Raw genomic sequence first — 72,089 nt, forward strand, 5'->3', positions numbered from 1 at the left:
GTCGACTGACCCGGGGTCGGCTGGTCCTTACAGTGAAACCAAGTCGACTGCCAGCCCTGGACTGAGTCGGGAAGGGTCATCGCTGGGAAATTACTCTTGTTCCTCATCTAGATCCCAAGGCCCCCGCACATTTGTATCACATGCGTCCTCTCATCGCTCGGGTTAGCCTTCTTGATCGACTGGGAGCGACATGTGAATATGTGTTTGAAGAGACCCCAGTGCGGTCAACAACCCAAGAAATTTTCGCACATTGACACAAAGGCAGCCAGATAAACTATGGTGTTTGGAGTGAAGTGGTGGAGTTGAGCCCCGAAGAAGTTCAAAAAGCCACGAAAGAAAGGATGGGGAGGCAAAGAAAACCCGCGGTCGATGTGAGTGGCTAGGAGAACGCACTCACCCTCCCGCGGCTGCGGCTCGGTCTCGTTCCCTGGGAGCCGCGCTGATTCGTGGGGGATCAGTCCCCCCTCCACTAGGTCGTCGAGGTCGTCCTGGCTGATCATCGAGCGGATCTAGTCACCCTGGATCCAGCCCGGCAGCAGGCCGGATCTTGACAAGGATCCGCCCCGACTGGTCCTCTTGCCCTTCGCCTTCCCGGTCGCCTTCTTCACGCGCTCCAATGCCACCGTCTTCTCTTTTCCCATGGTGGCGGATCGAGTCCGAGCGTGGTTGCGACGCCGAGAGCGGAAGCGGGCATGGCGGAGAAGTCTGAGGAAGAAGAAAGAGAATGAGGGCGCACTGTTCAAAGGCCCGGTCCGGTGTCTTTTATAAGGTCATTCCTGAGTGACCGACTTGTAGGCCCAGACGATCTAAACAAATCCCGCAACAGTCGCGCACGCGATATGTGGAAAAAAAGGTGGCACGTGGATCAAGGCGGAGGGAGTGAGAGTTAGCAAGCTCAAAGAAGGTCAACAATGGGGGCAAAAACGAGCTCAAGAGATGGGGAACCATTGGGGAAGAAGACCCCCTTAAATAGGTCCCCACGAATCTGCCCATTATGTACAGAATAACATAGGTGCGGTACAACCTCTATGAGCACCGGTACAACCGGTAACAGGCAATAAGCGGTACAACCGCCCCACAACCGCCCAACAACCGCACCACAACAGAGACCAGTCCGGTGGTAGAGCGGTACATGACCGGTACAACCTCCGGACGAATTCTGGAGCGGTACAACCGCTCCAAACACCGGTTGTACCGGTCAAGCAGTACAACCTCTCCATGGGGCGGTACAACCTCTGTGTGTAAAACAGGCAATATCAAAACAGCCATAACTTTCGCATATGAGCTCTGAATTCAATGAAACCAAGTTTGTTGGAAAGCTAACGACAAGGGCTAACACAATCTTGAGAGAAATATCAATAAGAAGCAAATGAGAAAAGGACCATAATAAAATGGTGAGAACCATTCCTCGGAAAAGACCGGTAAAACCTCCAACACCGAAAACATCATAGAAGATGCATGCAAACTCCGTTTTCGATGAACTCAAGCTTGTCATCAAGATGACCATAAGCTCTAAGACTCACAAATGAACCAGCAGCAATGTATTCCGCTTCGGCGGTGGATAAGGATACCGAGTTTTGTTTCTTGGAAGACCAAGACACAAGAGATCTACCAAGGAATTGACAAGTACCCGAAGTGGATTTTCTATCAACCTTGTCTCCAGCATAGTCCGAATCGGAGTAGCCAACAAGATCAAAAGAGGACCTCTTGGGATACTAAATGCCAAAATTGGGTGTATGGATTAGGTATCTCACTATCCTTTTCACAGCCTTAAGATGACACTCTTTAGGAGCAGCTTGATATCGTGCACACATGCACACACTTAGCATAATATCGGGACGAGAGGCACATAGATATAACAATGAACCAATCATAGAGCGATAAACCTTTTGATCAACCGGTTCACCATCTTTGGTCAAATCAAGATGTCCACTAGTAGGCATGGGTGTAGTCATACCTTTGCATTCTTGCATATTGAACTTCTTGAATAAGTCCTTGGTGTACTTCATTTGAGAGACAAAGGTACCTTCCTTAGTTTGCTTGATTTGCAAACCGAGAAAGAATTTGAGTTCACTCATCATAGACATCTCAAACTTATCTGACATTAGCTTTCCAAACTTCTCACTAAAATGAGGGTTAGTTGAACCAAATATGATATCATCAACATAAATTTGGCACACAAATAGTTCTCCATTAACCCTTTTAGTAAAAGGTGTAGAATCAATTTTACCAATTTCAAAGCCTTTTTCAATAAGGAACTTGGTCAAGCATTTATACCATGCTCTAGGAGCTTGTTTAAGACCATAAAGGGCTTTGTGAAGTTTGTAAACATGATTAGGTTTCTTAGGATTGACGAAGCCGGGAGGTTGCTTAACATAAACTTCCTCCTCAATTTTGCCATTTAGAAAAGCACTTTTAATGTCCATTTCGTACAAGGTGATATCATGGTGATTAGCATAAGCAAGTAAGATGCGAATGGACTCAAGTCTAGCAACTTGAGCATATGTCTCACCATAGTCCATACCTTCAACTTGTGTGTAGCCTTGGGCGACGAGACGTGCTTTGTTGCGAACCACTTGTCCATCTTCATCTTGCTTGTTGCAAAACACCCATTTGGTACCAATGATGTTGTGGTTGTTGTCGGGCTTCTCGACCAATGTCCACACTTGATTTATCTCAAAGTTGTGTAGCTCTTCATGCATATCGTTTATCCAGTCTGAATCCTCCAATGCTTCTTCAACCTTCATAAGTTCAATGCTAGAGATGAATGAGTAATGTTCACAAAAGTTAGCTAAACGAGTTTTAGAGCGAGTGATTCTCCCGGTTTGGATATCATTGTAGATTTGCTCGACGGGATGATCTTTGGCAATTCTTGCTCAAACTCGTGAAAGCTTTTGCTTGGGTCGGGGTGGAACATCCTCTTCATCTTGTTCTTCTTCTTGGCCTTCTTCATTGCTGACGTTGTCGTTCTCTTGTCGTGGTGGAGAAGGAGGTTGTTGATGTTCATCTTGGTGCGCTTCCTCGTTTTCTTCATCTTGGCGTGTCCCACTTGTGGATGCTTCTGTATCAACTCTTGGTTCACCTTGTCATGAGGTAGAAGCTTCCACTTGGATGGACGAGGTACTCTCCTTCACTTCTGTTGGACGAATCTTGCCAATGGACAATTCTTGAATTGCTTCCAAAGGGTCTTTGTCTCCTACATCAATTGGCAATTGCTCTACTTGTGAGCCGTTAGATTCATCAAACTTCACATCTACCATCTCTTCAACCTTTCAGGCGAAATTGTTGTAGACACGGTCAGTGTGAGAGTTTGAGCCATAACGAAGTAGGAAATCTTCATGAGATTTAGGAGCAAATTTAGAACGACGATGCTTATCAAGAATGTAGCACTTTGAGCCGAATACTCGAAAGTATCCAACTTGGGGTTTGTTACCAGTGAGGAGCTCGTATGCCGTCTTGCCGAGTAGCTTGTGAAGATACAAGCGATTTGTTGCATGACAAGCTGTCTCAACCGCTTCCGCCCAAAAGTGCTTTGGCGTTTTGTACTCATCAAGCATCGTTCTTGCCATCTCGATAAGAGCCCGGTTCTTCCTTTCAACAACTCCATTTTGTTGAGGTGTGTGCGTAGCCAAGAACTCATGTGAAATCCCTTCTTTGTCAAGAAAGGTGTCCACATTTGCGTTCTTGAACTCCGTTCCGTTGTCGCTCCGAACCTTCTTGATCTTCACGTCAAACTGATTTTGGGCCTTCCTAGCAAAGTTTTTGAAGATATTTTGGACCTGCGATTTTTCATCGAGAAAGAACACCCACATAAATCTTGAAAAATCATCAACTATGACTAGACCAAATGAATTACCACCGAGACTCTTGTAGGCATTTGGACCAAAGAGATCCATGTGAAGTAGCTTGAGTGGTCTTCTTGTGGTCATGATGTTCTTCGCGCGGTGACTTCCTCCAACTTGTTTCCCTGCTTGACAAGCACTACAAAGTCTATCCTTGTCAAATATGACATCTTTTATTCCAAGGATATGATCACCTTTAATAAGCTTATCAAGATTTCGCATACCAACATGACCTAGTCTTCTATGCCACAACCAGCCTTTAGAAGATTTGGTAATTAAGCAAGTTCTAGGTTGAGCCTTTTTAGTGAAATCAACAATGTAAAGATCTCCCGTACGTATACTGGTAAAGACCATTTTATGATTGTCTCTACGAAACACTTGGCAATCTACTTCAGTGAATAAGACATTGAAACCGAAATCCGCAAGTCTAGAAACTGAAACTAAATTGTATCCAAGGGATTCAACGAGCATGACGTTTTGTATGGAACTATCATGTGAGATGACCACCTTACCAAGGCCAACCACCTTAACCTTTGAATTATCACCAAAAGTGACATATTTTCGAGGGCCATCGTTTTCAGCAAGCTCATGGAACATATCTTTATCTCCGGTCATATGGTCAGTACATCCGCTATCAAGGACCCATTCCTTTCCTCCAGCCATGTAGCCGCGAAGATTTGCCATAAGACCAAAATGCCTCATTGCATCATCAAGATCATAGTCACTATCATCATCTTCATCATAGTATCCATGTTCAACATCATCTTGTGATTGATCAATTCCTAGAGAGGGTAATTCATTAGATAAATGATCATCACAATGGTTTGAATTCTAATAGCTTCGGATATGATATCGCTAATGATTCCAACATTTCCTTTAGCACGCATGAGATTGGTAAGCTCAAATAGACAATCACCAAAGCTAGGATCACTAGAGTTCATCTTACTCAAGGCAATAGACTTATGGAGAATTTCGTCTAAATTTTTCAAGGAATAATCTAGAAATTGTTCCTCAAGAAATCTCCATATGGTGTAGGCACACTTGAGAGTAGGCAAACATCTAGTCAAGTTTCTAGGCAAGCCTCTAATGATGAGCTCAACAGTTCTAAGATTGCGAATCATGTCAATATCTTCATCTAGGGTAGGGTGCAAAGGATCAACATGAGGTGCACAAGGGCTAGTAATGTACTTGTTCAAATGATATTCATTGAAAATCTCAAGCATTTCATTTTTCCACTCATGAAAATACTCTCCATCAAGAATAGGCACTCTATGTCTAAGACTCCCCAAAGTAGACACATCCATCTTCCTCCAATGGTGTTTAAACCAAGGCAATGGAGACCAATGCTCTGATACCAATTGAAAGGATCGAGAAGAGGTGTCTAGAGGGGGGTGATTAGACACTAAGTGCCAAAAGTTGCAGTTTTTAATATTCTTAAGTTTAAGTGGAGTTTAAGCACAAGTTTAACAAACACAATACATATCAAGCAAGCATGCAATGAGTATATGAGCAGCGGAAAGTAAAGCATGCAACTTGCAAGAATGTAAAGAGAAGGGTTTGGAGTATTCAAACGCAATTGGAGACACGGATGTTTTTGTCGTGGTTCCGATAGGTGGTGCTATCGTACATCCACGTTGATGGAGACTTCAACCCACGGAGGGTAACGGTTGCGCGAGTCCACGGAGGGCTCCACCCACGAAGGGTCCACGAAGAAGCAACCTTGTCTATTCCATCACGGCCGTCGCCCACGAAGGACTTGCCTCACTAGCGGTAGATCTTCACGAAGTAGGCGATCTCCTTGCCCTTACAAACTCCTTGGTTCAACTCCACAATCTTGTTGGAGGCTCCCAAGTGACACCTAGCCAATCTAGGAGACACCACTCTCCAAGAAGTAACAAATGGTGTGTTGATGATGAACTCCTTGCTCTTGTGCTTCAAATGATAGTCTCCCCAACACTCAACTCTCTCTCACAGGATTTGGATTTGGTGGAAAGAAGATTTGAGTGGAAAGCAACTTGGGGAAGGCTAGAGATCAAGATTCATATGGTTGGAATGGAATATCTTGACCTCAACACAAGTGTAGGTGGTTCTCTCTCAGAAAATGTGTATTGGAAGTGTAGGTATGTTCTGATGGCTCTCTCCACGAATGAAGAGTGGGTGGAGGGGTATATATAGCCTCCACACAAAATCTAACCGTTACACACAATTTGCCAAACTCGGTGGGACCGAATGGTTAAACTCGGTCGGACCGATTCAGCAAACCTAGTGACCGTTAGGATTTTCGGTGGGACTGAGATGCAACTCGGTAGGACCGATATGGTTAGGGTTAGGGCATAACGTAATCTCGGTGTGACCGATTACACAAACTCGGTGGGACCGATTTTGGTAATAAGCTAACCAGACAGTTGGTCAGGCAAACTCGGTGGGACCGATTCGCTCATCTCGGTGAGACCAAAATGTTACAAAAGGGAAACGGAGAGTTTACATTGCAATCTCGGTGGGACCGATCGCTCATCTCGGTAAGACCGAAACGTTACAAAGGGGGACAGAGAGATTACAATCCCATCTCGGTGAGACCGAGATCCCTATCGGTGAAACCGATTTGCTAGGGTTTGAGGCAGTCGCTATGACATTTGAAACTCGGTGGCGCCGGATAGATAGAATCGGTGGGGCCGAGTTTGACTTTTGGTTTAGGTCATATGTGGATGTGGGAAGGTAGTTGAGGGTTTTGGAGCATATCACTAAGCACTTTGAGCAAGCAAGCAATTAAGCAACACCTCATCCCCTCTTGATAGTATTGGCTTTTCCTATAGACTCAATGTGATCTTGGATCACTAAAATAGAAAATGTAGAGTCTTGATCTTGAAGCTTGAGCCAATCCTTTGTCCTTAGCATCTTGAAGGGGTTCCACATCCTCTAGTCAATGCCATTCCATTGTTGAACTTATTTGAAACATACTAGGTAAAAGTGTTAGTCCAACAAGAGATATGTTGACATTAATTACCAAAACCACCCAGGGAGCACTTGTGCTTTCAGACCTATGGGGCCATAGTTATTAGCTAGATGGCTTCTTCTCTCTTTTTGGATCTCAATACAAAGTTCTCCCCCTCTCTTGTGGAGATCTATTCGATGTAATCTTCTTTTGTGGTGTGTTTGTTGAGACCGATGAATTGTGGGTTTATGATCAATTTTATCTATGAACAATATTTGAATCTTCTCTGAATTCTTTTATGTATGATTGGTTATCTTTGCAAGTCTCTTCGAATTATCAGTTTGGTTTGGCCTACTAGATTGATGTTTCTTGCAATGGGAGAAGTGCTTAGCTTTGGGTTCAATCTTGCGGTGTCCTTTCCCAGAGATAGTAGGGGCAGCAAGGCACGTATTGTATTGTTGCCATCGAGGATTACAAGATGGGGTTTATTTCATATTGCATGAGTTTATCCCTCTACATCATGTCATCTTGCTTAAAGCGTTACTCTGTTCTCTTGAACTTAATACTCTAGATGCATGCTGGATAGCGGTCGATGTGTGGAGTAATAGTAGTAGATGCAGGTAGGAGTCAGTCTACTTGTCTGGGACGTGATGCCTATATACATGATCATACCTAGATATTCTCATAACTATGCTCAATTCTGTCAATTGTTCAACGGTAATTTGTTTACCCATCGTGAATACTTATGCTCTTGAGAGAAGCCACTAGTGAAACCTATGGCCCCTGGGTCTATCTTCCATCATATTAATCTTTCAATACTTAGTTATTTCCTTTGCCATTTATTTTACTTTGCATCTTTTATTTCTCTTTATCATAAAAATACCAAAAAAATATTATGTTATCATATCTATCAGATCTCACTCTCGTAAGTGAACGTGTAGGGATTGACAACCCCTTATCGCGTTGGTTGCGAGGATTTATTTGTTTGTGTAGGTGTAAGGGACTCGTGCGTGGCCTCCTACTGGATTGATACCACGACCGAGATTCAATGAACCATTCACATAGGGTGCATGACCATGAAAGGTATCATTCATGTAAATAGAATAACCATTATTCTCTAACTTAAATGAATGACCGTATTGCAATGAACATGATCTAATCATATTCATGCTCAACGTAGACTCCTGATAACATTTATCTAGGTTCAATACTAATCTCGAAGGCAGATGGAGCGTGCGATGGTGATCTCATCAACTTTGGAAACACTTCCAACACACATCGTCACCTCGCCCTTAGCCAGTCTCCGTTTAGTCCGTAGCTTTTGCTTCAATTCACCAATAATAGTAACTGAACCGGTATCCAATACCCAGGTGCTACCAGGAGTACTAGTGAGGTACACATTAATAACATGTATATACTTTGAAGTTGCCAGCCTTCTTATCTACCATGCATTTGGGGTAATTCCACTACCAGTGACCGTTCCCCTTGCAATAGAAGCATTTAGTCTCGGGTTTGGGTTCAACCTTGGGTTCCTTCAATGGAGCGGCAACTGGTTTGCCATCCATGAAGTTTCCCTTCTAGCCCTTGCCCTTCTTGAAACCAGTGGTCTTGTTAAACCATCAACACTTGATGCTCCTTCTTGATTTCTACCTTTTGTGGTCTTAAGCACCGCGAACAGCTCCGGGATCAACTCCATCCCTTTCATGTCATAGTTCATCACGAGGATCTAGTAGCTTAGTGATAGTGGCTAGAGAACTCTATCAATCACTATCTTATCTGGACATTTAACTCCCACTTGAGTTAAGTGATTGTAGTACCCAAACATTCTGAGCACATGCTCACTAGCTGAGCTATTCTCCTCCATCTTGTTGGCAAAAGAACTTGTGAGAGGTCTCACACCTCTCAACACGGGCATGAGCCTGAAATCCCAATTTCAGCTCTTGGAACATCTCATATGTTCTATGGCGTTCAATACGTCATTGGAATCCTGATTCTAAGCCATAAAGTATGGTGAACTAAACTATCAAGTAGTCATCAGGATGTGTCTGTCAGGTGTTCACAACATCCATAGACGACGTTGTAGGGGTTTGCACATCGAGCGGTGCATCAAAGACGTAAGCCTTCTGTGTAGCAGCGAGGACACTCCTCGGACTACGGACCTAGTTCGCATCATTGCATACAATATCTTTCAACTTAATCTTTCTCTAGGAACATATTTAAACAGGGAGCTACAACGTGAGATATTTATCTACAACATATTTGCAAAGACAATTTAGACTATGTTCATGATAATTAAGTTCATCTAATCAAATTATTTAATGAACTCCCACTCAGATAGACATCCCTCTAGTCATCTAAGTGAAACATGATCCGAATTGACTAGGCCGTGTCCAATCATCACGTGAGACGGACTAGTCATCAACGGTGAACATCTCATGTTGATCGTATCTTCTATACGACTCATGTTCGACCTTTCGGTCTTCCGTGTTCCGAGGCCATGTCTGTACATGCTAGGCTCGTCAAGTCAACCTAAGTGTTTCGCATGTGTCCCGAGGCCATGTCTGTACATGCTAGGCTCGTCAACACCCGTTGTATTCGAACGTTATAATCTATCACACCCGATCATCACGTGGTGCTTCGAAACAACGAACCTTCGCAACGGTGCACAGTTAGGGGGAACACTTCTCTTGAAATTTTAGTGAGGGATCATCTTATTTAAGCTACCGTCGTTCTAAGCAAATAAGATGTAAAACATAATAAACATCACATGCAATCAAATAGTGACATGATATGGCCAATATCATTTTGCTCCTTTCGATCTCCATCTTCGGGGCTCCATGATCATCATTGTCACCGGCATGACACCATGATCTCCATCATCATGATCTCCATCATCGTGTCTTCTTGAAGTTGTCTCGTCATCTATTACTTCTACTACTATGGCTAACGCTTTAGCAATAAAGTAAAGTAATTACATGACGTTTATGTTGACACGCAGGTCATAAATAAATTAAGACAACTCCTATGGCTCCTGCCGGTTGTCATACTCATCGACATGCAAGTCATGATTCCTATTACAAGAACATGATCAATCTCATACATCACATATATCATTCATCACATCCTTTTGGCCATATTACATCACAAGGCATATGCTGCAAAAACAAGTTAGACGTCCTCTAATTGTTGTTGCAAGTTTTTACGTGGCTACTATAGGTTTCTAGCAAGAACGTTTCTTACCTACGCCAAAACCACAACGTGATATGTCAATTTCTATTTACCCTTCATAAGGACCCTTTTCATCGAATCCGATCCGACTAAAGTGGGAGAGACAGACACCAGCTAGCCACCTTATGCAACTAGTGCATGTCAGTCGGTGGAACCAGTCTCACGTAAGCGTACGTGTAAGGTCGGTCCGGGCCGCTTCATCCCACGATGCCGCCGAATCAAGATAAGACTAGTAACGGCAAGTAAATTGACAATATCGACGCCCACAACTGCTTTGTGTTCTACTCATGCATAGAAACTATGCATAGACCTAGCTCATGATGCCACTGTTGGGGATCGTAGCAGAAATTTAAAATTTTCTACGCATCACCAAGATCAATCTATGGAGTAATCTAGCAACGAGGGGAAGGAGAGTGCATCTACATACCCTTGTAGATCGCTAAGCGGAAGCGTTCAAGTGAAAGAGGTTGATGGAGCCGTACTCGTCATGATCCAAATCACCGATGATCCTAGCGTCGAATGGACGGCACCTCCGCGTTCAACACACATATGGAACGGAGACATCTCCCATGCCTTGATCCAGCAAGGAGGAAGGAGAGGTTGAGTAAGAGAGTCCAACGGCAGCACGACGGTGTGGTGGTGATGGAGTGGCAGTTCTCCTGCAGGGCTTCGCCAAGCTCACGCGAGGAAGGAGAGGTATTGGAGGGAAGGGGCTGCGCCAGGTTCAAGGGTGTGGCCGCCCTCCCACCCCTCCACTATTTATAGGTGGGGAGAGAGGGGGCCGGCCCCCCTAGATCCCATCTAGGGTTGGGGGCGGCGGCCAAGGGGGGGAGGAGTGCCTCCCAAGTCAAGTGGAGGCCCTCCCCCTTAGGGTTTCCCCTCTCCCATGCGCATGGGCCTTGGGGGGGCTGGTGCCCTTGGCCCATTAAGGTTAGGGCGCCCCCTTACAGCCCATGCTGCTGTATTGGACGTGTTGGAACATTTTCCGGACCTCCGGACCCCTCTAGAATCTCCCAGAACCTTCCGGAAGCTTCCCGGTACAATACCGGAAAAAACCGAACTTTTCCCGGAACCCGAACAACAACTTTCCATATATAAAGCTTTACCTCCGGACCATTCCGGAACTCCTCGTGACGTCCGGGATCTCATCCGAGAATCCAAACAATATTCGGTAATCACATACGAGTCTTCCTAATAACCCTAGCATCATCGAACCTTAAGTGTGTAGACCCTACGGGTTCGGGAACCATGCAGACATGACCGAGACAACTCTCCGGCCAATAACCAACAGCGGGATCTGGATACCATGTTGGCTCCCACATGTTACACAATGATCTCATCGGATGAACCAGGATGTCGAGGATTCAATCAATCCTGTATTCAATTCCCTTTGTCCAGCGGTATTGTACTTGCCCGAGATTCGATCGTCGGTATCCCGATACCTTGTTCAATCTCGTTACCGGCAAGTCTCTTTACTCGTTTCGTAACACATCATCCCGTGATCAACTCCTTGGTCACATTGTGCACATTATGATGATGTCCTACCGAGTGGGCCCAGAGATACCTCTTCGTTACACGGAGTGACAAATCCCAGTCTCGATTCGTGCCAACCCAACAGACACTTTCGGAGATACCTGTAGTGAACCTTTATAGCCACCCAGTTACGTTGTGACATTTGGCACACCCAAAGCACTCCTACGGTATCCGGGAGTTGCACAATCTCATGGTCTAAGGAAATGATACTTGACATTAGAAAAGCTTTAGCATATGAACTACACGATCTTTGTGCTAGGCTTAGGATTGGGTCTTGTCCATCACATCATTCTCCTAATGATGTGATCCCGTTATCAACTACATCCAATGTCCATGGTCAAGAAACCGTAACCATCATTGATCAACGAGCTAGTCAACTAGAGGCTTACTAGGGACATGGTGTTGTTATGTATCCACACATGTATCTGAGTTTCCTATCAATACAATTCTAGCATGGATAATAAACGATTATCATGAACAAGGAAATATAATAATAACCAATTTATTATTGCCTCTAGGGCATATTTCCAACAACCACCACATCAGTAGTAGTATTCCACCATGTAAATAGAGTAGTCCAAGCACTTTTGTGATAGTTAGGCCGATTGTATGCCCTTGTTTGATTGATTGAGTGAAATGTTTGTGTTTGTCTCATGTGCATATGGGTAGTGCTTTCTCATTAGACCTCATTCTATTATAATCTCTCCCCTCTAAACCCATCAGATGCCTCCAAGACGTGACAATGGATTTGCTTTCCACCGGAGCTCACTCAGTTGATCCAGCAGCAGAATGCGTTGATGCAGTTGCTAGTCCAGAATCAGAATCAGGGGAACAACAACAACAACCCACCACCACCACCACCTGTTGATCACTTAACCCGTTTCCTTAGACTAAATCCGCCGGTGTTCTCCAGTAGCACCGATCCTATAGTAGCAGATGATTGGCTCCGCAAGATTGGAAGGGAGTTAACCACTACAGGATGTACTAACGCTGAAAAGGTGCATTTTGCCGCACACCAGTTGGATGGACCAGCAGCATCATGGTGGGAGAATTACACTGTCACCTACCCTATAGCCACAGTGACATGGGACCAATTTCAGCAGGCTTTCCGTACTGCCCATGTTTCGGCAGGAGCTATGGCCATGAAGAAGCGTGAGTTTCGCAACTTGTGCCAAGGAGGACGGACAGTTGGCCAATACATGGATGACTTTAGTAAGTTAGCACGTTATGCCTCGGATGACGTTGCTACGGATGTAGCTAAGCAGGAGAAGTTTCTGGAAGGACTAAATGATGAGTTGAGCATGCAGTTGATGGTAGCAACTTTCAACAACTACCAGGAACTAGTAGATCGTGCTCTTATGATTTAAGGGAAGCAGCAGCAGATTGAGAACCGCAAGAGGAAGTATGGACAAGGGAGGTACAATTCAGGAGCTCAGCAGAAACCACGTTTTACCCCAAAATCGGGAGGACATTTTCAGCATACCCATGGAGGAGGAAATTCGCATAATCATAATGGCCCCAAGAACGGTAATGGGAATGGGGGAAGCAACGGTCAGAACCGTACCAACCTATCAACCCCAGCCAAGAGAGACCTGAGCCAAGTCACTTGTTATAAGTGTCAGAATACCGGACATTATGCCAATGAATGTCCTGAAACCCAGAATGGAAATGGCAATGGAAGCTCTGGGAAGAAGTCGAACCCTTTCAACAGGGGACAGGTGAACCACGTTAATGTGGAGGAGGTTGAAGCCCAGCCAGATGCAGTAATAGGTAAGTTTTTGGTTAAGTCATTTACTGCAATCGTTCTTTTTGATACTGGTGCATCGCATTTATACATATCAAGGGGATTCGTGGATAAGTATAAACTGCCCACCAAGGTTCTTAGAACACCTATGTTAGTAAGCTCACCAGGAGCGGAGTATATGGCCAGTAAAGGATGTTTTCAAGTGCCATTGAGTATAGGTAGGCATGTGTTTCCCTCGGATTTAATCATTTTGGAGTCACAAGGTTTGGATGTAATTCTGGGTATGGATTGGCTATCGATGTATGGAGGAAACATCGATTGCGCCAGTAAGTCGATTTTGCTTACCACCCCAGAAGGAAGAAGGATCAAGTATGTGTCACGGCATGAGCCGAAGAGGACACAAGTAAATTCCCTAACAGGAGTTGTACAGGAGGATGTACCGGTGGTAAAGGATTTTCCGGATGTATTTCCAGAAGAATTGCCCGGCATGCCACCGGATAGAGACATTGAGTTTTTGATTGAGCTTTTGCCAGGCACATGACCAATATCTAAGAGACCGTATAGAATGTCTGCAAAGGATTTGGAGGAGATTAAGAAGCAGATTAAGGAGTTACTGGATAAGGGATATATTCGCCCAAGTTCGTCACCTTGGGGATCACCAGTACTTCTAGTGGAAAAGAAGGATGGATCGTTAAGGATGGTTGTTGATTATCGAGGATTGAATGAAGTGACGATCAAGAATAAGTACCCAATGCCGATGATCAATGATTTGTTTGACCAATTGCAAGGAGCTAAGGTATTTTCCAAGATCGATTTGCGATCAGGATACCACCAGTTGAAGATTCGAGAGCAGGACATACCTAAGACAGCTTTTACCACAAGGTATGGGTTGTATGAGTATACCATTATGTCATTTGATCTGACTAACGCACCTGCTTATTTTATGAACATGATGAACAAAGTGTTTATGGAGTTTTTGGATAAGTTCTTTGTAGTATTCATTGATGATATTCTGGTTTACTCGAAGAATGAAGAAGAACATAAAGAACATTTGCGTTTGGTACTTGGTAAGCTCAGAGAACATCAGTTATACGCCAAATTCAGCAAATGTGAGTTTTGGTTGAAGGAAGTTGGATTCCTCGGACATGTTATATCCGGAGAAGGAATAGTAGTAGATCCCACCAAAGTTGTCACTGTGACAAATTGGGAAGCTCCAACAACAGTTGGAGAGATCCGGAGTTTTCTTGGACTCGCAGGATACTACCGGAGATTCATTGAAAATTTCTCGAAGATTGCAAAACCTATGACGGAGTTGTTGAAGAAGGATACCAAGTTCAATTGGACTGAGGAATGTGAGGCCAGTTTCCAGGAGTTGAAGAAACATTTGGTTACCTCGCCAGTGTTGATTCTGCCAGATCAGCGCAAGGATTATGAGGTGTATTGCGACGCTTCACGTCAAGGACTTGGAGCAATGCTTATGCAGGAGGGAAGAGTTGTTTCATATGCTTCATAATAGCTTAAGCCCCATGAGTTGAATTATGCTACACATGATTTGGAGAGCAGCCGTAGTGCACGCATTGAAGACTTGGAGACATTTTCTCATTGGAAACCATTGTGAGGTGTACACGGATCACAAGAGTTTGAAGTACATCTTCACGCAGAAGGAGTTGAATCTCAGGCAAAGAAGATGGTTGGAGCTCATCAAGGATTATGACATGAGATTGCATTATCACCCCGGAAAGGCTAACATAGTAGCCGATGCGTTGAGCCGCAAGAGCCATGTCAACACACTAATGACCGGAGAGTTGCCAAAGGAGTTAGCCAAGGATCTTCGTGAGCTATGTTTGGAGGTAGTTCCGAGAGGCTATATAGCAGCATTGGGAATTCAGTCTACTCTGATGGATAAGATCAGAGAAGCTCAGAAGACCGACAAGGAGATTGCCTCTATTAAAGAGAAAAATGAGCAAGGGAAAAGCTAAAGGATTTCGTGAGGATGAACACGATACCTTATGGTTTGAGGACCGCGTTTATGTGCCCAATGACCTGGAGATCAGGAAGTTAATTTTGCAAGAGGCCCACGATTCGTCGTACTCGATTCACCCAGGAAATACCAAGATGTATTTGGATTTGAAAGACACTTTTTGGTGGACCGGAATGAAGAAGGATATTGCAGAGTATGTAGTCGTTTGTGATGTATGTCAGAGAGTAAAGGCAGAGCATCAGAAGCCAGCAGGATTGCTACAGCCATTGCCGATACCCGAATGGAAGTGGGATAGGCTAGGCATGGATTTTATCATGGGATTACCCAGGACCCGCTCAGGCTATGACTCGATATGGGTTGTAGTCGATCGCTTGACGAAGGTAGCTCATTTCATCCCAGTAAAGACCACTTACACCAATGCTAAGTTGGCAAAGATATATATGACCAGGATCGTATGTCTGCATGGAGTTCCAAGGAGCATTGTATCAGATAGAGGAACCCAGTTTACCTCAAAGTTCTGGAATCAGTTGCACGAAACTTTGGGTACTAGGCTAGAGTTCAGTATAGCTTTTCATCCGCAGACTGATGGATAGACCGAGAGAGTCAATCAGATTTTGGAGGATATGCTGAGAGCTTGCGCGCTAGATTATGGATCTAGTTGGGATGACAACTTGCCATATGCGGAGTTCTCTTACAACAATAGTTATCAATCCAGTTTGAAGATGGCCCCTCTTGAAGCCTTGTACGGAAGACGGTGCATAACACCATTGTTGTGGGATGAAGTTGGAGACCGCCAGTTGTTTGGACTAGATGTGATTAAGGAGTCTGAACAGAAAGTGAAGTTGATTCGCGATAGGCTCAAGGTAGCCCAGTCCAGGCAGAAGAGCTATGCAGATTCTAAACGCAAGGAGACAGTTTACGAAGTCGGAGACAGAGTTTATCTTCGTGTATCCCTGCTTCGAGGAGTTAAGCGCTTTGGAGTTAAGGGAAAATTAGCACCATGTTTTGTGGGACCATACAAAGTTTTGGAGCGTATGGGAGAAGTTGCTTACAAGTTGGAGTTACCCAAAGGATTGTCAGGAGTTCATGATGTGTTCCACGTTTCCCAGTTGAAGAAGTGCCACGCAGAGATGGCTGATACACCACTAAGAGATACAGTGCCGCTGGAAGCGATTCAGTTGGATAGTGATTTGACCTACGAGGAGAAACCAGTCAAGATTCTCGAATATGCCAGCCAAGTCACCCGCAGCAAGGTTATCAGGTTTTGTAAAGTTCAGTGGAGTCACCACACCAAGGATGAAGCCACCTGGGAGCGAGAGGAAGATCTGCTGAAGGACCACCCTCACCTATTTTCTAGCCAACCCGAATCTCGAGGGCGAGATTCATCTTAAGGGGAGTAGGTTTGTAACATCCCAAATTTTCAATTTGGAATGTTATACATAGATCATCATTGCATATCATATTTTATTTGCATTTTAGCTTGATCCTAGAAATCCTACGCAACTCAAGGACCCATGGAGAGAGTTGGGGATTTCGTTATTTTCATATTTGGGGTATTCTCAAATTTTGAAAATAGGATCATTTGATTTAATTATTTTATCTTCAATAATTCCAATTATAAAAATAAGTGAGAGGGAATAAAATGACTTTCCCAAATTAAAGGAATATTGAGGATAATAAAAAATCAAATAAGATTTTTATTTTGGAGTTTTTCGCTGTTTTATTTGAATTTAGGAAAAATATGTGTTTTTCAAAATTGCATTTAGGCCCCAAATAAATGTTCGCCTTGTCCGGCTTGATTTTAGAAGTCGGGGAAAATTTATTTTGGGATTTTTGGAGTCCGTTTAGTATTTCTTTTATTTGTTTTTCTGTGCGAAAATATTTAAAAAAACGAACGGGCCGAACCCGACCCGGACTCTAGCCCGGCCGGCCTTTATAAGCCGGGGGAGCCCAGCCCCGCCCTAACCCTAGACGCTGCTGCCCCGAGCCGCCGCCGCCGGTCTTCACCAGTTAACCGCCCGGTTTTTTATAAAAACCGTGGTCGTTTTCTTTATTTAGATCGGGTTATTTTTAAGCATGTAGTATAGCCTATTTCTGTTCATTACTCTCTATGTGTTATATTGCCAGCATATTCCATGTGCTGATCCGTTTTTGGGCCGCAACTTTCATGTTGCAGACTTTTCAGACGACGAGTAAGGTGCCTTTAGGTCGTGGTTCTATACTCAGTGATGCCGTTGGAGTTGATGGACTCACTTATCTTCAAAGCCTTTCGCTGTTATCGTTATTAGATGGCCTTGAGCCATATTATTTGTAATAAGTTCTATTTTGAGACACTCGTTGTAACAAGTGTGTGATTGCTACTCTGTTCTAAATCCTTCAAGTACTGTGCGTGTCAGCATTACTGATCCAGGGATGACACTGAAGCACAGAGATCAGACTATTTGAGGTCTGGTTGCTACAACTATGTTCTGAGATTGATGTTGCTATGACTTTGCTATGCTTAATACTTGTCACTAGGGCCTGAGTGCCATGATTTCAGATCTGAACCTATTATGTTTTCATAAATATATGTGAGTTCTTGATCCTATCTTGCAAGTCTATAGTCACCTATTATGTGTTATGATCCGTTAACCCCCAAGTGACAATAATAGGGATATTTACCGGTGATGACTGTAGTTTGAGTTCATGTATTCACTATGTGTTAATGCTTTGGTCCGGTACTCTATTAAAAGGAGGCCTTAATATCCCTTAGTTTCCAATAGGACCCCGCTGCCACGGGAGGTTAGGACAAAAGATGTCATGCAAGTTCTTTTCCATAAGCACGTATGACTATATTCGGAATACATGCCTACATAACATTGATGAACTAGAGCTAGTTCTGTGTCACCCTATGTTATAACTGTTGCATGATTGATCACATCCGACATAATTCTCCATCACCAATCCAATGCCTACGAGCTTTTCATATATTGTTCTTCGCTTATTTACTTTTCCGTTGCTACTGTTACAATCACTATAAAACAAAAATATTACTTTTGCTAGCGTTACCACTACTATCATATTACTTTGATACTAAATACTTTGCTGCAGATATTAAGTTTCCAGGAGTGGTTGAATTGACAACTCAGCTGCTAATACTTGAGAATATTCTTTGGCTCCCCTTGTGTCGAATCAATAAATTTGGGTTGAATACTCTACCCTCAAAAACGGTTGCGATCCCCTATACTTATGGGTTATCACATCTCAAGTCCCATCTTTATCAAAATTTATATTGGAAACGAAGATTAAATAGGACTCACATCAATCACTTTAAGATCTTCATCATTATTTTCATAGAAACTAGAAGAACACATTTTTACAAACCAATCTCGTAGCACGCATCTTAGCGGTTCTTTCTTTGCACTCATCAATGGAAATTCTCATAGCTTTGAGAGACTTATTAATATCATGCTTGGGTGGAATAGATCTAAGTTTCAAAGAATCAACATCAAGGGAAATTCTATCCACATTCCTAGCCAAATCATCAATCTTAAGCAATTTTTCTTCAATCAAAGCATTGAAATTATTTTGCGAACTCATAAATTCTTTAACACTATTCTCAAAATCAGAGGGCATCTTATTAAAATTTCCGTAAGAATTGTTGTAGGAATTACCATCATTATTAGAGGAATTACTAAGAAACGGCCTAGGATTAAAATTACCTCTATATGCGTTATTACCAAAATTGTTCCTACCAACAAAATTCACATCCATAGATTCACAATTATTTTCAATCAAAGTAGAGAAAGTCATATCATTAGGATCAATAGAAGCACTCTTACTAGCAAACAATTTCATAAGCTCATCCATCTTTCCACTCAAAACATTAATCTCTTCGATTGCATGCACTTTTTTATTAGTGGAAGATCTTTCGGTATGCAATTGAGAATAATTAACCATAATATTATCTAGGAGTTTAGTAGATTATCCTAAAGTAATTTCCATAAAAGTACCTCCCGTAGCCGAATCTAAAAGATTTCTAGAAGCAAAATTCAATCTGGCATAAATTTTTTGTGTAATCATCCACAAATTCAAACCATGAGTAGGGGAATTTCGTCTCATCAATTTCATCCTCTCCCAAGATCGTGCAACATATTCATGATCAAGTTGCTTAAGGGAGATGATCTTAGCGAGAGGAAAAAACTTGGAAATAAAAGCATCTTTACACTTATTCCATGAATCAATACTATTTTTAAGCAAAGATGAAAACCAAGTTTTAGCACGATCTCGAAGTGAGAAGGAAAATAGCTTCAATTTAACAATCTCATAATCCACATCTTTTTTATTTTGCATATCACACAAATCAACGAAATTATTTAGATGGGAAGCGGCATCTTCACTAGGAAGGCCAGAAAATTGATCTTTCATAACAAGATTCAGCAAAGCGGCAGTAATTTCACAAGATTCTGCATTAGCAGCGGGAGAAATCGGAGTGCTAATAAAATCATTATTATTGGTGTTGGAAACGTCACGCAATTTGGTATTCTCTTGAGCCATCGTGACAAAGCAAGCAATCCAACACACGAGCACACAAAAAGCAAACGAAGAAGACGAACGGAAGAGGGCGAAGAAAAGGCAAATCTTTTTTGAAAATCATTTTAGAAGTGAGGGAGAGGAAAACGAGAGGCGAATGGCGAATAATGTAATGCAAGAGATGAGAGTTTATGATGGGTACTTGGTATGTCTTGACTTGGCATAGATCTCCCCAGCAACGGCGCCAGAAATTCTTCCTGTTACTTCTTGAGCTTGCGTTGGTTTTTCCCTTGAAGAGGAAAGGGTGATGCAGCAAAGTAGAGATAAGTATTTCCCTCAGTTTTAGAACCAAGGTATCAATCCAGTAGGAGACAACACACAAGTCACCGAATACCTGCACAAACAAACAAACAACTTGCACCCAACGCGATGAAGGGGTTGCCAGTCCCTTCACGGTTACTTGCAAAAGTGAGATCTGATAGAGATAGATAAATGGTAAAGTAAATATTTTTGGTATTTTTAGTTTATAGATCAAAAAGTAAAATATTGCAAAAATAGTAAATCAGAAACTAATATTGTAGATCAGAAACTAATATTGTAGATCGGAAACTTATATGATGGAAAATAGAACTTGTATGATGGAAAATAGACCCGGGGCCCATAGGTTTCACTAGAGGCTTCTCTCATGATAGCAAATAATACGGTGGGTGAACAAATTACTGCCAAGCAATTGATAGAAAAGCGCAAAGTTGTGACGGTATCTAAGGAAATGATCATGAATATAGGCATCACATCCGTGTCAAGTGGACCAAAACGATTCTGCATCAACTACTATTACTCCACACATCGACCGCTATCCAGCATGCATCTAGAGTATTAAGTTCATAAAGAACGAAGTAATGCACTAAGTAAGATGACATGACGTAGAGGAATTAACTCAAGCAATATGATGAAAACCCCATCTTTTTATCCTCGATGGGAACAATACAATACGTGCCTTGCTGCCCCTACTGTCACTGGGAAAGGACACCGCAAGATTGAACTCAAAGCTAAGCACTTCTCCCATTGCAAGAAAAAACAATCTAGTTGGTCAAACCAAACCGATAGTTCGAAGAGAATTACAAAGATATCAAATCATGCATAAAATAATTTAGAGTAGATTCAAATAATATTCATAGATAAGCTGATCATAAATCCACAATTCATCGAATCTCGGCAAACCCACCGCAAAAGAGTATTACATCAGATAGATCTCCAAGAACATCGAGGAGAACATGGTATTGAGAATCAAAGAGAGAGAAGAAGCCATCTAGCTACTAGCTATGGACCCGTAGGTCTAAAATAAACTACTCACGCTTCATCGGAAGGGCAATAGAGTTGATGTAGAAGCCCTCCGTGATCGAATTCCCCTCCGGCAGGACGCCAGAAAAGGCCCCTAGATGGCATCCCACAGACAGAAGGTTGCAGTGGTGGAGAAGTGTTTTCGTGGATTCCTCCAGAGGTTTGAGAATATATGTGAATATATAGGATGAAGAATTAGGCCAGGGGGTGTTGGAGTAGGCCACAAGGCAAGGGGCGTCCCCTTGTGGATTATCAACAAACTCAGTGGCATTGACAGTAGCCACCAACGCCGAAGCCTGCAAAATAGAAACTAGCTGATTCTTCGGTCAACATCCTCACAATTTCGACCCTTTGTTAGGTTTCTTTGCAACCCACGAGTCTCGGGGCTGCTACATATAAGGATGGCTCAAATCTTATTTACAAAACAACCAAAACATTACTTTGTTTACCTCAAAGCCTGTTAGGAGGCCTCCAAAAGCATCTTTCAGTCCGCTGTTAACGGACCAGACGCTTTGCAAAACCGCAGCCATTAGGATGCGGTGTTCGGCGACTACGGAGGAGATTTCCATAGCCTCCTCCATCATGTCCGGCCATTCGGCCACACCCCAACCCCAGTGTTCGGCATGGGCGACGGGCCCCCTGCTCCCGGTGGATGGCGGTTGCGTTGTTTCGAAGGGTCGCTCAGGCTCCAGAACTGCCGTTTGGCATGGCTCGGCTTGCCCGAGCTCCTTCTCCTTATTTTCGATGGCCGAAGCATTAACTTCAGCCATGACAATATCCTCACCCCCCCCTGTGTTCAGCACGGGTGGGGTCCTCTGGGACAGTACCTCCCCGTTCACTCCGATGACCGGGGGAGGCGCAGAATGCGGCGTGCCTCCACTCTCCACCAGGTCGGCCGGCGGAGAAGTGCCCTCCGACACCTGGTCAATGGGGAGGTCGTTGGGCGGGCTGTGGTGCAAAAGAACATATACTTTTAAGTATTGGTTTAGTGAAACTGATGCTTGGAAAGTCTTCGGACTCTTACCTTTCGACGTGGGGCTTGATTCTGGAAACCCGCTTCGGGACTTTCTTCGAAGCTGCGGACTCCTTATCGGAGTCCGAGCTGTCGTCAAGTATGATGAGCTTTCCCCTCCCCCTCCTCTTCAGAGCTGGGGAAGGGTGTTCCCCCTCGGTTTCGATCGGTGTTGCCCTCTTCTTGAAGTGGGAGGAGTCGCTCTCTTCTTCGTCCTCGTCCCCATCTTGGACAAAGGCGGCTACAGTGTCTCCAGATTTGCTGTCCGAGTGACCTCTTGTGTGGAGGCCACCCTGGCCTCCAGTGTATTCTTCTTCTCCTCTTTTTTTCTGGGCGCCTGGTAGGGCGTCACAATCAACAACTCTTGTAACAAAGCCGACATGGGATCTTCGGGTAGTGGCGCTGCACAATCCATCTCATCGGCTTTCTTGGTCCAACCCTGGAGAACAAGTTGAGAGAGTTGAGAATCAAAATGAGATAGTAAATATCCGAACACAAAGGGGATTGTGTTACATTACCTCCCTGGGAGGGTTCTCGATGTCAAGGCCGATGTCCTCCTTCTTAGTTGGCCATGTCTTATGCGGCTTGAATAGCGCCCTCCATAGTTTCTCGTGGGTAGTGTCGTGAAGGTATTACGCCGTGCGGGGGTCCGTGGTCCAAGACCACATTGGGGGGCTCAGCATTGGCAAGGCATGAGACCGCGGTAGATCATAATCTGGACCACATTGGTCAGTGTGGCCCCCGCTGTCGGATGTGGGGTTCCGGCAAACCCTTAAGGTTCGAACACTGGGGTGCGCGTGAAGTCTTTTCCTCCCACCGATCTACGCCCTAGCTCACTAAGATCTCGTGGGCGAACTCGACGAACTCGCAAGACAGAAAGACATGAGGTTTATACTGGTTCGGGCCACCGTTGTGGTGTAATACCCAACTCCAGTGTGGTGGTGGTGGATTGCCTCTAGGGCTGATGATGAACAGTACAAGGGAAGAACAACCTCCTGAGGTTGAGGTGTTCTTGAGCTCGGTGAGCTTGGGTGTGTGTGGGTGGTCTGAATGATCCGTCCCTCGAATGATCCCTCTCTCTTCTGAGTGATCTCCCCCTTGCTAGGGTGGTGGCTAGTCCTATTTATATTGGCCCTAGTCCTCTTTCCAAATATCGAGCGGGAAGGGAGACAACAATGGCGGACTAATTCGAAGGGGGACAACTAGTACAAGCTATCCTGACAAAAGTGGTCTTCGCCTACGAAAAGCTCTGTGAGGATGCCGTCTTGGGCTCCACGATGACCTCTGTCTTGCTGTCCTCCTGGTCTTGGTCTCGTTGCACCAATATGGCGACCTTTGCCTGATGCCTCGGTACTCTTCGCCTGCGCTGGCCTCCTTAGCACCAAAGAGGAAACAAGGACGCTGCGCACGCTGGCGCCCGCCTAGCGCCCGCCTGGTATCGTGCGTCACGGCTCACGTCACGAGGGTCTCATGAGGTTTGCCCCGCCTTGATATCTCTGCTCCTCGTGAGCCTGCCCAGCTAGGCCACTCCAGAGGAGGTCTTGCGTCGTCTGCCTCGCGAGGCTTGGACCCTCGCGAGGGTCTTGGATGCCTTGTTGATGAAGATGGGCCGTACGGCCTGCTGGCTCAGCCACGCCGCGGGCCGCAGGCAAGCAAGTCTGGGGACCCCCGTTCCCAGAATGCCGACAATAGCCCCCAGGCCCAAGGTGCGCTCGGGCTTGGCTTCGCGGGGAAGCCAAGGGCCAAGTTCGGAGCACCGCGGGCCCCCAAAGCCTGCAGCCTCGATTGACGTGTGGTGAATGATTGGACGTGGGTGTCTCAGCTTCCCCATGTTGCCTTGGCAATTTATCGACTTGACAAGTCCCTGCAACATGCAAGGGAAACCATCATTACCTGCGATCGTGGGAGACGCTGGTTGGCCTTCTCTTGCTATAAATGGGGAAGGGGGCGGAGCCCCCATTGCCCATCTCTTCATTGCTTGCTTGCTTCTTCCTCCTTGCTCCGCTGCTGACAACAATGGCATCCATCAGAAAGTTCTATACTGAAGAGAAAGGAAAGGCTCCCCGTGATGATCCGGGGCCTCTTCCGCCGAAGAAGAGGTCGATCCATCACCGTGATGAAGCGGCGATGCAAGTGGTTGATACGTCTCCAACGTATCTACTTTTCCAAACACTTTTGCCCTTGTTTTGGACTCTAACTTGCATGATTCGAATGGAACTAACCCGGACTGACGTTGTTTTCAGCAGAATTACCATGGTGTTACTTATGTGCAGGAGCAAACGTTCTCGGAATGACCTGAAACTTCATGGAGACACTTTTCAGAAAATAAGAAAAATACCTACCAAATATGAAGGCCAGGGGGCCCACCGTCTCTCCACGAGGGTGGGGGGCGTGTCTGCCCCCTAGGGCGCGTCCCCCTACCTCGTGGGCCCCCTGTTGCATCTCTGACTCCAACTCCACCTCCATATATTGAGTTTCGATGAGAAAAAAATCAAAGAGAAGAAATCATCGCGTTTTACGATACGGAGCCGCCGCCAAGCCCTAAAACCTCTCGGGAGGGCTGATCTGGGGTCCGTTCGGGGCTCCGAAGAGGGGAATCTGTCGCCATCGTCATCATCAACCATCCTCCATCACCAATTTCATGATGCTCACCACCGTGCGTGAGTAATTCCATCATAGGCTTGCTGGACGGTGATGGGTTGGATGGGATCTATCATGTAATCGAGTTAGTTTTGTTAGGGTTTGATCCCTAGTGTCCACTATGTTCTGAGATTGATGTTGCTATGACTTTGCTATGCTTAATGCTTGTCACTAGGGCCCGAGTGCCATGATTTCAGATCTGGACCTATTATGTTTTCATCAATATATGAGTGTTCTTGATCCTATCTTGCAAGTCTATAGTCACCTATTATGTGTTATGATCCGTTAACCCCGAAGTGACAATAATCGGGATACTTAACGGTGATGACCATAGTTTGAGGAGTTCATGTATTCACTATGTGTTAATGCTTTGTTCCGGTTCTCTATTAAAAGGAGGCCTTAATATCCCTTAGTTTTCGTAAGGACCCCGCTGCCACAGGAGGGTAGGACAAAAGATGTCATGCAAGTTCTTTTCCATAAGCACGTATGACTATATTCGGAATACATGCCTACATTATATCAATGAACTGGAGCTAGTTCTGTGTCACCCTAGGTTATGACTGTTACATGATGAACCGCATCCAGCATAATTCTCCATCACCGATCCATTGCCTACGAGCTTTCCATATATTGTTCTTCGCTTATTTACTTTCCTGTTGCTATTGCTATCATCACTACAAAATACCAAAAATATTACTTTTACTACTGTTATCTTTTGCTACCGTTATCACCACTATCATATTACTTTGCTACTAAACACTTTGCTGCAGATATTAAGTTTCCAGGTGTGGTTGAATTGACAACTCAGCTGCTAATACTAGAGAATATTCTTTGGCTCCCCTTGTGTAACGCCCTCGATGCGGCTATATCTCCCATGTGTCGAAGCACGACTTAGAGGCATAACCGCATTGAAAGCAATGTCGCAAGTGAGGTAATCTTCACACAACCCATGTAATACATAAGGGAAAGAGATACATAGTTGGCTTACAATCGCCACTTCACACAATACATGAATAAAGCATTACATCATCCAGATACAATCAGGGTCCGACTACGGAACCAAAATGAAATAAGACTACCCCAAATACTACACAGATCCCCGATCGACCCCAACTGGGCTCCACTACTGATCAACTAGAACGAAACAACACAAAGGATAAGATCTTCATCGAGCTCCTCCTTGAGCTTGGTTGCGTCATCTGCACGGTTCAACGGCACCTGCAAGCTGGTTTTGGAAGTATCTGTGAGTCACGGGGTCTCAGCAATCTCACACCCTCGCGATCAAGACTATTTAAGCTTATAGGTAAGGTAAAGGTATGAGGTGGAGCTGCAGCAAGCGACTAGCATATATGGTGGCTAAACATACGCAAAAGAGGGCGAGAAGAGAAGGCAAAAGCACGATCGAACAACTATGATCAAGAAGTGATCCTAGAACAACCTACGCTAAACATAACTCCAACACCGTGTTCACTTCCCGGACTCCGCCGAGAAGAGACCATCACGGTTACATACGCGGTTGATGTATTTTAATTAAGGTCAACCTCAGGTTTTCTACAACCAGACATTAACAAATTCCCATCTGCCCATAACCACGGGCACGGCTTTCGAAAGTTCAAATCCCTGCAGGGGTGTCCCCACTTAGCCCATCACAAGCTCTCACGGTCAACGAAGGATATTACTTCTCCCAAGACAATCCGATCAGGCTCAGCATCCAGGTTATAAGACATCCTCGACAATGGTAAAAAGGGTCCAGAAACACCGCCCGAATGTGCCGACAAATCCTGATAGGAGCTGCACATATCTCGTTCTCAGGGCACACTCAGATGAGACTAGCTACAAGTAAAACCAACCCTCAAGTTTCCCCGAGGTGGTCCCGCAGGCAGCTCGGTTCGGACCAACACTTAGAGAAGCACTGGCCCGGGGGGGTTAAAATAAAGATGACCCTTGAGTCTGCAGAACCCAAGGGAAGGTGGTAGGTTGTTAGTGCAAATGGTAAAACCAAGGTTGGGCATTGCTGGGGGAGTTTTATTCAAGGCGAAGTGTCAAGGGGTTCCCATTATAACCCAACCGCGTAAGGAACGCAAAATCCAGGAACATAACACCGATATGACGGAAACTAGGGCGGCAAGAGTGGAACAAAACACCAGGCATAAGGCTGAGCCTTCCAACCTTTACCAAGTATATAGATGCATTAATTAAATAAGAGATATTGTGATATCCCAACAAAATATCCATGTTCCAAACATGGAACAAGCTCCAATCTTCACCTGCAACTAACAATGCTATAAGAGAGGGCTGAGCAAAGCGGTAACATAGCCAAACAATGGTTTGCTAGGACAAGGTGGGTTAGAGGCTTGGTTTAACAATATGGGAGGCATGATAAGCGAGTGGTAGGTATCGCAGCATAGGCATAGCAAAAGAGGGAGCAACTAACAAGCAAAGATAGAAGTGATTTCGAGGGTATGGTCATCTTGCCTGAGATTCCGCAAGGAAGAAGAACGAGTCCATGAAGAAGACAAACGTACGTAGTCGAACGAATCCTCACAAACGCGACGTTACCGGAACCAACCCGAAGAAGCAACACCGGAAAGAACCAAACAACGTAGTAAACAATCTTCACATAAGCATGGCACGATGCGCAAACAAGTATGATGCATGTCCGGTTTAATGAAGCATGGCATGGCAAAGTGCACAAACAACCCTACAAATTAAGTGGAGCTCAATATGCAACTCCGTTGCATATTGACGAAACACCACATGACTTATTTAGTTCGATCTTGTTTATGTACCCAACAAGGTTAAATGTTGTTAGCATGGCAAGAGGTGAAGCATGATGAAACTATCTAACCTAGGCAAGTTTAAATCAGGCCGGAACAACAGAACAACAAGTCCGGAAACTCCTCATATGCATATATTAGGTTTGGTACTGTTCTGCCCTAAAAACAATTTTAGAGTTGTTAAACATGCAAAGATATGCCACCATGTTAAACTAGGCATTTTTCTACCCCATTTACATATAAAGTTTGTTAGGTTTGGAGCTACGGTTATTAAGTTATGAAATAAATCATTTTAGCATGATATTTGAGCAAATTTAAACAAACATCATTTTAAACATTTTAAACATGTATGAAAATGGCAAATTATTAACCTACACAAAATTCTAAGCAAGTTACATATATGACATGTTCTATTTGGATGCATGGATCTATAGTTATTGACAATTCAAAATGAGGGCATTGATGTGAAAATGCAGAAAAAATGACTAAAAGCTAAATCCCATAGGACAGGAAAAAAAACATACATGGGCCAGATTGCAGCAAACCTGCAACGGCATAGGAGGGCTTGGCCCGAGTGAGCGCTGAGTGTGTGTGTGTGTGTGTGTGTGTGTGTGTGTGCAGGCAAAAGAAGAAAAAAAGAAATCAAAGGGGAAAAGGGGAGAGTTGGGTCTCGAACCCAGGACCTCCTGGATGTGAGCGGGAGTGGCTAACCAGCCAGGCTGCTCTTGGGTTTGAGCTAAACTGAAGGGAATGGCTCTACTTTAACAGAAGGTAAAAGCAGTGCTTTAGAATCACCATGGACGCACGGTGATGGCCGGAGATGGCAGCGAGCAAGCACGGCGGCGCTAGCAGCAGGAGGGTAGTGGCGGGCATGCGGAATCATGTGTGGTGCGCGCGTGCATGCGTACATATGCGGGGTGTGGAGGAAAGAGGCCGGAGCTCGAGCATCGAGCTGGAGCTCGTCTTGGCTGCAGGGCAGAGCGATGCAGAGGCGAGCATGGCGCAGCGAACGAGCAGCAAACCGGCAGGGTGCGCGCGGGGGTGCATATGCGAAAGAAACAGAGGAGCAGAGCAACCTCACCTATGACCAAAATGATGGCGGAGGTCTCGCCGGAATTACCTCCCAACATGCTCGAGATGCAAGGGTGAGGGGCGCGTGTTGTGCTCAGCGCGTGAGCATGAGGGGACGCGTAGCCGGGTGTGTGTGCAAATGCAATAGAGGCAAGAGCACAGGTCACGAGCTTGAGCTCGCTGCCATGGTAGACATGGCGGTCATGGCCTCAGGCGCGAAGGGATCGACTACGACGACCAAAGCTACGGGAAAGAAGATGGGGAGGTGCGGATCATCACCGTGGGGCAGCTGCTGGAGTCGTACGAGGTCGTCCGACACCGGATACGGCGAGGAGACGCGCTGATCGGGGCGGAGGCGTCCGGTTCCGACCGTGAAGAAGATGAAGTCGAGGATGTTGACGAGGGAGCTCCCGGGCCGTGCGGACGATGGCGTGGAGGAAGAGGAAGGCAGAGATGATCAAGGTGCTTCTCACAGAAGAAGACGGGTGGCTACGGGCTGCTTCACGCCGGAGAAGAGCTCAGTCTCCTTTCGGCCATGGCGTTGGGGTGTGGTGGGCGACCTACCTGGTGGCGGCGGCAAGGAGAGGGTAAATGGACAGAGGAGATGCTAGGGTAGGGTTTGGACAGGTTTTATAGGGGGCTAGGGAGGTCTCCGGCCGTCAAATCAAGCGAGCATCAACGTGGCGGTGTTGGATGCACTGCCGTACAGGAAAGAAGAAGAAGAACAGGGGCGCTGGTGCTTGTGGGTTCGGTGGGCTGAAAGTAAACAGGTGAGTGGCAAGTGGGCTGGGCTGGGGTCTCTGCTGCTGCTTTCTCTTCTTTTCTATTTCTTCGGACAGAAATACAAAAAGGAAAGAGCAGGGGAAAAGGAGAGGAGCTAGAGAAATATAAAAATATTCTCATGATCCTGAAAATGTGCTCTATTTAACAAAATTGGTTTGGAGATTTTTAAAGGAAGTAAAAATAATTCAAGTTTGAATTAAATTCAAACTTGATGATATGACAAGATGCAACACGCAAGCAAATGACATGGCAACGACGGCGGATAACTGGAAGACACCTGGCGCAACGGTCTTGGGGCGTCACAACACTCCACCACTACGAGAGGATCTCGTCCCGAGATCTAGAATGGCACCGGAGGGAAAACGGAAGAGAAAGAGAAGAGGTAAAACTAAGTTGCTTCTTTGACAAACGAGTGAAACCAAAGAACCTTGAGAGGTAGACCCATTTGAGAAAAGAAAACAACGGAGATAAATGAAGTTGAAAACACTCCGTTAGCAAAGAGGAACAAAGAAGAACAACTTCAAGCAGCACTCCGGTTGAAAAGAAAAGGTATTGAATAAGAACTTGAGCAAAAGGGCACAACACTCTGGTTAAATGGATAGGAATGAAAAGAACATGATCTTTGACAAAACGAGATGATGGTGAAAAGAACAACATCGCAATGCCTCTGGAATGAAAGAATAGAAGATAGATAATTCAAATAGGAGAATGGAGAAGAAAATGCCAACTTCTACCACAAAAGAGCTTGAAAAGGCATCCTCAGGAGAAAAGTCGAACGGAGTTGTTGGAACACCAACAACGAAAGGAATAAGCTTGATGTGGTCTCATGGAATATATCTCAAATTATTAGGTGACAACCTGCCACTCACGGGAAAAGAATTGGATTGATATCAACAAGGAGACAAGAAAGCTATTTCACCGGGAGGATAGATGAAGAACTTGGGTCATTTATGAGCACCATATAACAACAATCCTTAGGGAAGGCTTTAGGTGAAATATAACCCAAGATAATTCCAACGAATAGGTTGATGGATTTAGAATACCTCATTCTTAACAATATGTGAATCATGAAGCATGAACTCAAATTATCAAGAATGACGTAATACCACCTCCAATGGTACGGAAGAAAAAATTGCACTCCGGATTACAAGAAGAAGAATGCTTGAGCTCCTTAAAAGAATCACGATGAAAACTTCGAGAAGGAAAGAAATCCTTGATGAACCATCATGTAGAACCTTCATGAAGAACTCCGGTAAACAAAGGAATGATCAAACGGGAGGAAAGAGAAGTTGAAAACATAAAGTGAAACCTTGTAATGATTTAGAAGGAGCTTCGCGACGAGACAAAGCGGAAAGGCTTGGAACTCCGGAAAAGAAAGATGAAGCAAATGAAACTGAGAATTTGATGAGCCTCCGGAATAAATTAATCACTTGATGAAGCAAGAATAAGAATTACGTTATGCGTATCCTTCACCAATTAAATTGATGACAAGCAACGGAATTGGCATACCACTTATTCTCGTAGAAAGGATTAAGATAGATATAGCGTCAAACTTGGGAAGGTCTTCAACGAACCACCGGTAGAATTGAAATAACGAATAAATTGATAAGGAAAAGAAATCTTGAATGAACCACCGTAAGAATTGAAAATGAACGAAGGGAAGATAAGGAAACATCAAGTAAAATTTTCAAATGGACGAAGATGCTTGAGAGAATTTAGATACATGAGAATGAAGAGATCATGAGCCGATTAGAGATCACTTGAACGAAGCACCGGTAAGATTGGAGAATGATAACTGAAAGCTGAGAATGAATAAACCTGAATTGATGGAGTCCAGATAGGTGAAAGGAATTCTCACAATCAAAACAATTATGAGAGGATGGCCTTGAACTAGAACCACGAATCTTGAAGAGAATGGAGCAAGATTGAGAGAAAATTCTTCTTCGGTCTTCAGAATCTGAGAATTACGACGAGAAACACCACCATGAATTGTTGAGATACTCCGGAATGACAATTTTAAAGGTTGAACCAACGATGAAAAGAAATGAAAGATCTTGGAGAAAGACATTTGACTAATGATAATTCATTCTTACGTCAAACTTCGAAAAGAATTTGATGGTAGCTCTGGGAAAATAAGAAGAGTCAGGTAAGATCCTGGGAAAAGACCTGTGGGTTAGGGCCCACTAAAAAGATACACCGTTGAACGATTTTGAAGAGAGATTGCACCGGTTGATTTAAAAGGCTTGAATGAGATAACAACCTCGAGATAGGTTTGAACGGAACTTGAATGGAAAGACGAGCCTTCTGATATATCTTCAGCACTCCCGAACAAATGAATAGCAAGAAGTGAATTATTATGAGGTGCACCAGTATGAGAAGGTATTTGAAACAAGGAAAAGAATATGATCAACACCTAAAGCTTGAATTGAATCCACCGGAGAAGAAAAAGAATGAATAATGATGAACTTGAGGTTCCTTTAGGATCTTCATGAGAATCATCGGATAAGGACATTGACGGAAAAGAATGGAGAGACTTCACATCAATAAGATGGATACTCGATAAAGAAATCTGAGTCCTTGAAGAACAAAGGGTGGGAGGGTGGGAAAACAAAGGCACCTTGGGAAGGATGAAACAAACACCGTTGAGAGAGCTTGAGTTGATCTTGCAGATGTTGAAATGATCGGATCCACTTGAAGAGAAGCACACCGGTTGACAAGAAATTGAAATGACAAACTCGATGATCAAGAAGGATTAGCATCCACAAAGAAGTATGAGAACACTGCTTAGGGAAGGTTTGGAATCAACACTTGACTTCGAAGCAACTCGAATACCACAATGAAAACAAAACAAAAGGATTGGCTTGCAGAATAAGCCAGAACAAACATATGATAGAGATTTCATCCGAAGTTTTCGTGGTGGGTCCTACACGGGCTCGATCGTACAGAACCATCATGTACAAGGCAGTGCACATGACATACGAAGCATCCCCGAGTCGGCATAGCCAAGGACTCTTTAAAACACAACGAGACCACTGTAAAAACCAACCGTGAATAGGCGGACCACTAGACGTCGAACCCAAATTTCATATCATACATCTGTCGGAAAGATATCCTAAGAGCTACTTGAATTCCCACTTATAAACTCTTGAAATTTTCCGATTATGCAATCAGGTGTTGGGGATAGAGGGGAAGCATAATATCTCACCCAAAACTAGCAAATCCTACACCCAGCTGTATCCATCCTTCAACACATAACTGAGAAACCTTCGAAAATCATTTACCTCAACCTTCGAAAAGCATCTGTTATACGAGTTATGGCAATACTCCCGAACTCCCGCCCCAGTACTGGGTGGCGTCGAGGTTATCTCACCAACAACTGCATAAAAGAGATTTTTGATGTCGGCGAAACTAAACTCAGGTATTCCAGAACTGCAACGATAAAATTGTGACGACAACACCTCGGAGCTCAACTCCCCGAGACACTGCCACAACCCCTAAATGTCAAGAGGCACCAAGAACAATGTTCTCGTCACAAAACCATCGGAATGATTCCAAGATACCCGCGTGATCCTAAAAAAATTTAGTGAAATTTGAGAAGAGAAGAGTCAAAACTCTACGTCAGGATGCCTCACCAGAGTGACGAAGGGACTGGGGAGTAAAAAGAATTCCTAACTCTCCGATACATATATATAATCCTAAATGACTCAAAGCATTTTTCTAGACTCAACAACGCCAGCGATTTGATCAAGCAGGGGGCTCCTAAGGTCGGGGAAGGCTCTGATTACCAACTTGTAACGCCCTCGATGCGGCTATATCTCCCACGTGTCGAAGCACGACTTAGAGGCATAACCGCATTGAAAGCAATGTCGCAAGTGAGGTAATCTTCACACAACCCATGTAATACATAAGGGAAAGAGATACATAGTTGGCTTACAATCGCCACTTCACACAATACATGAATAAAGCATTACATCATCCAGATACAATCAGGGTCCGACTACGGAACCAAAATGAAAGAAGACTACCCCAAATACTACACAGATCCCCGATCGACCCCAACTGGGCTCCACTACTGATCAACTAGAACGAAACAACACAAAGGATAAGATCTTCATCGAGCTCCTCCTTGAGCTTGGTTGCGTCATCTGCACGGTTCAACGGCACCTGCAAGCTGGTGTTGGAAGTATCTGTGAGTCACGGGGACTCAGCAATCTCACACCCTCGCGATCAAGACTATTTAAGCTTATAGGTAAGGTAAAGGTATGAGGTGGAGCTGCAGCAAGCGACTAGCATATATGGTGGCTAAACATACGCAAAAGAGGGCGAGAAGAGAAGGCAAAAGCACGGTCGAACAACTATGATCAAGAAGTGATCCTAGAACAACCTACGCCAAACATAACTCCAACACCGTGTTCACTTCCCGGACTCTGCCGAGAAGAGACCATCACGGTTACACACGCGGTTGATGTATTTTAATTAAGGTCAACCTTAGGTTTTCTACAACCGGACATTAACAAATTCTCATCTGCCCATAGCCACGGGCACGGCTTTCGAAAGTTCAAATCCCTGCAGGGGTGTCCCAAGTTAGCCCATCAAAAGCTCTTACCGTCAACGAAGGATATTCCTTCTCCCGAGACAATCCGATCAGGCTCGGCATCCAGGTTACAAGACATCCTCGACAATGGTAAAACAAGTCCAGCAACACCGCCCGAATGTGCCAACAAATCCCGATAGGAGCTGCACATATCTCATTCTTAGGGCACACTCAGATGAGACTAGCTACGAGTAAAACCAACCCTCAAGTTTCCCCAAGGTGGCCCCGCAGGCAGCTCGATTCGGACCAACACTTAGAGAAGCACTGGCCCGGGGGGGTTAAAATAAAGATGACCCTTGAGCCTGCAGAACCCAAGGGAAGGTGGTAGGTTATTAGTGCAAATGGTAAAACCAAGGTTAGGCATTGCTGGAGGAGTTTTATTCAAGGTGAACTGTCAAGGGGTTCCCATTATAACCCAACCGCGTAAGGAACGCAAAATCCGGAACATAACACCAATATGACGGAAACTAGGGCGGCAAGAGTGGAACAAAACACCAAGCATAAGGCCGAGCCTTCCACCCTTTACCAAGTATATAGATGCATTAATTAAATAAGAGATATTGTGATATCCCAACAAAATATCCATGTTCCAAACATGGAACAAGCTCCAATCTTCACCTGCAACTAACAACGCTATAAGAGGGGGCTGAGCAAAGCGGTAACATAGCCAAACAACGGTTTGCTAGGACAAGGTGGGTTAGAGGCTTGGTTTAACAATATGGGAGGCATAATAAGCGAGTGGTAGGTATCGCAACATAGGCATAGCAAAAGAGCGAGCAACTAGCAAGCAAAGATAGAAGTGATTTCGAGGGTATGGTCATCTTGCCTGAGATTCCGCAAGGAAGAAGAACGAGTCCATGAAGAAGACAAACGGACGTAGTCGAACGAATCCTCACAAACGCGACGTTACCGGAACCAACCCGAAGAAGCAACACCGGAAAGAAGCAAACAACATAGTAAACAATCTTCACATAATCATGGCACGATGCGCAAACAATTATGATGCATGCCCGGTTTAATGAAGCATGGCATGGCAAAGTGCACAAACAACCCTACAAATTAAGTGGAGCTCCATATGCAACTCCGTTGCATATTGACGAAACACCACGTGACTTATTTAGTTTGATCTTGTTTATGTACCCAACAAGGTTAAATGTTGTTAGCATGGCAAGAGGTGAAGCATGATGAAACTATCTAATCTAGGCAAGTTTAAATGAGGCCGGAACAACAAAACAACAAGTCCGGAAACTCCTCATATGCATATATTAGGTTTGGTACTGTTCTGCCCTAAACACAATTTTAGAGTTGTTAAACATGCAAAGAGATGCCACCATGTTAAACTACGCATTTTTCTACCCCATTTACATATAAAGTTTGTTAGGTTTGGAGCTACTGTTATTAAGTTATGAAATAAATCATTTTAGCATGCTATTTGAGCAAATTTAAACAAACATCATTTTAAACATTTTAAACATGTATGAAAATGGCAAATTATTAATCTACACAAAATTCTAAGCAAGTTACATATATGGCATGTTCTGTTTGGATGGATCTATAGTTATTGACAATTCAAAATGAGGGCATTGATGTGAAAATGCAGAAAAAATGACTAAAAGCTAAATCCCATGGGACAGGAAAAACATACACGGGACAGATTGCAGCAAACCTGCAACGGCCTAGGAGGTCTTGGCCCGAGTGAGCGCTGAGTGTGTGTGTGTGTGTGCTGGCAAAAGAAGAAAAAAAAAGAAATCAGAGGGAAAAAGGGGAGAGTTGGGTCTCGAACCCAGGACCTCCTGGATGTGAGCGGGAGTGGCTAACCAGCCAGGCTGCTCTTGGGTTTGAGCTAAACTGAAGGGAATGGCTCTACTTTAACAGAAGGTAAAAGCAGCGCCTTAGAATCACCATGGACGCACGGTGATGGCCGGAGACGGCAGCGAGCAAGCACGGCGGCGCTAGCAGCAGCAGGGTAGTGGCGGGCATGCGGAATCATGTGTGGTGCGCGCGTGCATGCGTACATATGCGGGGTGTGGAGGAAAGAGGCCGGAGCTCGAGCATCGAGCTGGAGCTCGTCTTGGCTGCAGGGCAGAGCGATGCAGAGGCTAGCATGGCGCAGCGAACGAGCAGCAAACCGGCAGGGTGCGCGCGGGGGTGCATATGTGAAAGAAACATAGGAGCAGAGCAACCTCGCCGATGACCAAAATGATGGCGGAGGTCTCGCCGGAATTACCTCGCAACATGCTCGAGATGCAAGGGTGAGGGGCGCGTGTTGTGCTCAGCGCGTGAGCATGAGGGGACGCGGAGCCGGGTGTGTGTGCAAATGCAACAAAGGCAAGAGCACAGGTCACGAGCTTGAGCTCGCTGCCATGGTGGACATGGCGGTCATGGCCTCAGGCGCGAAGGGATCGACTACGACGACCGAAGCTACGGGAAAGAAGATGGGGAGGTGCGGATCATCACCGTGGGGCAGCTGCTGGAGTCGTACGAGGTCGTCGGACACCGGATACGGCAAGGAGATGCGCTGATCGGGGCGAAGGCGTCCGGTTCCGGCCGTGAAGAAGATGAAGTCGAGGACGTAGAGGAGGGAGCTCCCGGGCCGTGCGGACGATGGCATGGAGGAAGAGGAAGGCAGAGATGATCAAGGTGCTTCTCGCAGAAGAAGACGGGTGGCTGCGGGCTGCTTCACGCCGGAGAAGAGCTCGGTCTCCTTTCGGCCATGGCGTTGGCATGTGGTGGGCGACCTACCTGGTGGCGGCGGCAAGGAGAGGGTAAATGGATAGAGGAGATGCTAGGGTAGGGTTTGGACAGGTTTTATAGGGGGCTAGGGAGGTCTCCGGCCGTCAAATCAAGCGAGCGTTGACGTGGCGGTGTTGGATGCACTGTCGTACAGGAAAGAAGAAGAAGAACAGGGGCACTGGTGCTTGTGGGTTCGGTGGGCTGAAAGTAAACAGGTGAGTGGCAAGTGGGCTGGGCTGGGGTCTCTGCTGCTGCTGCTTTCTCTTCTTTTCTATTTCTTCGGACAGAAATACAAAAAGGAAAGAGCAGGGGAAAAAGGAGAGGAGCTAGAGAAATATAAAAATATTCTCATTATCCTGAAAATGTGCTCTATTTAACAAAATTGGTTTGGAGATTTTTAAAGGAAGTAAAAATAATTCAAGTTTGAATTAAATTCGAACTTGAACTATTTTAAACCCTAACCAAAACAATTCCAATGGAGATGAAATTTGACAGAGAGGCTAGGTACATGGTGTTAGAATATTGGGGAAAAGATGAACATCAAAATAGAAGGGAAAAATGGCACTTGCAGAAATGGAAGAAAAGGAAGGAAGGAAGGAGGAGTGATGGTGCAAGAACCACACATGGAGCATGCAACAATACAACATGCATGAATATGACAAAGCACATGATGATATGACAAGATGCAACACGCAAGCGAATGACATGGCAACGACGGCGGATAACTGGAAGACACCTGGCGCAACGGTCTCGGGGCATCAAACCTTGTGTCGAATCAATATATTTGGGTTGAATACTCTACCCTCGAAAACTGTTGCGATCCCCTATACTTGTGGGTTATCAAGACTATTTTCTAGCGCCGTTGTCGTGGAGAATAGCTCTATTCTTTGAGTCACTTGGGATATATATCTGCTTATCATTATGAAGAACTTGAGAGATCCAAAAACAAAGATCTATCCCTCAACTACGAGGGGAGTAAGGAACTGCCATCTAGCTCTGCACTTGATTCACCTTCTGTTTTGAGTAAGCTCGCGACACCTACACCTGCTTCTGCTATTCGTTATGATATGTCGCATGTTATTGATGATGCCACTTCTGCTATGCATGATACTTATGATGAAACTACCTCTATGCCTGATACTACTATGCCACTTAGTGCTTTTCTTGATGAACAACTTGCTAGTGCTAGAGAAATTGAAAATATTGAATCTGATGATACTGATGAAAGTGATGATGAAGAACCACTTGCCATCCCTAAGGGTTATGTTTTGATCAAGATGCTTCTTTAGCTATTTTAGCTTGCAGAAATAGAACTAAACTTAAAAAATTATTAGCTAAATGGACTAAGCAATCTCTAAATGCTAGAATGAAACCTGACCCTGCTTTTGCTACTTCACCTATCTTTGTTACTGATAAGGATTATGAATTCTCTGTTGATCCTGATATGATTACTTTGGTTGAATCTGATCCTTTTCATGGTTATGAATCTGAAACTGTTGTGGCACATCTTACTAAATTGAATGATATAGCTACCCTGTTCACTAAAGATGAGAGAACTCGCTACTTTTATATCCTTAAAATAATTTCATTCTCATTAAAGGGTGATGCTAAGATATGGTTTAATTCTCTTGATCCTAGTTGTGTGTGTAGTCCCCAGGATATGATTTATTACTTCTCTGCTAAATATTTCCCTGCTCATAAGAAACAAGCTACTTTAAGGGATATATATAATTTTGTGCAAATTGAAGAAGAGAGTCTCCCACAAGCTTGGGGAGGCTTCTCCAATTACTTAATGCTTTGCCTGATCATCCTCTTAAGAAAAATGAAATACTTGATATCTTTTATAATGGACTAACTGATGCCTCCAGAGATTACCTGGATAGTTGTGCTAGTTCTGTTTTCAAGGAAAGAACACCGGATAAAGCTGAAATTCTATTGAATAATATGTTGACAAATGAAAATAATTGGACACCTCCGGAGCCAATTCCTGAGCCTATTCCTAAACCAACTCCGAAGAAGAGGGGTATTCTATTTCTCAGTCCTGAAGATATGCAAGAGGAAAGAAATCTATGAAAGAAAAAGGTATTAAAGCTGAAGATGTTAAGAATTTACCTCCTATTGAAGAAATACATGGTCTTAATTTACCGCATGTTGAAGAAACATATAATCCAAATCCTTTTCCTATTGAAGATACTCATGGTCTTGATAACCCGACACAGGTAGTAAAGGTAAATTCTCTCTATAGATATGATAAAGTTGTAATCCCATTTACTAAAATTGCTAGCCCATGCTTAGATGAGTTTGATAAATTTATGGCTAAACAAGAAGATTTTAATGCTTATTTTGGTAGACAATTAAAATACAATTCAAATATGCTTGGACACTTGGTGATTATATGGCTAATGTTAAAGGTGAACTTAAACTTATTAGTAAACATGCTTCTATGGTTACCACTCAAGTAGAACAAGTACTTAAAGCTCAAAATGATTTGCTCAATGAATTGAATAGTAAAAATAACGATAATGCTGTTAGAGTGGCTACTAGAACTGGTAGAATGACTCAGGAACCTTTGTATCCTGAAGGCCATCCTAAGAGAATTGAGCAAGATTCTCACAGAAATAATTTAGATGCACCTAGTTCTTCTAAAAAGAAGAAAAAGAAAAATGATAGGACTCTGCATGCTTCTAGTGATCCTATTATTGAAACACCTGAGAATCCAAATGATATTTCTATTTCTGATGCTGAAACACAACCTGGTAATGAACCTGAAACTAGTGATAATGCTAATAATAATGTTCATGATGATGCTCAACCTAGTAATGATAATGATATAGAAATTGAACATGTTGTTGATCTTGATAACCCACAATCAAAGAATCAACGTTATGATAAGAAAGACTTTGTTGCTAGGAAACATGGTAAAGAAAGAGAGCCATGGGTTCAGAAACCCATGCCTTTTCCTCCCAAACCATCAAAGAAAAAGGATGATGAGGATTTTGAGCGTTTTGCTGAAATGATTAGACCTATCTTTTTGCGTATGAGACTAACTGATATGCTCAAACCAATCCTTATGCTAAGTACATGAAAGATATTATTACAAATAAAAGAAAGATACCGGAAGCTGAAATTTTCACCATGCTTGCTAATTATAATTTTAAGGGTGGAATACCAAAGAAACTTGGAGATCCAGGAGTACCCACTATACCATGCTCCATTAAAAGAAACTATGTTAAAACTGCTTTATGTGATCTTGGAGCCGGTGTTAGTATTATGCCTCTCTCTTTATATCATAGACTTAATTTGAATAAGTTGACACCTACTGAAATATCTTTGCAAATGGCTGATAAATCAACTGCTATACCTGTCGGTATTTGTGAGAATGTGCCTGTTGTAGTTGCAAACGTTACTATTTTAACGGACTTTGTTATTTTTTATATTCCCGAGGACGATAGTATGTCTATTATTCTTGGAAGACCCTTTTTGAATACTGCAGGGGCTGTTATTGATTGCACTAAAGGCAATGTCACTTTTCATGTTAATGGTAATGAACATACGGTACACTTTCCGAGGAAACAACCTCAAGTTCATAGTATCAACTCTATTGGAAAAATTCCATCGATTATATTTGGAGGTTTTGAATTTCCTCTTCCTACTGTCAAGAAGAAATATGATATTCTTATTATTGGGGATGTGCATATCCCCGTTGAGGTAACATAGTGTTATTCGAAATTTCTCCGGTTCCATGTTATTCGGAATGAGTTCGTTAACAAGACTTGATCAACCTTGTTAGTGGATTCCTTTTGATGACCATGAGATGGATGAAACTAGAAGGCACAACTTTCTGTATCCCACTTTTACTTTCTGTTATTTATATTAAATAAAATAAAATAATTATTTGTCTGTCTGTTATCTGATTATCCGTGCAATATAAAAATACCTCAAAAATAAAAGTTCTCCAAATACCCTGAAAATTAAATATGTTTTTTAGAATATTTGAGGATTTATGGAACAAATAACACACCAGGGGGGGCCAACCACCTTGCCACGAGGGTGGAGGGCACGCTCCCTGCCTCATGGGCCCACGGTGGCCCTCCTTCACTTATCCTTTCACCCATACACTTCATCTTCCTCCCCCAAACACGAATAACCAGCTCAAGCATGAGTTCTAGCTCATTTTGCTGCCATTTTTGATCTCCTTGCTCAAAGCACCTCTCACAAAACTGCTTGGGGAGATTGTTCCTTGGTATGTGACTCCGCCATTGGTCCAACTAGTTTTTGTTCTGGTGCTTTATTCATTGCAATTTTTTGCTGCTTAGGTGACCCTATTCTTGAGCTTGCATGTCAAATTTATATGGTTCCAAGTAGTTTTGATGCATGATATAGGCCCTAGGCACTTGTAGGAGTAGTTATTATCAATATTATTGAGTTTGGTTTACTTTTATTTTGAAGTTACTAAAAAATTTAGAATTTTTCAGAAAATGATGAGGAGACTTTTGAGGGGCTCATCGAGCCAAAGCTCGATGGAAAAGGCACCAAAGCCTAAGTATAATCTGCCTCGCACCGGGGAGGTTCGGGCGTGTGAATGGCCTTCCGAGGATTTCTTAAGAGCAGTCGGGATTTATGAAGATTTTCATGGATTGGCTCAGACTGTAGGCCTTACCGCTTTCCTCCACGACCAATGCGATCAGTATCTCTTGCTCACAAATACCTTTGTGCAAAACTTTCATTTTCATTCTAGGAACTCACCACCTACGGTGGAGTTTCATTTATATGATGAGCATAAGGAGATGTCACTTTATGATTTTTGTCAGATTTGTTTAGTCCCTTTTGAGGGCAATACAGAAGAACCACATCATGATGATGTGGAGGGATTTATTGACACTATCACTGTAGGGGAAACAAGGAAGGTTTCTGATGCACGAATCACTAGCATTCACTTTCCTGTTTTACATTATTTTGCATTATTTGCTAGTCGTTGCTTAATTGGTCGCGAAAACTATGGAAACCTGAGTATCCCTGATATTATTATTTTGCACCACGGTTTATACGGTGATAACTCTTTTAGTATGGGCCGCATTATTGCCAAATGGTTAAGTCTGAACCGTACCAAGGGCCCCATCTTTGGAGGCATCTATGCTACACGCCTAGCTGCACATTTTAACATACATATTAGGCATGTTGAGAAGGAAGAAAAAGTGTTGCTTCGTGTTTATCTAGATTATAAAAGTATGGTGGCACATGATTTTATTATTAAGAATAGGGCAGGAGAGCTTAAATATCAATTGTTCTTTAATAAACATCATCCTGAGACTATTACCTTGCCTGCTCCTTCTTTGTTTCATTTGACTATAGGCACGTACCTTGTTCCGTTGACGGCTATTCACGCCTACCGAAACCCTGCACCAGCCGAGGAGCCAGAACTGGAACCACAATTTGATCCTTCACGACAGTCTAACTATTAGTGGGATCCGGAGATGACTTCTAGCCAGTGGCAATCGGAGCCTTCTTCTTCCTCATCACAGTACGAACCCAACTACTATTATGGATATCAGCCAGGCCAGCCGTGGCCATAGACCAACTTAGGCCAAAAGCCTAAGCTTGGGGGAGTACGTATTTCTCTCCAACATTACATTTATGCTCACACACTCATTGCTAGATGTCGGTGCTCATACTTTTTCATTGTATCATCCATGCTAGTTTATTTTCCTTTTTATGCTTTCTTCTTGTGTGTTTAATAAACCTTAAGAAAAACCAAAAAAATTAGTTGTAGCTTTTAATCAGTTTAATTTCCATGCTTGTAGTAGTAATTAAAAAGAAAACCCAAAAATATTTCATGTTCTTCTTTTGCTTGTTGGGAGCTTTCCCGTGTAAATAGTTTTATTTCTTTTCTTTTCTTTGGGGGTCGATAGGAGAATACCATGATTAAATTGTTGAAGTGGCTCTTATATGCACTATTGTTGATCTGACAAAAGAGCCCATATTGCCTTGTCTTCTCCTGTTTATTGAATGCTTGCAGATTCCAGCTTAGTCCAAAGCACGTGCACTATTATTATTATTCACACTATTCGGTCATGCAAGTGAAAGGCAATTATGATGATATACGATGGATTGACTGAGATGAGAAAAGCTGGTATGAACTCGACCTCTTTTGTTTTTGTAAATATGATTAGTTCATCGTTCCTGATTCAGCCCATTATGAATAAACATGTTTGCAATGACAACTAGAGATCATAGTTTCCTATGCCATGCTTGATTAGCAATGAGTTATAATGGTTTACCTTGCGTGCCAACATGCTATTAAAATGGTTATGATGTGGTATGATAGGGTGGTATCATCATCTGAATGATTTAAGTGACTTGACTTGGCACATGTTCACGCATGTAGTTGAAACAAAATCAACATAGCCTTCACGATATTTATGTTCATGGTGGATTATATCCTACTCATGCTTGCATTCGGTGTTGATTAATTTTAATGCATGTTCATGATTGTTGTCGCTCTCTAGCTGATCGCTTCCCAGTCTTTTGCTAGCCTTCACTTGTACTAAGCGGGAATACTACTTGTGCATCCAATCCCTTAAACCCCAAAGTTATTCCACATGAGTCCACTATACCTACCTATATACAGTATCTACCTGTCGTTCCAAGTAAATTTGTATGTGCCAAACTCTAAACCTTCAAATAAATATCCTGTTTTGTATGCTCGAATAGCTGATGTATCAACTAGGACTATCTGTATCTTCCATGTTAGGCGGGTTATTCTCAAGAGGAGTGGACTCCGCTCCTCACTCACAAGATAAATGCCTGGTGACGGTGTCCTGGACTAGGGGGTACTCACCACGTCATCTCCCGATCTATTAGATTGGGCCGAGGACCCCCATGGCCGTATACTCATGGGCCAGTTAGGACGGCTACCGCATACAAGGAAGATTCCACAAGACTTGGCGATCAAGACAAGGACTTCTCCCCACCGGCGTATTCGGCTAGGACTCTTGTTATCCTAGGCCTCCGGTGCATTATATAAACCGAGGCCAGGCTAGTCGATAGATATACAATATATACAACAATCATACCATAGGTTAGCTTCTAGGGTTTAGCCCCCTTGATCTCGTGGTAGATCTACTCTTGTACTACCCATATCATCAATATTAATCGAGCAGGACGTAGGGTTTTACCTCCATCAAGAGGGCCCGAACCTGGGTAAAACATTGTGTCTCTTGTCTCCTGTTACCATCCACCTAGACGCACAGTTCGGGACCCCCTACCCGAGATCCGCCGGTTTTGACACTGACATTGGTGCTTTCATTGAGAGTTCCGCTGTGTGATCGACAAAAGGATCGATGGCTCGCCTGCAGATCAACTGCGACTTCGGCATCTTCGTCACCAGCTCGACTGGTCACCTTGGTTCGACCAAGAATTGTACCCCGTGTTCGGATCACCATGTCCGGACGAGGGCCTTCATCAAACATCAACTCCGATCTCTATCAAGATCACGGAGGAATCATCTATGGAGCTCGGGGGCTCAACGTCAACATTGCCCTCAAGCGACCGTGCTGTTTTTCTGGACAGCGAACTCGTATCTGCCACCACCACCTCCTCGACTATCGCTTTGACGATCGCTTTGGTGGAATTATGCGGAATTGAGTCTACAACAACCCTGGAAAATTTTGTCGAGTTCCGATGGAGGAATCTCTGGCAATCCACGATATACCGGAGCCCTGTCAAATCTAGACAGGAATTTGGATGAGTTTAGGGCATGGTGTCGAGCTTCTAGCTCGGACGTCCTTTGGAAGATCCAACCGTTGATCGGCTGCGGAATTCCTATATCTACCACCTCTCAAACTTTCGGCTCGATCCGACCGTCCAAACTCCGGAAACCTTCCGATTAGTGCATCACTTTTCAGATCTGTTTTCTGCGCGAAAACGAATCCGACCCGAGTTCATCTTTTTTATGAACAGGATTTCGGACATCCCTTTTGAAGGAAGTTTTGTATGGGGTATTGTGCTTTGTTCCCGAACACATCCCACTAACTTTAAAATCTTTTGAAGATGATCTTCAATATCATGCTGGTGTCAAACCAGTCCGGCAATATTGCTCCATGGTTGCCGACCTGCGCTAGACACGTCGTCACTTTATTGAGGCGAGCTCAACTTCTTCGGATCATCACCTCGGCAAGCTGAACAACACTTCCGCATCGCAAAGAATAAATCATCACCAACATCGCCGCCCCACGGGTTACACGAAGCGGGCACACCGGCATCGCCGCACGGTCACTTCATCAAGCCGGCATTGACCACGTCACAACCTGCATCGGCAGGGCCACACTATTGCTCCTACGAGCCGGTGTCCATCACGCTGACCTACTTCGACATCTCGGCTGGACCGGGGGCTTCATCATCTCTTCATCAACCTACTCTGGTAACGGGTGTGCGGATCGAGTCCCAATTTTGGGAATCACCTTCCTTCGGATTGCTACAACAAATAAACCAGGTGCTATTAATCCTAGTATTTTTTGCTTGTTTGGGTTCAATTTTTCCCAAGGAATTATCACTCTGCTTTGTCCATCATATGTACACAGGTCTATCAAATGGTGGCCGCATTAACGACGATCGCATGGTGGTCCGGTCAGTCTCCTTACATAGTCCGGCAAATACCGCATTCGAAACTCGGACCGACCTGTAAATTCAGGCTTTGCCACGCCATTACCGCATCACGCCGACGCCCTGCATCGACATTGACTTCGGCGCCAGGCCATATTTCTTTTATTACTCACTTTGCATAAATTATTGATTATGCAATGATTTTTTATTATTATTATTACTATTATCTCCGGTTTGCACTATTTTATGTGGCACAGGAAAATGATCCAGCTGGACTATATCCTTTGGCGTCACCTCGGCTGGACGGGGGGCTTCGTCAACACTTCATTACCCCATGCCGGGGACTTCGGCATCACTCTGTCGGCCTGCGTTGACCGTGCTATGTCACCACTTCGAAGTGTCGAGCTCTTTGCTCCGCCACCTCGGGACCGTCTTGGGGGATGGCACCTTGTCCCGCATCAAGCCCGGACCGCGTCATCAATACCGAACACATTAACCAGCTAAGTTGCCTTCATGCTCAAAGTTTTAAATTTTTTACTTGTGTTCGGTTCGACCAAGCATTATACTTTTTTGGAAAAAAGTTGCTTGTAAAAAATCTCCTTGTCAAAACTTTGTTTGTGACACACAAATTCAAGGACCCAATTCATTTGGGGGCTTCCTTTATGAAGTTTTTCCTGTTGCATATGATTATACTTGTACGACTTCGTTCCTTGTTCGTGTATTACGCCACAATATGCACCACATTGACTTCAGCGATTTGCAAGCTGGGTTGCCTCGCTCCTGTGTTTACCCCTACGTTCCCGATTGTTCGGCTAGGGAGTAAAGGGAGCACCTCTGCGATTGTCACGATCGGGTCACCCGAGCCGGACCTCAGACTGGGTGAAGCCGAAAGCTAGCGCTCTTATAGTTATTCAATGATGGTCGGCACACAATGCAACTCATGAGTACAAAAAATCTATTGCACAAGTCTCATAATAACAATGAGCACCGAATAAAGGTATCAGTGGGGGTACTATTTTCTTCGAAGATGCTTCTTAATCTTCGCAGTAATATAGCATAAGTTCCTTGAGCGCGCTTTGTCTGTTACAGCCTTATGGCCTGATTGCCTGGTTATTGGAAACACCATCGATATTATCGACCGATGGAGTACATAACACTTTCGGTCCTTAACCGAAGAGGGAGAAGCCGACGGTCGGTTAAGACGCGTTTAAAGTTCGGTTGAACATAGATATGATATAAGTACTTCGGTACATGCAATCATTCTTCTACCCAAGTCACTTGGGGGCTCTTAAGTTTATTTGAGCCGTTTTATAATAAGTGTTCTTCTTCTCAGTCGTTGCAAAGTTCTATTATTATTTTTTATCACTCCTTTTTTCGACGCGAGTGTGCGGTCACTAGCCGGGGAGCCTAATTTCTCTCTCAAAGCCACTAGAGTTTAGTTTGCTAAACTGGCCTAATGAGAAGTACTCCACCCTCGGGATAGGAGGTTGAAGTCGTAGACTGACCCGCTCGAAGTCTTGAGATAGGATGTGTCATGTTAAAGCACTTCTTTTTTCTAAGACCAATTTTCGGATTGGCACCGAACACTTGATCTTGTTCGGACGTCATGTTTTTACTGACGTTTCTTGGTTTTCCAAGCTTTTTGGCACTTTTAAACTATTTGTGCTTTTCCAGCATTAGTCTCGCAGTGCAACGCCAGACACCTTTAGGGATTCGGCAAAAACATTCTCAGATATTGCTATATATGCATCGGTTTCGAATTGTGTCTTCGGTCAATAGTTGGGTTGCCCGGCTCCTGCACTTGCTTCCTACGTTCCATTTTGTTCGGCTAAGCGTGCAAAGGGAGAACCACTGCGATTGTGCTTCCAGCTCACATGGTTAAGCACCTTAATGGAGAAAGCCGAAAACTGACTGTCACAATAAGCGTAAACTGGTCAGCGATCCGATGACTATGACGGGCCATTCATAACATTGGCCGAAGTGTTTACGGCTTGACCTCGACTGTCGCCGAACACTACCGGGGGCTATTAACTGGCCTCCCAAACTAAATCCTCGATATTTTGCTCTTACATTCGAGCTGAGGTTTCATGATCATGCTTAGCATGACAACCCAAAGAAAGGAACTGATAGCGGGACTATTTTCTTTGGAATACATTTCTTCTGTTAAACAGTAATATAACATATCTCTCTGCGTACCTTTGTTTATAAAACCATGCGGCCAGATTGCCTTGTTTGTCGTAAATCTTTGCCCTCATAAAGGCTTTATAAAGTAGGACAAGCACTCCTCGGCTACTGGCCAAGGAGGTGGAAGCCGATGGTCGGTCAACAAAGTTTTGTACAATGCGGATCTGAGCATTAATGACGTAAAGTACTTGGATACATAGAGTCATTACACATAATTTGTGATTTTACTATGGATATTGATCCTTAATTCGGCCACCCGTGCCCGCATTAAGGCTCGGGGGCTACTGGGCTTCGGGCTTATTATTTACAAATATTAAAGGGGCACATCGATCCCCTGATCTGGTGTTGCCACCCGATCAGTGTCTCGGGGGCTACTGCATTGCTTGTCCAATGCAGAAAATTTTATGTGCAATATAGTTTCCGAGGAGATTTTGATCCTCAGGTTGGTCGGCCGCACCCAACGTGAGTCTTGAGGACTGAGCACGCCGCTTTTGTGTCCCGAAGTATTCTGCCGAGCTAGGACTTGATCCTCAGGCCGATTTTGCAAATCAACCTAAGTCTCACCGACTACTGGGATCAGCGGTCTTATGTCATCCTTCATGTGCATCTCGGGTTTTAGACCGATACACACCTTGAGGGCTACTGGCTATATATCTCGGCAGAGAATAAATTGCAGCAATAAAAAATATTGACAAAAAATAGGCCCATAGTCGGGGTGGTGCACCACCTCGGAAGCAGTCCGGCATAAAGCTCGGGCGCTAGTGGCTGGCTCCATAGAGGGTATTTCCGGCATTATGCTCGGCTAAACTCCTTCAACTTTTTTGAACCAAGGTGATATGACACCTCGGATATAGTCCGGCATTGGAGCCTGGACACAGTCCGGCGTTGGAGCTCGGATATATTTCGGCATTGGAGCTCGGATACATAGTCCGGCGTTGGAGCTCGGATACATTCCGGCGCTAGAGCTGGGAAGCGGTCCGGCGTTGGTGCTCGGCTGCAAAAGATACCTCGAATGCAGTCCGACGTTGGAGCTCGGATGCAAGAGGACCCTGCCTCCCGGGAACAACTTCAAACCCGAGGTGTGGCATAAAAATAAACAAGGCATTGATAAAGGCCGGAAATTTCAAGGGGCTCCTCGGATACCTGACGTGTAAACTCGTCGAATGCATTTCGGCGATCCTCAAGATCGAAGATAAAGAAGATTTGTTGAACCAGTTTTCAAGACCGGTAATCGAAGATGAAGAACAGTTCGGAAGAATCGAGGAGCGTCCCTAACTTGAAGACCGGTTCAGGGGGCTACTGACGGTGTCCTGGACTAGGGGGTACTCACCACGTCGTCTCCCGATCTATTAGATTGGGCCGAGGACCCCCGTGGCCGTATACTCATGGGCCAGTTCGGACGGCTACCACATACAAGGAAGATTCCACAAGACTTGGCGATCAAGACAAGGACTTCTCCCCATCGGCGTATTCGGCTAGGACTCTTGTTATCCTAGGCCTCCGGTGCATTATATAAACCGAGGCCAGGCTAGTCGATAGATATACAATATATACAACAATTATACCATAGGCTAGCTTCTAGGGTTTAGCCTCCTTGATCTCGTGGTAGATCTACTCTTGTACTACCCATATCATCAATATTAATCGAGCAGGACGTAGGGTTTTACCTCCATCAAGAGGGCCCGAACCTGGGTAAAACATTGTGTCCCTTGTCTCCTGTTACCATCCGCCTAGACTCACAGTTCGGGACCCCCTACCCGAGATCCGCCGTTTTTGACACCGACAGGTGGTCACCGGGATGCCCAGTCCCATGCTTTATGCAAACTAAATCAAAATAATTGCAAACAAAACTCCCCCTGGGACTCTTGTTAGTTGGAGGCACTCATTGTTTCGAGCAAGCCATGGATTGATACTTGTGGTGGAAGGGGAGTATAAACTTTACCATTCTGTTTGGGAACCGCCTATAATGTGTGTAGCATGGAAGATATCGCCATCTCTTGGTTGTTATGTTGACAATGAAAGTATACCGTTCAAAATATTATTCACCTCTGTTTCAAAACCGAGCTCTGGCACCTCTACAAATCCCTGCTTCCCTCTGTGAAGGTCCTATCTATTTACTTTTATGCTGTGTCATCATCCTCTTATTAAAAAGCACCAGTTGGAGAGCACCGCTGTCATTTGCATTCATTACTGTTAGTTTACATTGAGTATGACTTGACTGGATCTCTTTTACCATGAATTGCAATGTCTAGTCAGTCCTTTGTCTTTAAAGGTGCTCTGCATTTATGTTTTGCAGTCTCAGAAAGGGCTAGCGAGATACCATCCTGTTATATCATATTGTGATTGTTTTGAGAAAGTGTTGTCATCTGAGTTTTATTATTATGGCTCGCTAGTTGATTATGCTATTGATATGAGTAAAGTTGAGACCTATGCATTTGCGAATGTGGTCAGTTATAATCTTTGCTGAAAACTTGAATGCTGGCTTTACATATTTACAACAACAAGAGCAAACAGAGTTTGTAAAAGTTTTCTTTATCACTTTCAGTTTGTCAACTGAATCGCTTGAGGACAAGCAAAGGTTTAATCTTGGGGGAGTTGATACGTCTGCAACGTATCTACTTTTCCAAACATGTTTGCCCTTGTTTTGGACTCTAACTTGCATGATTCGAATGGAACTAACCCGGACTGATGTTGTTTTCAGCAGAATTACCATGGTGTTACTTATGTGCAGGAGCAAACGTTCTCGGAATGACCTGAAACTTCACGGAGACACTTTCCAGAAAATAAGAAAAATACCTGCCAAATATGAAGGCCAGGGGGCCCACCGTCTCTCCACAAGGGTGGGGGCGCGCCTGCCCCCTAGGGCACGCCCCCCTACCTCATGGGCCCCCTGTTGCGTCTCCGACTCCAACTCCACCTCCATATATTGAGTTTCGATGAGAAAAAAATCAAAGAGAAGAAATCATTGCGTTTTACGATATGGAGCCGCCGCCAAGCCCTAAAACCTCTCGGGAGGGCTGATCTGGAGTCCGTTCGGGGCTCCGGAGAGGCGAAATCCGTCGCCATCGTCATCATCAACTATCCTCCATCACCAATTTCATGATGCTCACCGCCGTGCGTGAGTAATTCCATCGTAGGCTTGCTGGACGGTGATGGGTTGTATGGGATCTATCATGTAATCGAGTTAGTTTTGTTAGGGTTTGATCCCTAGTGTCCACTATGTTCTGAGATTGATGTTGCTATGACTTTGCTATGCTTAATGCTTGTCACTAGGGCCCGAGTGCCATGATTTCAGATCTGGACCTATTATGTTTTCATCAATATATGAGTGTTCTTGATCCTATCTTGCAAGTCTATAGTCACCTATTATGTGTTATGATCCGTTAACCCCGAAGTGACAATAATCGGGATACTTACCGGTGATGACCGTAGTTTGAGGAGTTCATGTATTCACTATGTGTTAATGCTTTGTTCCGGTTCTCTATTAAAAGGAGGCCTTAATATCCCTTAGTTTCCATAAGGACCCCGCTGCCACGGGAGGGTAGGACAAAAGATGCCATGCAAGTTCTTTTCCATAAGCACGTATGACTATATTCTGATTACATGCCTACATTATATCAATGAACTGGAGCTAGTTCTGTGTCACCCTAGGTTATGACTGTTACATGATGAACCACATCCGGCATAATTCTCCATCACCGATCCATTGCCTACGAGCTTTCCATATATTGTTCTTCGCTTATTTACTTACCCGTTGCTATTGCTATCATCACTACAAAATACCAAAAATATTACTTTTACTACCGTTACCTTTTGCTACCGTTATCACCACTATCATATTACTTTGCTACAAAACACTTTGCTGCAGATATTAAGTTTCCAGGTGTGGTTGAATTGACAACTCAGCTGCTAATACGTGAGAATATTCTTTGGCTCCCCTTGTGTTGAATCAATAAATTTGGGTTGAATACTCTACCCTCGAAAACTATTGCGATCCCCTATACTTGTGGGTTATTAGTGGTGTCGAGGCCTTGGTGCGAGCGGCCTCCTCCGGGGTACCCGCTGCCCTTGTACGCCCAAGCCGAAGGCTCGGGAGGATGGAGCGACGAGCAGCACCACCCACACCGCATCCAGGGTCACCGCGCCACGGCGACGCCTGCCGTCGCCCCTGGGGTTCACGCCGCTGACTCCTCGCGCGAGTTGGTTCTGTGGACGCCGATGCCCCCAAGCTCCTGGATCTGCTTCCCGCGGTTCTTCTCCGATGTGATGTTGCCGAGGGGGCCTCTCGAGCTCTGGCTGCAACACGCCGACTGCAGCGCTCCGGCGACCAGAGCGGAGATCGATGTGGTCCCCACCGGCAAGATCTTCATGACTCGCGGCTGGGGCGAGATCGCGCAGGTCTGTCGTGCGAGGGGCGCCCTCGCGATCCACTTGGAGTACGACGGCGTCTCCACGCTCTTCTTCAAGGTCTTCGTTGCCGAGGGCCGCCGCCTGGAGTGCTGCTCCGGAGAGGAGCGCGAGGCTGATGCGCGCCCCACTCACGACCACTCTAGCAGCAGTAGCCCTTGGGAGTCCAGCAGCTCTCCTGAGCTCTATGAGACTGCGGAGACGAGCAATGATAGCTACGTGCCCCGGGGCTCTCACCGCGCTCGGGGCAGAGCTGCGGCGTCCGGCCGTCGCCGCCGCTGATCTGGATGGGGTTGGCGCCGGCCTCCCGTGGCCCACTGTTGATGACGGTGTCCACCGCTGAAGGATGTAGATAGGATTCCCCTTAGTATCGGCTTTTGTTTTCTGCAATGAATCATGAATTACCCCGTGGGGCATGTAAGGGTTTGTAATGTCTTTTGCGCTTATCTTCCCTGTTATGAAAATTTGGTGAACGCATGTCCTGTTAAGGCTCGGTCCCCCCTTTCTTTCCTCGCGATAGCTTGTTGCTCTACGCCGACAGGTCCCGGTCCCCATGTAGACTACAGCCGTCGCTGGTATGCCAGGTTGCGTGCCGTGGTCAAGGCCAGGAGGTGTGCGGCCCGAGGTCCAGTAAGAGCCCTTGAGGCGCGATGCTCAGGAGGTCCCCCTTAGCGCTTAAGCAGCCATGGTAAGGCGAGAAAGGGAGTTGACGTGGCGGCAACAGGGCTGCCGCAAGGCGTGAGTGACCATTAGACCCAAACATTTAGCCGATCCGAGTGGGGGACTTATCTTGTTGATCTTGTGGCGACTCCTAACGTTGCGCTAGGGCTGCGCGCCTACTCGTGCGACATAGCTAGGCTGGCCCATATGAGTTTCCCTCCCCTCATGCTCTTCTTAGTGCTCTGCGTCCTCAGGTCCCGGCCCTCGAGCGAGCTCAGCCACTGCTGGTATGCCAGGTCGAGATGCCGTGGTCAAGGCCAGGGGGTGAGGGCTAGAGAGCCAGTAAGAGCTCCTGAGTCGCGATGCTTAGGAGCCCCCCTTTTAATGAGCAAGCGAATTGCACGAGAGAAAAGGAGACTCGCGGTGCCGCCTGCTATCCTTCCCATGGGGTCCCTGTGAACAGGCACAAGAAGAAACACGGTTTGCCGTTACAGTTGTCAGTCTGCCGCTGGTTACTCTGGATGAGGAGAAGGCACTGAGGGCCTGGTGAGGTGACGTGCGCGGGGCGTGCCGCGAGCCAGAGCTCGACCGCTCAGATTTGTCGGTGTGGCAGGGACGAACCCATGCACCAGCGTCGTGCCTGTGTGGAGGCCCCGGGGGAGGCGATGATCGAGCAGGTTGTCGGCGTTCTGGGAACGGAGGTCCCCAAACTTGCCTGCCTGCGGCCCGCGGCGTGGCAGAGCCAGCAGGCCGTATGACCCATCTTCACCAACAAGGCACCCAAGACCCTCGCGAGGGGCCAAGCCTCGCGAGGCGGACGACGCAAGACCTCCTCCTGAGTGGCCTGGTCAGGCAGGCTCGTGAGGAGCGGAGATATCAAGGCGAGGCGAACCTCACGAGGCTCTCGTGACGTGAGCCATGACGATCGACACCAGGCGGGCGCTAGCGCGCGCAGCGTCCTTGTTTCCTCTTTGGTGCAGGGGGGCAAGCGCAGCCGTGGAGTACAAAGGCCTCAGGCAAAGGTTGCCATTCCGGTGCAACAATACCAAGACCAGGCGGACGGTAAGGCGGAGGTCATCATGGAGCCCAAGACGGCATCACCCCAGAGCCTTTCACAGGCGCAGACTACATTTTGTCAGGATAGCTTGTACTAGCTGTCCCCCTTCAAATTAGGCCGCCATTGTTGGCTCCCTTCCCGCTCGATATTTGGGAAGAGGACCAGGGCCTCTATAAATAGGACTATCCACCACAGTAGGGGCGAGATTAAATCCTTGCACTACAAGTTCATACGCACAAGAACACCTCAACCTCAGGAGGCAGTTCTTCCCTTGTACTGTTCATCATCAGCCCAAGAGGCAATCCACCACCACCACACTGGAGTAGGTGAAAGCACAAGTGCTCCCTAGGTGGTTTTGGTAATTAATGACAACATATCTCTTGTTGGACTAACACTTTTGCCTAGTATGTTTCTGACAAGTTCAACAAATTAGGTGGCATGGACTAAAGGATGTGGAACCCCTTCAAGATGCTAAGGACAAAAGATTGGCTCAAGCTTCAAGATCAAGACTCTACATTTTCTATTTTATTGATCCAAGATCACATTGAGTCTATAGGAAAAGCCAATACTATCAAGGAGGGATGAGGTGTTGCTTAATGGCTTGCTTGCTCAAAGTGCTTGGTGATATGCTCCAAAACCCTCAACTACCTTCCCACATCCACATATGACCTAAACGAAAAGTCAAACTCGGACCCACCGATTCTTTCTATCCGGAGCAACCGAGTTCAGTTGACATAGCCACTGCCACAAACCCTAATCAGTTTGATCTCACCGATGGGATCTTGATCTCACCGAGATGGGCTTGCAAACTCTCTGTTACCTGTTGCAATATTTTTGATCCCACCGAGATATGCAATCGGTCCCACCAAGTTTGCTTGGCCAACTCTCTGTTTAGCTTATTACCCAAATCGGTCCCACCGAGTTTGAGTAATCGGTCAAACCGAGTTTTGGTTTTACCCTAACCCTAGCACATCGGTTCCACCGAGTTGATCCAGTCGGTCCCACCGAAAACCCTAACGGTCACTAGGTTTGCTAAATCGGTCCGACCGAGTTTTTCAATTCGGTCTCACCGAGATTGGTAAATTGTGTGTAACGGTTAGATTTTGTGTGGAGGCTATATATACCCCTCCACCCACTCTTCATTCGTGGAGAGAGCCATCAGAACATACCTACCTTCCAATACACATTTTTTGAGAAAGAACCACCTACTCATGTGTTGAGGCCAAGATATTCCATTCCTACCATATGAATCTTGATCTCTAGCCTTCCCCAAGTTGCTTTCCACTCAAATCTTCTTTCCACCAAATCCACATCCTATGAGAGAGAGTTGAGTGTTGGGGAGACTATCATTTGAAGCACAAGAGCAAGGAGTTCATCATCAACACACCATTTGTTACTTCTTGGAGAGTGGTGTCTCCTAGATTGGCTAGGTGTCACTTGGGAACCTCCGACAAAGATTGTGGAGTTGAACCAAGGAATTTGTAAGGGCAAGGAGATCGCCTACTTCATGAAGATATACCGCTAGTGAGGCAAGTCCTTGGTGGCGATGGCCATGATGGGATAGACAAGGTTGCTTCTTCGTGGACCCTTTGTGGGTGGAGCCCTCCGTGGACTCGCGCAACCGTTACCCTTTGTGGGTCGAAGTCTCCATCAACGTGGATGTACGATAGCACCACCTATCGGAACCACGACAAAAACATTCGTGTCTCTAGTTGCGTTTGATTTCTCCAAACCCTTCCCATTACATTCTTGCAAGTTGCATTCTGCTGCTCATATACTCTTTGCATGCTTGCTTGATATGTATTGTGTTTGTTAAACTTGTGTCAAAACTCCACTTCAGCTTAAAGAAGTTATAAAAACTGCAACTTTTAGCACTTAGTGTCTAATCACCCCCTCTAGACACCTCTTCTCGATCCTTCCAATTGGTATCAGAGCATTGGTCTCCATTGCCTTGGTTTAAACACCATTGGAGGAAGATGGATGAGTCTACTTTGGGGAGTCTTAGACATAGAGTGCCTATTCTTGATGGAGAATACTTTCATGAGTGGAAAAATGAAATGCCTGAGATTTTCAATGAATATCACTTGAACAAGTATATTGCTAGCCCTTGTGCACCTCATGTTGATCCCATGCATCCTACCCTTGATGAGTCAATTGACATGATTTGCAATCTTAGAACTGTTAATCTTATCACTAGAGGCTTGCCTAGAAACTTGATTGGATGTTTGCCGACACTTAAGTGTGCCTACACCATATGGAAATTTCTTGAGGAACTCTTTCCAAATTATTCCTTGAAAGATCTAGATGAAATTCTCCATAAGTCTATTGCCTTGATTAAGATGAGTTCCAATGATCCCAAATTTGGCGACTGCTTATTTGAGCTTACTAATCTAACGAGTGCCAAAGGAGACGTTGGAATCATTAGCAATATCATCTCCAGAGCTATTAGAATTCATAAAGATAACTATAGAAATGATCATTTATCTAATGAATTACCCTCTCTAGGAATTGATCAACCATAAGATGATATTGAACATGAATACTATGATGAGGATGATGGTAGTGACTATGATCTCGATGATGCGATGAGACACTTTGGTCTTATGGCAAATCTTCATGGCTACATGGCTGGAGGAAAGGAATGGGTCCTTGATAGTCGACGTACTGATCATATGACCGGAGATAAAGACATGTTCCGTGAGCTTGCTGAAAACGGCGGCCCTCGAAAGTATGTCACTTTTGGTGATAACTCAAAGGGTAAGGTGGTTGGCCCTGGTAAGGTGGCCATCTCACGATAGCTCCATACAAAATGTCATGCTCATTGAATCTCTTGGCTACAACTTACTCTCAGTATCTAGACTTGTTGATTTCGGTTTCAATGTCCTGTTTACTGAAGTAGACTGCCAAGTGTTTCGTAGAGATAATCATAAAATGGTATTTACTGGTATACGTAGAGGGGATCTTTGCATTGTTGATTTCACTAAAAAAGCTCAACCTAAAACTTGCTTAATTGCTAAATCTTCTAAAGGCCGGTTGTGGCATAGAAGGCTAGGCCATGTGGGCATGCAAAACCTTGACAAACTCATTAAAGGAAATCATATACTTGGCGTTAACGATGTCATATTTGACAAGGATAGACTTTGTACTGCTTGTCAAGCAGGGAAACAAGTTGGAGGAAGTCATCGCGCTAAGAACATCATGACCACAAGAAGACCACTCGAGCTACTTCACATGGATCTTTTTGGTCCAAATGCCTACAAGAGTCTCGGTGGTAACTCATTTGGTCTTGTCATAGTTGATGATTTTTCAAGATTTACGTGGGTGTTCTTTCTTGATGAAAAATCGCAGGTCCAAAAGATCTTCAAAAACTTTGCTAGGAAGGCCCAAAATCAATTTGACATGAAGATCAAGAAGGTTCAGAGCGACAACAAAACGGAGTTCAAGAATGCAAATGTGGACACCTTTCTTGACGAAGAAGGGATCGCACATGAGTTCTCGGCTACGTACACACCTCAACAAAATGGAGTTGTTGAGAGGAAGAACTGGACTCTTATCGAGATGGCAAGAACGATGCTTGATGAGTACAAGACACCAAAACACTTTTGGGCGGAAGCGGTAGAGACAGCTTGTCATGCAACAAATCGCTTGTATCTTCACAAGCTACTCGGCATGATGGCATACGAGCTCCTCACCAGTAACAAACCCCAAGTTGGATACTTTCGAGTATTCGGCTCAAAGTGCTACATTCTTGATAAGCATCATCGTTCTAAATTTGCTCCTAAGTCTCATCAAGGTTTCCTACTTGGTTATGGCTCAAACTCTCACACATACCGTGTCTACAACAATTTCACCTGAAAGGTTGAAGAAACGGTAGATGTGAAGTTTGATGAATCTAACGGCTCACAAGTAGAGCAATTGCCAATTGATGTAGGAGACAAAGAACCCTCGGAAGCAATCCAAGACTTATCTATTGGCAAGATTCGTCCAATGGAGATAAAGGAGAGTACCTCGTCCGTCCAAGTGGAAGCTTCTACCTCACGACAAGGAGAACCAAGAGTTGATACAGAAGAATCCACGAGCGGGACACACCAAGATAAAGAAAACGAGGAAGTGCACCAAGACGAACGTCAACAAGCTCCTTCTCCACCATGACAAGAGAACGACAACGTTAACAATGAAGAAGGCCAAGAAGAAGAACAAGATGAAGAAGATGTTCAACAAAGACCCAAGCAAAAGCTTTCATGAGTTCGAGCAAGAATTGCTAAAGATCATCCCGTGGAGCAAATCTACAATGATATCCAAACCGGGAGAATCACTCGCTCAAAAACTCGTTTAGCTAACTTTTGTGAAAACTATTCATTCATCTCTCGCATTGAACCTATGAAGGTTGAAGAAGCATTGGAAGATCCGGATTGGATAAACGCTATGCATGAAGAGCTACATGATGTCTACTACAAACCTTCTTCTCGTAGACGTTGTTGGGCCTCCAAGTGCAGAGGTTTGTAGGACAGTAGCAAATTTCCCTCAAGTGGATGACCTAAGGTTTATCAATCCGTAGGAGGCGTAGGATGAAGATGGTCTCTCTCAAGCAACCCTGCAACCAAATAACAAAGAGTCTCTTGTGTCCCCAACACACCCAATACAATGGTAAATTGTATAGGTGCACTAGTTCGGCGAAGAGATGGTGAAACACGTGGTATATGGATAGTAGATAAAGGTATTTGTAATCTGAAAATATAAAAACAGCAAGGTAACTAATGATAAAAGTGAGCGTAAACGGTATTGCAATGTGTTGAAACAAGGCCTAGGGTTCATACTTTCACTAGTTTAAGTTCCCTCAACAATAATATCATGATTGGATCACATAACTATCCCTCAACATGCAACAAAGAGTCACTCCAAAGTCACTAATAGCGGAGAATGAACAAAGAGATTATGGTAGGGTACGAAACCACCTCAAAGTTATTCTTTCCAATCAATCCGTTGGGCTATTCATATAGGTGTCACAAACAGCCCTAGAGTTCGTACTAGAATAACACCTTAAGACACACATCAACCAAAACCCTAATGTCACCTAGATACTCCAATGTCACCTCAACTATCCGTGGGTATGATTATACGATATGCATCACACAATCTCAGATTCATCTATTCAACCAAGACATAGAACGTCAAAGGGTGCCCAAAGTTTCTACCGGAGAATCACGACGAAAAAGTGTGCCAACCCCTATGCATAGGTTCCCAATGTCACGAAACCCGCATGTTGATCACCAAAACATACAACAAGTGGATCAATAGAATAACCCATTGTCACCACGGTTATCCCACGCAAGACATACATCAAGTGTTCTCAAATCTTTAAAGACTCAATCCGGTAAGATAACTCCAAAGGGGAAACTCAATTTATTACAAGAGAGAAGAGGGGGAGGAGAAATATAAGATCCAACTATAATAGCAAAGCTCGCTGAGGGAGTCCTGGATTAGGGGGTCTCTGGATAGCCAGACTATATCCTTTGGCCGGACTGTTAGACTATGAAGATACAAGATTGAAGACTTCGTCTCGTGTCCGGATGGGACTCTACTTGGCGTGGAGGGCAAGCTAGGCAATACGGATATGGATATCTCCTCCTTTGTAACCGACCTTGTGTAACCCTAACCCTCTCCGGTGTCTATATAAACCGAAGGGTTTTAGTCCGTAGGACAACAACCACAACATACAATCATACCGTAGGCTAGCTTCTAGGGTTTAGCCTCTCCGATCTCGTGGTAGATCTACTCTTGTACTACCCATATCATCAATATCAATCAAGCAGGACGTAGGGTTTTACCTCCATCAAGAGGGCCCAAACCTGGGTAAAACATTGTGTCCCCTGCCTCCTGTTACCATCCGGCCTAGACGCACAGTTCAGACCCCCTACCCGAGATCCGCCGGTTTTGACACCGACATTGGTGCTTTCATTGAGAGTTCCTCTGTGTCGTCGCCCTTAGGCTTGATGGCTCCTACTATCATCGATAGCGATGCGGTCCAGGGCGAGACTTTTCTCCCCTGACAGATCTTCGTATTCGGTGGCTTTGCACTGTGGGCTAATTCGCTTGGCCATCTGGAGCAGATTGAAAGCTACGCCCCTGGCCGTCAGGTCAGATTTGGAAGTTTGAACTACACGGCCGACATCCGCGGAGACTTGATCTTCGATGGATTTGAGCCACAGCCAGGCGCACCGCACTGTCACGATGGGTATGACCTAGCTCTGCCACCGAACAGTACCCCAGAGGCCGCGCCCGCATCAGCTTCGACCCTTAGCTCGGAGCCAACTGCACCAATCGAGGACGGGTGGCTAGACACCGCCTCAGGGGCTGCAGTCTCAACGGCGATCGAGCCAAACACCAGCCTAATCCTCTGCGAAGCCTGTGACTCCAAGGTGCCAGACTCTTTTCCGGACTCCGAACCGCCCACGCCGATCATGGAATTCACCGCCGCGGATATCTTTCAGCACTCGCCCTTCGGTGACATTCTGAATTCACTAAGGTCTCTCCCTTTGTCAGGAGAGCCCTGGCCGGACTATGGCCAATAGGATTGGGATGCAGATGACGAAGAAATTCGACGCCCACCCACCACCCACTTCGTAGCCACTGTCGATGATTTAACCGACATGCTCGACTTTGACTCCGAAGACATCGACGGTATGGACGACGATGTAGGAGATGAACATGAACCAGCGCCTATAGGGCACTGGAAAGCCACCTCGTCATATGACATATACATGGTGGATACACCCAACGAAGGCAATGGCGACGAGATAGCGGAGGATGACCCCTCCAAGAAGCAACCCAAGTGCCGACGTTAGCGGCGCTGCTCTAAGTCCCGCCAAAGCAAAAGTGGTGATACCGGCACAGGAGATAATAACACTCCAGATAGTGCCGAAGACAACAATAATCCCCTCCATCAAGATTTAGAGCAGGAGGATGAAGGAGCCAGCTCTCCTGAGAGAGCGGCAGACGGAGAGGAGGAGGATGACAATTACATGCCCCCCTCCGAAGACGAGGCAAGCCTCGGCGACGGTGAATTCGCCGTACCAGAGGATCCCGTCGAACAAGAGCGCTTCAAGCGCCGGCTTATGGCCACGGCAAATAGCCTGAAGAAAAAGCAGCAGCGGCTTCAAGCTGATCAAGATCTGCTAGCTGACAGATGGACTGAAGTCCTTGCGGCCGAGGAATATAAACTCGAGCGCCCCTCCAAGAATTACCCAAAGCGCAGGTTACTACCCCGACTGGAGGAAGAAGCGTATATATGGCTGATCGGCCACCTCGTGGCCGCGATAGAGAGGCATTCCAGCCAAAAGCTCAGCCTCCACCCCGACGCCATTCAAATAAAAAGACATGGGGAGATACGCCAGACCTGCGAGACATATTGGAGGACAAAGCAAAGCATGCAAGATCGATCTACGGATCACGAGGGCGCACCACTCTATGAGACGATAAATGTCACGCCGGATACAGTAAAAGCAAATCCTGCCGGGCTGAACACAGCGGGCGAGACACATTCGAGCTGCATCGCGATATAGACCAATACAGAGGCGCCGCACACCCCTTATGCTTCACAGACGAAGTAATGGAACATCAATTCCCAGAAGGTTTCAAACCTGTAAATATTGAATCATACGATGGCACAACAGATCCCGCAGTATGGATCGAGGATTTCCTCCTCCACATCCACATGGCCCGCGGTGATGACTTACATGCCATCAAATACCTCCCACTAAAGCTCAAAGGACCAGCGCGACATTGGCTTAACAGCTGCCAGCGGACTCCATTAGTTGTTGGGAAGATCTGGAAGCGCATTCCTCGACAAATTTTAGGGCACTTATGTGCGACCACCAGACGCCGATGACTTGAGCCACATAATTCAGCAGCCAGAAGAGTCGGCCAGGCAATTCTGGACTCGGTTCCTTACAAAGAAAAATCAGATCGTCGACTGTCCGGATGCAGAGGCCTTAGCGGCTTTCAAACACAACATCCGAGACGAGTGGCTAGCCCGGCACCTTGGTCAGGAAAAGCCAAAATCTATGGCAGCTCTCACGACGCTCATGACCCGCTTTTGCGCGGGAGAAGACAGCTGGCTAGTTCGCAATAATAACATATCAAAGAACCATGGTACCCCAGATTCCAAGGACGGCAATAGCAGGTCACGTCGCAACAAAAATAAGCGCCGTATTAAAAGCGAAAACACCAAGGATACGACAGTCAATGCCGGATTCAAAGGCTCTAAACCCGGTCAGCGGAAAAATCCATTCAAACAAAGTACGCCGGGTCCGTCCAGCTTGGACCGTATACTCGATCGCTCGTGTCAAATACACGGAACCCCAGACAAGCCAGCCAATCACACCAACAGGGATTGTTGGGTGTTCAAGCAGGCCAGCAAGTTAATTGCCAAAAACAAGGACAAGGGGCCGCATAGCGATGACGAGGAGGAGCCCCTGCAGCCGCACACCGGAGGGCAGAAGAGGTTTCCCCCGCAAGTACAGACGGTGAACATGATATACGCGACCCACATCCCCAAGAGGGAGCGGAAGTGTGCGCTCAGGGACGTATATGCGTTGGAGCCAGTCGCCCCAAAGTTCAACCCTTGGTCCTCCTGTCCGATCACCTTCGATCGTAGGGACCACCCCACTAGTATCCGTCATGGCGGATTTGCCGCACTGGTCCTAGACCCAATCATTGACGGATTCCACCTCACTCGAGTCCTTATGGATGGCGGCAGCAGCCTGAACCTGCTTTATCAGGACACAGTGCGCAAAATGGGTATAGACCCCTCAAGGATCAAACCCACAAAAACGACCTTTAAAGGCGTCATTCTAGGTGTGGAGGCCCATTGCACAGGCTCAATTACACGGGAAGTGGTCTTCGGATCCCCGGATAACTTCCGAAGCAAAGAGTTAATCTTTGATATAGTCCCGTTCCGCAGTGGTTATCACGCACTTCTCGGGCGAACTGCATTTGCTAGATTCAATGTGGTACCGCATTATGCATACCTCAAGCTCAAGATGTCAGGACCTCGCAGAGTTATTACAGTAAATGGAAACACAGAGCGCTCCCTCCGAACAGAGGAGCACACCGCGGCCCTCGCAGCAGAAGCGCAAAGCAGCCTCTCAAGGCAATCAACTAGTTCGGCGCTTCAAAGCCCGGACACCTTCAAGCGTGCTCGGAGCAATCGGCAAATAGACCACCTGGCGCGATCTGAGCTCGCGTAGCAATACAGCGGCCACCCCAATCCCAGCCCAACGGGGAAACTCGTGCCACGCGTACATAATTACGCATTAAAAATACCATGGGCACAGATGGGGAGGGGGCACAACTGCGGCACGCCCCAGGACACGGCTTAAACCGCACTAGGGGCTTCCCGTTTGGTTATTTTCCTTTTTTTCAGGACCTTAATCTCTGGAAACACTGTCCGGCAGCACTATTGCCAAACACATTATGCAACAACCAAGGAGGCAAGCAGCTACGTCATACCACGGAATTCCCAGGTGGATTACAGTAACGAGCGAAATATTCAATTTAATATCATTCCTCAGCTTGCCCTTGGAAGGGACATAGTCCTACTCTTTGCTTATCGCACTATCTGTATCACTCTGCTTTAACGCAATTTTTTTGAATAAACAATGCATGACATTAAGACTATTATTGCATTCTTGTTATATATATATATATGTGTGTGTGTGTGTGTGTTCATTAACGACGCCTTGCAACCATACACTTTGGTACGGCCAATACACCAGGGGCTTACGTACCCCACAATGCGGTGTGAAAAGTCTGAACACTTTCACAAGTGCGGCACCCCGAACTTATAGCATTATATGCATCAGCTCCGAATCATGTCTTTGGTCAAATGTTGGGTTTGCCTGGCTCCTATGTTTTGGTACCTTACGTTCCGCTCTATCGGCTAAGGTAGTGCTAGGAGAACTACTACGATTGTGCCCCGGTTCTGCTGGGTTCAGCACCTCAGTAGAGAAAGCTAAAACTGATTGTCATGATAAGGAGAGAGACTGGTCGTTGTTCGGCGAGGTTTTCAAGTCCCTAAAGACTTATGCCGCTTAGAGCGAGGGGCCGGCCCTGTCCGGCTTAAAGGCATGTATCGCACCCCGAATTCGGCCTTCCGAATACCAGGGGCTTCGCCAAAATTTAAAATTATAGAATTCTATGGCTAAGTGAGAGTGATAAAGCATTATTAGTCCGGTTGCCTTGTTCGCTGTGCTGAGCACCTCCCTCGAAGGACCCAAACATGGGAACAAGAGTGCTCAGGTTTATTCCGAATACCCCAGCACTCGTGGCATGGGGGCGGAAGCCGAGGACTAGCCATCTCTCAGATTGGATAAACAGCCAAACAGAAGGTAATATTTTAAATTCAAACAAGCGTTGCATAGCGCATATGAAACAAGTTTTCATAAATACAGGATCAAACGAGCAAGTCTCATTCAAATATTACATATTTTAAACACTCATCCGCGATGAGACGGGCACCCGGCAGAACACCCTCGTAGTACATCTCGGGGTGGTGGTGCTCCTTGCCCTTCGGCGGCCCCTCCTTGATCAGCTTCACGGTGTCTAGCTTGACCCACTGCAATTTCACACGGGCGAAAGCCCGGCGTGCACCTTCAATGCAGACAGATCGCTTGACGACCTCCAGCCGCGGGCAGGCATCCACAAGCCGCCTCACCAGGCCAAAGAAGCCGTTCGGAAGGGCGTCGCCAGGCCACAGCCGGACTATAAAGCTCTTCATGGCCCGATCAGCCGCCTTATGTAGCTCGACCATCTGCTTCAGCTGGTCGCTCATTGGCACCGGGTGTTCGGCCTCAGCATACTGAGACCAGAATAGCTTCTCCGTTGAGCTTCCATCCTCGGCCTGGTCAAATTGTGCGGCATCGGACATGCTACGGGGCAAATCTGCGAATGCTCCTGGAGAGCTCCGGATTCGGGTAAGTAATCGGTAATTTACTTTTACATGCTTGCTTTGCATATAGAAAGCCTTACCCGCCGCTATCTTCTTCATTGCATCGATCTCCTGGAGGGCCTTTTGGGCTTCGTCCTTGGCACTTCTTGCGCTCTCGAGGGCCGCGGCAAGCTCAGACTCCCGTGTCTTTGGGTCAAGCTCCAACGCCTCGTGCTTCGCCACGAGAACCTGGAGCTCTTCCTGCACCTCGCCCACCCGAGCCTCGTGCTTCTCTCACTCAGTGCGCTCCTTGGCCGCTATATCCTCGGCCTTGGTTAGCGCTTGCTTCAGGGTCGCCACCTTGGTCGTGGCCACTGGCAAATATGCGTTGATCCTGTCATTTTGCAATCATGTCTTCTTTTATATATACATATCTATAGACAGGGTATTACTTACCCTTGTTCTCCTCGAGCTGCCTCTTGGCAAGGCCGAGCTCTTTCCTGGACCCCTCGAGGTCCTGCTTCAGTACGGCGACCTCTGCAGTCAGTGCGGCGGACGCCAACAGCGAAGCCTGCATATGCATATTGACATACTTATATTAGACTCCTGCGATATTATTTGATCCTCTGTTCGGCTTTTCTTTGTGAACACCGAACAAAGCATCAAGGGCTACTATCTATGCGGTAATATTTCTACTACATTTTAAAAACACTTACCTCAAAGCCTGTTAGAAGGCTGGCACAGGCTTCAGTCAATCCGCTCTTGGCGGACTGAACCTTCTGGATCACCGCACTCATGATAGTGCGGTGCTCCTCGTCGATGGAAGCGCTGTGAAGCGCTTCCAGCAGATTGTCCGGTGCCTCTGGATGGACAGAGGTCACCGGCACAGGCGTCTTGCCCCTCTTAGAAGGAGGCCGCCTGCCCGAGCCCGGAACCGCTGGAGGGTCCAGCGCGGTGTTCGGCTGAGGGCCGAACTCGGAGCTCTCAGGGGCCCCGTCCCCTCGGCTCCCGGAGTCCGGAAGGTCGCCTTGAGGCGCCTCCAGGACTGTCTCCCCTTGACCTGGTGCCTCTTGAGATAGCACCTCGGCATCGTCAGTAGGATGAGGGGAGGTGGCGGTCGGGACTGGATCGCTATCCATGTCCGACGAGCCCAGGGAGCCGTCCGATGATACCTCGATATTGGCTCGTGGCGGCCTGCATAGTTATGTTCGGCGTTAGGGAAAACAGTGCGACAAAGGAATTATATGAGTTACTCTGGTATCCGAATACTTACGATCTCCCCGGGGGCATGGCCCTGGGCAACCACTTGTCTTCGCCTTCGTCGGTGGCGGTGGAACTGTCCGAAAGGAGGGTCCTTCCCTTCTTCGACCCTTCGGCCTCCCTAGTTGGGGCGGCCTTCCTTTTCTTGTCTGCCCGCCTGGAGGGGGAGCATCTTCTTCCTCCTCGTCTTCAGGGGAAGAGTGTGCCACAGAGTTATCGGACGATGAGTCCGATAACACCTGGCGCCGGGAACTCTTTCGGGTTCCCTTGGCCTTCTTGGTCTTCTCCAGCACCTTGTAAGGAGCCGGAGCCAGCATCTCCGTCAGGAGAGCGCCCGCAGTGTCTTTGGGCAAAGGGGCCGGACAGTTAATCTGCCCCGATATCTCCACCCAGTCCTATCAAAGGCATGGAGATTAGACCCCGTGCATAATTAAGCTAGGGAAAATAAATGTCCTACGGTACGTATTGAACTCACCGAACACGCTAGGCGCTTTGCGCTTAGCCCGTGGTCCTCGGCGAGAGAAGGGGGGACCTCGGCGCCCTTGAACAGCACCTTCCAGACGTCCTTGTGCGTCGTATCGAAGAGCTCGCTCAGAGTCTGGTGTTGGGCCGGGTCGAACTGCCACAAGGTAAAATCCCATTGTTGACACGGGAGGATCCGGAAGATGAGCATAACTTGGACTATGTTGACAAGCTTGAGCTTCTTGCTCGCCATGCTCCGGATACATTTCTGGAGTCCATCCAGCTCCATCGATGAACCCCACGACAAGCCCTTCTCTTTCCAGGAAGTGAGCCGTGTTGGGAATCCGGATCGAAACTCAGGGGTTGCCGCCCATTTGGCGTCGTGCGGCTCGGTGATGTAGAACCACGCCGATTGCCATCCCTTTATTGTCTCCACGAAGGAGCCTTCGAGCCATATGACGTTGGGCATCTTGCCCACCATGGCTCCGCCGCATTCTGCTTGTTGGCCTCGTACTACCTTCGGCTTGATATTGAAGGTCTTTAACCATAGGACGAAGTGTGGCCGGATGCGGAGGAAAGCCTCACACACGACGATGAACGCCGAAATGTTGAGGATGAAGTTCGGGGCCAGATCATGAAAGTCCAACCCGTAGTAGAACATGAGACCATGGACGAATGGTGTTGGAAATATGCCCTAGAGGCAATAATAAAATGGTTATTATTATATTTCTTTGTTCATGATAATTGTCTATGGTTCATGCTATAATTGTGTTACCCGGAAATCATAATACATGTGTGAATACATAGACCACAACACGTCCCTAGTGAGCCTCTAGTTGACTAGCTTGTTGATCAAAAGATAGTCATGGTTTCCTGACTATGGACATTGGATGTCATTGATAACGGGATCACATCATTAGGAGAATGATGTGATGGACAAGACCCAATCCTAAGCATAGCTCAAAGGTCATGTAGTTTGTTTGCTATAGCTTTTCCGAATGTCAAGTATCATTTCCTTAGACCATGAGATTGTGCAACTCCCGGATACCATAGGAGTGCTTTGGGTGTGCCAAACGTCACAACGTAACTGGGTGACTATAAAGGTACACTACAGGTATCTCCGAAAGTGTCTGTTGGGTTGGCACGAATCGAGACTGGGATTTGTCACTCTGTATGACGGAGAGGTATCTCTGGGCCCACTCGATAATGCATCATCATAATGAGCTCAATGTGACCAAGTGGTTGATCACGGGATCATGCATTACGGTACGAGTAAAGTGACTTGCCGGTAACGAGATTGAACGAGGTATTGGGATATCGACGATCGAGTCTCGGGCAAGTAACGTACCGATTGACAAAGGGAATTGTATACGGATTGATTGAATCCTCGACATCGTGGTTCATCCGATGAGATCATCGAGGAGCATGTGGGAGCCAACATGGGTATCCAGATCCCGCTGTTGGTTATTGATCGGAGAGTCGTCTCGGTCATGTCTGCGTGTCTCCCAAACCCGTAGGGTCTACACACTTAAGGTTCGGTGACGCTAGGGTTGTTGAGATATTAGTATACGGTAACCCGAAAGTTGTTCGGAGTCGCGGATGAGATCCTGGACGTCACGAGGAGTTCCGGAATGGTCCGGAGGTGAAGATTTATACTCCCTCCATTCCTAAATATAGGGTGTATAGTTTTTGGCATGGAAATTAAAGAACGCGCATGGAGGGAAAATTTCACAAGTTTTGGGCGAGATTGCACCTGAATAATTGACATGAGAAAAATAGAGGAGCTTACATATATAAGGAAATGTAATCGAATCCCTTAAAAAATTATTCAAACGAGTGAAACGCAATACACCTAATTTTGAACTTTTTCTCAAAAATCTAAACACCTTAATAAGGAACGGAGGGAGTATATAGGAAGTCAAGTTTCGGCCACCGGGAAGTTGTCGGGGTAATCGAATTGTACCGGGACCACCGGAAGGCCCGGGGTCCACTGGGGGGTCACCTATCCCGGAGCCCCATGGGCTGAAGTGGAGGGGAACCAGCCCCTAGTGGCTGGTGCCGCCCCCCCCATGGCCTCCCCCTACGCCTAGGGTTGGAAACTCTAGGGGTGGGGGCGCCACACTTGCCTTGGGGGGCAAGCCACCCCCTTGGCCGCCGCCCCCCTAGGAGATTCGATCTCCTAGGGCCGGCGCCCCCCCTAGCGACCCTATATATAGTGGGGGAAGGGAGGGCAGTCGCACCCCAGCCCCTGGCCTCTCCCTCTCCCTCCCGTGACACTCCTCCGTCTCCCTGTGCTTGGCGAAGCCCTGCCGAGATCACCGTTGCTTCCACCACCACGCCGTCGTGCTGCTGGATCTCCATCAACCTCTCCTTCCCCCTTGCTGGATCAAGTTGGAGGAGACGTCTTCCCAATCGTACGTGTGTTGAACGCGGAGGTGTCGTCCGTTCGGCGCTAGGTCATCGGTGATTTGGATCACAACGAGTACTACTCCATCAACCCCGTTCTCTTGAACGCTTCCGCGCGCGATCTACAAGGGTATGTAGATGCACTCCTCTCTTCCTCGTTGCTAGATGACTCCATAGATTGATCTTGGTGATGCATAGAAAATTTTAAAATTCTGCTACGTTCCCCAACAGTGGCATCATGAGCTAGGTCTATGCGTAGTTTCTATGCACGAGTAGAACACAAAGCAGTTGTGGGCGTGGATATTGTCAATTTGCTTGCCGTTACTAGTCTTATCTTGATTCGGCGGCATCGTGGGATGAAGTGGCCCGGACCGACCTTACACGTACGCTTACGTGAGACTGGTTCCACCGATTGACATGCACTAGTTGCATAAGGTGGTTGGCGGGTGTCTGTCTCTCCCACTTTAGTCGGATCAGATTTGATGAAAAGGGTCCTTATGAAGGGTAAATAGAAATTGGCATATCACGTTGTGGTTTTGGCGTAGGTAAGAAACGTTCTTGCTAGAAACCTATAGCAGCCACGTAAAAACTTGCAACAACAATTAGAGGACGTCTAACTTGTTTTTGCAGCATGTGCCGTGTGATGTGATATGGCCAAAAGGATGTGATGAATGATATATGTGATGTATGAGATTGATCATGTTCTTGTAATAGGAATCACGACTTGCATGTCGATGAGTATGACAACCGGCAGGAGCCATAGGAGTTGTTTTTATTTATTTATGACCGGCGTGTCAACATAAACGTCATGTAATTACTTTACTTTATTGCTAAAGCGTTAGCCATAGTAGTAGAAGTAATAGATGACGAGACAACTTCAAGAAGACACGATGATGGAGATCATGATGATGGAGATCGTGGTGTCATGCCGGTGACAACGATGATCATGGAGCCCCGAAGATGGAGATCAAAAGGAGAAAATGATATTGGCCATATCATGTCACTATTTGATTGCATGTGATGTTTATCATGTTTTACATCTTATTTGCTTAGAACGATGGTAGCTTAAATAAGATGATCCCTCGTAATAATTTCAAGAAAGTGTTCCCCCTAACTGTGCACCATTGCGAAGGTTCGTTGTTTCGAAGCACCACGTGATGATCGGGTGTGATAGATTCTAACGTTCGAATACAACGGGTGTAAGCCAGATTTACACACGCAATACACTTAGGTTGACTTGACGAGCCTAGCATGTACAGACATGGCCTCGAAACATGGAAGACCGAAAGGTCGAGCATGATTCGTATAGAAGATACGATCAACGTGAAGATGATCACCGATGTTTACTAGTCCGTCTCACGTGATGATCGGACACGACCTAGTTAACTCGGATCATGTTTCACTTAGATGACTGGAGGGATGTCTATCTGAGTGGGAGCTCATTGAATAATTTGATTAGATGAACTTAATTATCATGAACTTAGTCTAAAATCTTTACAATATGTCTTGTAGATCAAATGGCCCATGTGGTCCTCAACTTCAACGCGTTCCTAGAGAAAACCAAGCTGAAAGATGATGGCAGCAACTATACGGACTGGGTACGGAACCTGAGGATCATCCTCATAGCTGCCAAGAAAGATTATGTCCTAGAAGCACCGCTAGGTGACGCACCTACCCCAGAGAACCAAGACGTTATGAACGCTTGGCAGTCACGTGCTGATGATTACTCCCTCGTTCAGTGCGGCATGCTTTACAGCTTAGAACCAGGGCTCCAAAAGCGTTTTGAGAGACATGGAGCATATGAGATGTTCGAAGAGCTGAAAATGGTTTTCCAAGCTCATGCCCGGGTCGAGAGATATGAAGTCTCCAACAAGTTCTTCAGCTGTAAGATGGAGGAAAATAGTTCTGTCAGTGAGCACATACTCAAAATGTCTGGGTTGCATAACCGCTTGACTCAGCTGGGAGTTAATCTCCCGGATGACGCGGTCATTGACAGAATCCTTCAGTCGCTTCCACCGAGCTACAAGAGCTTTGTGATGAACTTCAATATGCAGGGGATGGAAAAGACCATTCCTGAGGTATATTCAATGCTGAAATCAGCAGAGGTGGAAATCAAAAAGGAACATCAAGTGTTGATGGTGAATAAAACCACTAAGTTCAAGAAAGGCAAGGGTAAGAAGAACTTCAAGAAGGACGGCAAGGGAGTTGCCGCGCCCGGTAAGCAAGCTGCCGGGAAGAAGCCAAAGAATGGACCCAAGCCTGAGACTGAGTGTTTTTATTGCAAGGGAAGTGGTCACTGGAAGCGGAACTGCCGCAAATACTTAGCGGACAAGAAGGCTGGCAACACTAAAGGTATATGTGATATACATGTAATTGATGTGTACCTTACCAGTACTCGTAGTAGCTCCTGGGTATTTGATACCGGTGCGGTTGCTCACATTTGTAACTCAAAGCAGGAGCTGCGGAATAAACGGAGACTGGCGAAGGACGAGGTGACGATGCGCGTCAGGAATGGTTCCAAGGTCGATGTGATCGCCGTCGGCACGCTGCCCCTACATTTACCTACGGGATTAGTTTTAAACCTCAATAATTGTTATTTAGTGCCAGCTTTGAGCATGAACATTGTATCAGGATCTCGTTTAATTCGAGATGGCTACTCATTTAAATCCAAGAATAATGGTTGTTCTATTTATATGAGAGATATGTTTTATGGTCATGCTCCGTTGGTGAATGGTTTATTCTTAATGAATCTCGAGCGTAATGTTACACATATTCATAGTGTGAATACCAAAAGATGTAAGGTTGATAATGATAGTCCCACATACTTGTGGCACTGCCGCCTTGGTCACATAGGTGTCAAACGCATGAACAAGCTCCATGCAGATGGACTTTTGGAGTCTCTTGATTACGAATCATTTGACACGTGCGAACCATGCCTCATGGGTAAAATGACCAAGACTCCATTCTCAGGAACAATGGAGCGAGCAACCAACTTATTGGAAATCATACATACTGATGTGTGCGGTCCAATGAGTGTTGAGGCTCGCAGTGGCTATCGTTATGTTCTCACCCTCACTGATGACTTGAGTAGATATGGGTATGTCTACTTAATGAAACACAAGTCTGAGACCTTTGAAAAGTTCAAGGAATTTCAGAGTGAGGTTGAGAATCAACGTGACAGGAAAATCAAGTTCTTGCGATCAGAGCATGGGGGAGAATACTTGAGTCATGAATTTGGCACACACTTAAGGAAATGTGGAATAGTTTCACAACTCACGCCGCCTGGAACACCTCAGCGTAATGGTGTATCCGAACGTCGTAATCGCACTCTATTGGATATGGTGCGATCTATGATGTCTCTTACCGATCTACCGCTGTCATTTTGGGGCTATGCTTTAGAGA

This window comes from Triticum aestivum, chromosome 5A, assembly GCF_018294505.1.
Source record: "Triticum aestivum cultivar Chinese Spring chromosome 5A, IWGSC CS RefSeq v2.1, whole genome shotgun sequence".
Taxonomy (NCBI): domain Eukaryota; kingdom Viridiplantae; phylum Streptophyta; class Magnoliopsida; order Poales; family Poaceae; genus Triticum; species Triticum aestivum.